This window comes from Rhea americana, unplaced genomic scaffold (assembly GCF_003343005.1).
Source record: "Rhea americana isolate MKP2758 unplaced genomic scaffold, rheAme1 scaffold_36, whole genome shotgun sequence".
Classification (NCBI taxonomy): Eukaryota; Metazoa; Chordata; class Aves; order Rheiformes; family Rheidae; genus Rhea; species Rhea americana.
The window spans coordinates 6,195,633-6,267,721 of NW_028186490.1; the positions used below are offsets into that span (position 1 = coordinate 6,195,633).

Genomic DNA, 72,089 nt, shown 5'->3' on the forward strand with positions numbered 1-72,089 from the left:
AGTGGGCTGTCAGTCACTAGCTACAGAGCTATGCTGAAGTAAAAAAATCACTGAAATATGTATGGCATGGGCACAGAGATCTCTGCAACAACTGTTTCGTTCCTCATATCCTCCTCTCCTCTTTGTCCTGGGAATTCTTGTGCTGAATACATCCTGCTTTAAAAAATTTTGTAGGAAAGTCTCCAACCTTTCCTATTTACGAGGAGGACAAAGGTTCGGAGAGMCAAATACACCAATCTTGTTTTGCATCTCCTTCATGCTGCAGCGCATGACAGGGAGGGAAGAAGTCCCAGTGACTTGGGCAACCACATTTCTTTTTTGCACTATGGTGGGTATTTTTTTTAAGTGCATTTCAGCTTCCTTAGTCTGTTTCATTTGCTCTTTATGTTGCTCCTTTTAGGTTTGTTTTGTTTTCATTAGTAGTTAAGTTTGATTTTCTTAAAATTGATTTGAATGTTGTTGCACAGTTCTAAAATATTTATTGTTTGAGCTTGTCAGGTGTAGCCTCACTCTAGTTAAACTATATGTGTTTCACAGACTGTTAATGGTCTCTGATTTTAAATTGTTTCAATATAACTGAGGAAGCAGCAGGAAGGGGTATGGCTGTCAAAGGAAATTTTTCTTGGAATGTTAGAATATCCACTGGCCTACCGAATCGGGACCTAGCAAATTATGTAGCAGGGGAGACCACAACTAATGAAAGTTGATGGACAAACTCACCTTTGAGGAGAGACTTTGTCAGAAGAGACTCATCTTTCTGTGCTCTGGAGAATCTAGCGCACATTACAGCATTTCACATGTATTCCAGTAAATAGGATTGTTTTGGTAACGTTGCAGTAAACAGCATAGGAGGAGGAAAAAGGGTGCATGTAGCATAAACTTGTAAAGTACAGTTCCGTATATATGAAAAGTTGTCAAAGCAGAGATGCTATCCTTTTAATTTGAAAGTTGGCATACATAGCAACACCTAAATACCATTGAAAATATGGGTTGTATTGTTGTCCAAAATCTGGGTCCTATTACCCCATGTGCAAGCAACCAATAGACACACAGGGTCGAGATATTTATTTCATTTTTSTGCAGAGATTGGTGCTAGCTGGTAGATCCACAAAGCTAGTACACTTTCTTCCTGTCTCATTCTTTATTTATACCCACTTTTCAGGGAGTACTTTATACAAATCTTTCTATTGGTTACAGTTTCATTGTGTCAGGTAATCACTCTGCGCTTGCACTTTCACATTCCYGTTAATTAGCATAGGAAGCAAAGAAGAGGCGGTAGCATCATTATCATGTCATTTCCATGTCATTATTCATTTAGGGGTGGTGGTAAATCCACAAAGCTAGCACCCATCTCTGCGCAGAAATGAAATAAACAGATATCTCGACTCTGTGTGTCTATTGGCTGCTTGCACACTGGGTAACAGAACCCAGATTTTGGACAATAGTATGATTTCTTAGCACTTTTTCTTTTAGTTGGCTGTAATAAGGGGAATTCATTTTGCAGCATGAATGTTTCCACTAAGTCATTTTTTTTGTTTTAGCTTGTATCCAAACTGGATAGGCCAAAAAAGGAGGCAGAATTTTCATTAAGATCTTCAAACTTGCATTTTAAGTTTTAAGCTATCTTGCAATCACTGCAGATTTGATATATAAGCCAATGTAGACATCAGTAGCTGGAGAGCAACGTCTTAGGCATTCTGTGGATGCAAAGTCAGCCAGAAAGAAGTGTCTGAGCTGCTTTAGGTGACTCCAGTCATTGGATTAATGGAAGAAGTAAAAATAGGAAGAAAAAAAAAAAAAAGTGTGCTTCCTGTGGTTAGTATACATTTGTTATCTCTTATTTCAGATGCTCCTTGCAAACATATCTGACTTTTTATATAAGGCTTTTTGTGGGGGTGTCATGACAAAATTACTGACAAGTCCAAATAGACATGGCTTGTTGGCAGAACCGACAAGGATACTCTTCTCTTTGTTAATATGTTCACTTATAATGTCCCTGAAAGACTTCAGTTCTGCTCAGCTTGATGCGAGCACTACTTAGGCTCGAGGGTGAGTGGTGACCTCCTGATCTCAGCCTCAACATCAGCAGAACATACAAGTTAATGCTGCTTTAGCCAACTGTTAGTGAAATGTGGCCGTTGTAAGATCAAGCACATTGGAGTTCCTGTCCTCAGAATTTCTTTCTCTTTCTCRTGCCTCTTTTATGATGGCTTGGTCAGTTGTTGATTCCTGAGCTACTTTTTGGTGGTCATTTTTAATGCAAATGGTACCTTCCAACTAATTTAAGCATATCTCACTGCAAGTACATGTTTTTCTATCTTGAAAATAATAATTTATTACCTTCTTTTTCCTGTAGTCCAARTTATGACAGAAATTCAAGCTTGAAAATGTGCATAAGCAGATAAAAAATYTTCAGGTTGTGTTAAGCAAAATACTACTTCTGGTCTTGTCTGTGTGTTTTCTTGTAAAAATTTTGTTTAGTATTTTTATTATAGAGTCACAAAAGCCCAAACTTTTCATTTTAGAAAATAAGTGAAGTGGYATGTTGGAGTAATCTGGGGATTTTTCTTCAGAAACAGCCCATCATATTTTTAATGTTGATAAGTTGGCTTTCCTAATGAAGATTGTTTAAGAAGCCATGACAACCCCTATTTTTCAGGTCGTTTTGCTCTGTGTAAGCGTTTTAAGCTAGGGAGTATCTCCTTTAATATGCAATTTTATTCAACTGTGTTGATAAAGCTGTAAATGTGAGAGATTGGACTGGTATGCAGAGCACTGAAGCAAAACCCAGAAGCACCAGAAGAAATGACATCTTAATTGTCTGCTCTACTGTGTAGCTTAGTCTCAAAAGCAAACCCCGCTCCCCACACACACACACACACACACACACACCCCTCCAAGTAAATCGCTTGCTATTGCTGTTTCTGTTTGCCTTTGGTTAATGGTTTCTGGTTGTTAAATTTCGTATCATAGGGCAGGTTTAGTAAAGCTGTGGACAGGGGAGCGAGGAGGAGAGGCTCTGTAGTCACACAGTGTCTGCTCTCATACGCGAGTGTGCKACTTGTTAGCCCTTTCCGTTTCTACAGCTTGGTTAATTTGTGTTTGGTTAGATGTCCCATGGGTGGAATTTCATGAGTTAGAATTTGGGAGGCACAATTTTTTCTGTGATAATTTACCAGCAACATTTTTCCTGTAATATTCTGCATATTCATTCAGTGCTTCGCATATTCATTCGGTGGTCCGTAGTGGTAAAAATAAAAAGATACAATACCATATTTATCCTTTTCAAAGTGCTTATCAAAGTACTTATCAAAGTGATAGAGATACAACTCCACCTCTCCTGGAAGACTACGAACAGCCTACTGGAAAGGAGTTGCTGATTTTCTTGGTCAGAAAATCATGCCCTAACAAAAGGTTTATTTGAACTAGAAATGGTCCTAAGCTGCAGCATCTAGTTTTAGAGRCAAGTTCAGACTTGCTCAACAGGTACTTTGGGATTCTGGCTTGGACCTATCTAGGTCTGTAATGGACTATCCATCTTTAAACTGTCAAGGGATTCTGCTGAGAAGGATATATTGGAAATGACATCAGAGTTTGTATTGCAGGTCTTGAGACATGCCGCAGAAATTTTCAGCTGAGTCACCCTGGTAACCAGCCCAAGTGCAAATCACAGTTCTGCAAAGGAAAATAAAAGGCGAAAAAGAAGGGCAGATGAGTCCTCTAAAAAGAAATAAAATCAAATAAACTATCACATCCTGCAGGCTACAATGACACCTCAAGTCTTGCTTTGTGTGAGGGAGAGGAAGGAGCAAAATAGGGTGCTTTGCCATTTGTCCTGAATTTAGTAGAAGCGTAAGACAAAACAAGCCTAGAACAGTGCAACCTTTCAGCTTCCTGGCATATTTAAGAGCCTATCATCTAAGCAAATATTAGGCAGAGAGGAGCAAATCAAAATATTACATTGGTATTCAAATGTGTTGTGCAGCTGTTGATTTTTGACAGCACAAAGATGAAAATTTTGAATTGCTTTTTGGGTACACATGATAGGTGTAATGTTGTGTTTTGCCACAATCATTACTTTTAAAAAAGAGCCCTGTGTTTGGATCTAATCTGYTTACGATCAGCTCCCTTTTTAGTTACAACTGTATTTTAAGAAGGCAATTTTTCAACTCTCTACTAATGTAATTTATCACCTACATTCAGGGCTCAGACAAGATACCAGCCTTTGTGTTGTGCATAATAATTGCTGCTGCCTCCTTGAGATTTACTCACTGTGTGCTCTTTCCATAGTTGGAGCAGTTCTGCTCCCAGCCCTGTTTTTCTAGTAAGGATATTATAAGGAAACAAAAGCATTAGTTTCTCATTTTACCACGTGCAATATATGCAGTCTGTATAATTCAAACATTAAATACGTGTATGTAGCRTACAGCAGCTTGATATATAGTATACTTATCCCTAAATAGAAAAGGACAAATTTGATGAATTAACTTGCTAGATGAATGATGTAATAGGGTAATTCATTAGGGATCAGGTACAAAAAAAGTTGGCAATCGGTTCTCTGATTAAAAGCTGTTGGATGCATAATTAAGGCAGATTCTTTACAGTCTTTATGTAGTATGATTGCAAATACTCAGGGTTTAGGCAGTTCTTTCATATGACATATCATTATAAGCCTTTAGTTTTTTTTCATGATCTATAGATTATTTCATAATCTAAAGTGATATAGCACTGAAATATTTTGGGCATGGTTGGAGTTTTAAGCTCCATTTCTCAATATGAGAATCTCAATCTAATAAATTATCCAAATTTCAATATTTACTAGTTATAATTTCTACTAACTTAACTCTGGCAGGACTAAAAATCAAAATTCAGCTCAGTTTTGATATATCTTTACCCTACACTCCAGCTGTAGGCTTTTAGGTTATCAGCTGTGCTTTTGGTTCAGGGAATTACCATTGCAATACTATCAGAGCAACTTTGTTTTATAGTCACCCAGGCAGTTCCATATTGCAGAAATTACGCTGGAAAGGAACACACCAATACTCCATTGTATACAGACAAGTTCTTCATCTGAATATTTCTATAAACAAAAAAAGAGAGAWATGTGTTTTAATTCTTACGATACATCATTTAGATGCGAATGCATATGCCTTGTGGGTCCTATAGGTGATGGAAAATTAAGTCTCTTGGATTCTCACTATCTCAGATGCTCATATATGCAATTTACAGCCTCTCAGCTTATTGCTGAAAGATATGTCCTTGTGTTAGTACAACAGAGATCCAGAAATAATTGCAGTCACAGCTGGATGTTCATATTCATGATGAGATTTAAAGTATCAGTGACAGAGCGCGAAGGGTAATGCGTTAAACAGAATTCTCGTTAGCGAATTGAACCCCCATATTGTGGTTGGTACAAAAATGTCAAAATTGTCTTTGCTAGTTGGAAATTACAGGCGCAAGAAGAGGAGGAAAGAAGCAAGGCTTCTGAGCRTGCTGCTTGATAAGTTATAAATGTATTTGTTAGGAAAGGTATTTTTTTAATGAAATATCCCATATCCTCGTCATACCAAATCCCTTTCCTGAAGCTTGGACAATCAAGGTTAAAACTATACTAATCGCACTTCTTGCTTTTGAATTGGTTGGCATAGATGCGTCTTAGGCCTGAAGACAGGTCTGTTCCGTAACATCTTTTAGTCTGTTGATATTGATTGGTTCTATGCTGCAACAGAAGCAAAACTATGCACAGATTTTGCATAAGCAAGATCATATGTAAACAAACTTAATACAATTTTCGGTTTGAAATTCTTCTGTCAGATGAGTCAGCAAAGCTGTGGCTGCAACTATCTTCCAAACTGAAGTGTTGTGAAAATGGATATATCTAACATGAAGCAGTTGTACATATATATGCCTACTTAAACAGTTTATAGTGAATGAGGAAGTTTTAAAAAACCACTTGCTCTATCAGTGCGTTTGCTTCATCTGTCTGTGTTGTCAGCTGGGACAGCTGACTTGTGACTTTGATTCAGAGTAATAGTTCTCTTCGTTACTACAGCCTCTCCTCATCGTCGGATAATACCGTCAAAACTGACCGCTTGACCATCTGAAGGAAGACGCAAAAAAGAAGYGGCATGCTCTGGGTAGCCTGTCCTGGAGGCAGGTCAGTTCAGGAAATCTGTGGTTCCATAGTTAGAGAAGAAGTATTTGGTCCTCTGAACATGTTAAATGCATTTGAGATTTCGCATCTGGAAACAAGAATTTTCAATCCAAATTGATAGTTTGAGGRAAGTTCTCCCACCAGCGGTGAGGAACAGGGGAGATACGAGAGATTTACTTGGTTAAAGCCCAAAGTGTCTGCTGATTATAGGTCAGGAAATAARATTATTTTGAGTAAGTTTGGCCTTAACAATCGTTTTGTTGTTACAGGCAAGCTCTTAGGATGACTTCATTATTGTTCTTTCATCTCTMTATAATACTACCAAACTTAAAATATTTGGACCAAATTATTCCAAAAGAAGAATTAGCTAATGTCGTCTAGCYGTTCTAGAGACTGAGAGAACTATATTGAAAAACAGCATTACGAAACATACGCTTGCTTGATCACAGGTTATTTTGTATGCTTTAAAACAAATAGTACAATCACTTGGTAACGGGTTCCGTACATCTTGCACTTATATTCCTTGGTAAAAAATGAAAAAAAAAAAAATTTTTTTTTCCAGGCTTTATGCAGTTCTGAAGATACTTGATACTCTGTCATAAGCTAAAAGGTTTCTGATACCAGGTTACCTTAACATACATTGACGCAGTGGAGTTCTTATGGGTTTGTGCTTATGTAAAATAAAATGTATATTGGTGTTAATATCCTTATGACTAGMACTATGGAGTAGCATTTTGATTCCCATCTTTTACAGAATGAATTTCCATCCTACAGGAAGGAATGTGAATAATTCAGATGGTTGTACTTTTTTATCCAATGAATGATCTATTATTGATCCATAAATCAGGTAAAGACCTCTTATACCACTGTCTTTTACATATATTGTCAAACCAAGAAACTGATTGAGATCTGAGGGTTCTATAGCACGCTTTGCAAAAGTAGTATTTAACTGATTAATGGTGACATCATTATTTTCACCCTGCTTTGTAAAATTACCCCTGAAGTTATAAGTGATGCTTTAGTATATCTTGCCTACAGACTGGAGATCCTGTAGAGTATTATTGAAAACTGCTGATAAATAATTWAAAAAAAATACTATATACCTAATGTATCACACTTCATTCTCATACCTCAAAGTTTTACGAAGAAGTTGTCTTCATTTAAGAGATGTAGAAACTTAAACTGGATGGCAATTTGGTAATATAGTTAAGAATAGCACTGTGCCATTRATTTTGATTGTGGGTAAGGTGACACAAGATTGATTAAATGGAGTAGCTCTTTATTTCATCAGAACGGATGAGATAAAAAAAAAAAAAAATCTGGCCCAGAGCCAAACAAGTGTGAAAGGAACTGCTTGCTTCTCATCAAATGGAATTTTTTTTTTTACTATTTTTTCAATGTATTCTATAGTAAACTTCTCCTACAGAAATGTCTTTTTTTCAGTTCTTTTGTAAGTGCAAAGGCATTCTCCCTGCTTTGTTATCTATGTCCCATTCCTAGCACAGAGTTGTGACATTTTATTCTTTATGTAAATGTATTATAGGGAGGTAAAGCAAACAAAAAGTAATGAGAAGATGAGCTTTGATGGTACAGTAGAGGGGATGTAGTATTTCAGTGAAACAAATGACAGCCAATAATGCTGCCCTGTTTTATCTTTTTGAACACATTTTACACTTCATTCTAGTGCTCTGAATTAATTCACATAATATGCCTGTTGATAACAGGTTTGTTTAAAATTCATTAAAATAATAGAAAAATGAGATTTGCATAGAAAGGATGCCTTCGGACTGTTCTGAATTTTTCCCTTCCCTTCTTCCAATCCTCAGCAAGCACAGAAAAGGATTATTATGGCAGACTTTAATCAAACTTCTCCTGGCATTGTTTGCTAGTATTCCTCAGAAACCYGCGCAAAAATCTTCATATGAAGAAAGCAAGTGTAGAATCTAGGCCTGCCAAATTCACTAAGGTGGTGAGGCTAAGGCAACCCTAATTGCCAGTAATGGAAATCAGGATCTACTTACAAGTGCTGCAACATGTTAGAGGGGCCTTGTGGTCCGGTGATTCTTACTTTGGAGCATATGAGAGTTTTGCATTTTATTGCAAGCACCTGAGCAGGAGCCCTGGAGGGAGCAGGTGCTGCTCTGCACAGCCACCGTGCCTCCTCTTGCCTGAAGACCCAAGTGCCCTTCTGCATTGGATTGGTGGATGGTGGATTCCCTCCAGCAGTAGAAGGGTAACTTTTTTTTTTTTTTTGCTCATTTAGTTCTTGGCTATTTTCCTGATTCTGTCCACCAGGAAGCCTATGAATAGCAATTGTAAGAATTTGGAGATGTGGCTATCTGCCCATTGCAAATTGGGAAAGAAAGCTGTATATAAGCCATCAAAATATTAATAAAGCCTAAGTGTCTAACAGCTTTTTTCCTTATAGCTGCCGACAGTAAATCTTTCATCATTTATTATGACATATTCACTGTAGTATGTGGGTTTTTTTGTTCTGTAGCATGAAACTGTTTAAGTGACATCTAACCAGATGTCAGTCTAAGCTGTGTAAATCTGAATGTCCTGCAACCCATCTGATCATTTACCTTATTGTATCTATAACACTTATACATGGTTTATCTGTGCCTGTGAGGTAATGATTGCTGCAGAAATTGCTCTGGTTGTGAACAAGCTGTCACCATACAGTGCAAAGGCAGAGCCGACAGCGTGGGCAGCTCGCAGCGGCCAGTGAGCCACCCTGTCCCCACAGTGGAGTGGTGGCATGTACCATGTTTTGGGGGTAATCTTACAGCACACTTTTGGGGGGGGGTGTCAAAGCATATGTTTTCAGCTGGTTCTGAGGAAGAAGTATGTTTTACCTTTGAAATGACTGGGTACGACATTAGCGTTACAGAGACAGCAGAGGTGTCTGGAGTACGCTCGTCTGCAGAGGAGTCAGTGCAGTGCTCTGGGACCTTCCAGTAGGTCAGCTGTAACAAGGCTTGTTAAGGAGTGCAGAGATTTCAGTTTCTCCCATACTTGGAATCCGGTTATCGACATCAGTATTTCATAKAATTAGAAAGCAAGCTAGTTCCCAGCTGCTGACATTTAACTAGGTAAACATCTTTTGTGAGCTGAAGGGGGACGGGTCAGTGCTCAACATTTATGTACTGTGACTGTTACTAGTGCTTCTTGGGAAATTATTTATTGCAATTTTCTGTGTTATCTGTGGAATTCTTTTCATTTTCTTCTTCATTTCGGTACTTTGGGATGATCACAGCTCCGTCAGTGCTCTTGCCCCCACCTGCTGAAGGAGCCTGGAACGGAGCCAGGGAGAAGGCTTCTCTGCAGTAGCTCAGGCTGGAAGTACAAAAGAGGCCTCCAGTTTCTCACTCACCCCATGTCATCTCCTTGGCATGCTGCTCGGAGGAGGAGGCCATTCCTCACCATTTTGGAGAGAAGGCCCTCTTTTCCGCTTTATTTTCCTCACATTCATTTCACTCCTTTCACATTCACGCTTTTGAAATCAGATTGCTTTCATTTCTGGAATCTCAGACCTACCCTCTCTCTTCTGAGGTGAAGCAATTGGGTACATGCTAATGTAAAAGTGAGGGAATAGAAAAAATTGATATCATACACATCTGTTAAATTATTGAAGATTCTGAATTACTTTCTCAGTGGAAAAATTTTCTCATGTTAATAACATGTTTTGCCTCTAAGTCAACACTTTGAATAATTCTTATACAATCACCAGCATTTTAAAATCAACATATTAAACTTAGAGGAGTATCTCTTCTTTTTTAAGTTTGTTTACTACTGAATTTCTTTTTTATATTAAGTTATTCATATAGCTTTTAGCTCTGAAGAATGCCRTAAGAAGTTCACTGGTATACAGCACAGCTGCCATTCATCTATTTTAGTATACTTTAAATTATTCCTTTCCAGTAATTCAACTTGTATGTGTGGCAGAAAAATACAAGTACATATACAGAGATTGGCTAGGCAAAGAGCCTGTTGAAGTAAGAGAAAGGAATAAAGACAGCCAATATGTCAAGGAGTGGCTGTGCAAGTGTCTGAGGAAAAGGTACCCCCTTTTCAGGAGGAGGGGGCTAGTGAGAAAGCAGCTTGTGGGAGCCAGTGACTGAAGAGAAGATGAACTGGAGTGAGTGGAAGTGATGATGATATGAAAAAGGAGAGAAAGACCTCAAAGTCTTTCAAAGACAACAGCTTTGTCCTAGGGCACAGATGAAACTGATTTCTTTCTTCCAGAGAAATCTTGAAGTCTGAGATGGTTAGGACTGGGACAGAGATCCCAGAAAAATTGTAGTGTTGAAGTCTGTTTTTCAGAGAGAAAAGGTGGTGAGGCATGATTATAAATTCACTAAAAGGTAATATCATTACAGAAAGTGTATAGGAAGATACAGCTTATCAGGCTCATTATGTGATTGGCCAAGTAAACCCAGAAAATATGCAGTAAATTATCCGAAGTCTGGCAGTCCTGAAATCAGTTTCTTGCAACTCTTGAGAGAAATTAGGTTCGTTGGGTACATGCCTCAAGCAGCCTTGCAAATCCCTAAGTGCAGGGAAGAAGTGATGTATTTTTTGGTGAGAATTAAAATATTGGTGGGTAGCAGCTGAGCTAGCCATATACGGGATACTACTTTAGATTGGCTAGATGGGCAGGTTAAAAGCCCGGGCCGCTGCGTTGTGTCGGCACGCATGCCGTCGCAAATGCCAGCGTAGYGCAAACCTGCGCGGGTGGCTGAAACCAAGCCTGTAATTTACTGAGGGACCTTTCTGTCTGACGTCACGTTCCTTCAGCCGTTTTCAGTGTTGAATTGATTTATAACTTCTCGCTGTCAGGCCTAACAGCGTGTGCGTGTTTTATGTTCTWGCAGTGGCTGTGCCGGCAAATTGCTAACCGCATTTGTGTCAAACTTTTGTTTTCAGTTTAGCGGTGTCGTATGCTAATGACGATGTCGTACGTCGTTTGGGGGATACAGCAAGAAATCTCTTGTTTCACTTCGATGTTAAGGGAAGAGATGTATTTTGTTTTTTAAACTATTCAAGATTTTTGCCTTTTGTACTTGTCATTCACCATGGAAATCTTCCCAGTTTTGAAAGTAACTCAGTTTTCAAGTTTGAAAATGCACACTGTTTTGCTGTGTGTTTTCATGTGATTGTACTACTATGCTAACAGAYATTTTAGCTTGAGTGCTTATTTTATGTACAAAGTTATTTTTCCAAGCATCAATTTCTGTTTGTGGCAAAGACTATTTAGGAAGGAGGTCTGAGAATGGTAGGCAGGGAGCAGCGTGGCCACAGGTTATGGTAGGTAATATCCAGGTCGATAGAAGCCTAGAGCTCTCTGGGTCTGCCTTCCCTGACAAATAAAATAACGCTCTTCATGGACTCTGTGCAGGAGGGTTAAACAGAAGAGAGGATGTAGCTGACCACCAGTGTTAAAATAAGGGCCACGTCGCAGTGTGGGGCCTGCACTGRCGTTCTGTTGTGATGTGAAGAAGAGGAGAAGGAATAGGGGCCTGCGTGCCCAGACGCTGGCGGGCGACTAAAACCAGCCGCACGTAACTGTGAGCTGAGCCTTCAGTATGACATAAATTATTAGAGGTGGACTGAACCTATTTACAGAGAAAATAACATTCAAAACAGATTGAAAACATCTTTGACTTTGGACATAAGTGGAAAAAATGACTGCGCTGGGAAACTGTCCTACCGATGTTATCTACGTGGTGATGCTTAGGAAGTTTCTGCTTGTGAAGACCTCATGAGGTTGCATGCATGATTTCCATAGGTGTTGCGCTGACCCATAGCTCTGTTTGCCCATTTCTGGTTTTCATAGACACGGTTTTCAGCTCCTTTCCTTTTTTTTTTTTTTCAGTTATTTAACATAAAAGGTTTATTTTCCCTGCTGTAGTTTTACTGGTGTAACAGAGGAGTTAGTCTTGATACTTACCTGATTTTTCTGTCCTAAACTGCAGTCTGTGCTTGAAAYTTATCAGGAAATGATTAGGGCTAAGTAAAACTATAAATCTAGATGCTAATCTTGAAAGCTGGCAGTCTGATCATATAAATGTGAACTCTTCTATCCAAAATTTGGAAGTCCCCTTCATAGTACTTTCTAATTGCCAAACAAATAAAAAAAAACCACTTCATGAAAACCTTAGGCTTGCAAAAAAGAACATAAATGATAATTCAAAAATGTATTCAGAAAATTGGGGGGAAAAAAAAGACTGCTACAGAGTTTTGGAGTTTTCTGGCTTTGAGGAGATTTATCTTACATTATTCTGGGTAAACTGGCTAGTAATAGAATGAAGTTGGACTACACTGGATCTTAGTGAAGTTTTAAAAAGAAAACACAGACGTAAACTGAATTCCCTGCTGTGGCACAAATTCAAAGTTGGTTTTGTCTTTGGCAGTACAAATACAGAGGAATTCAGAAGGAGCACCTACATGTTTAAGAGGATTGATTTATTTTTATGTTACAGGAATAAATCAGTTTGTGATACTAATTAGCATTCTTATTCCTCTTYTGCTGTGCAAAGGGATGGTGTGGCATGGCTGTGACTCCGTAACCGGTGGTAGTGGATTTTTTTGTAACCAAATTAAAAAAAAAAAAAAAATGGTTTTTGAGGAATCTGCCAGAAAGTCTGGATCGATAGACCAGTAGATGAGAGAGAACATATTTTTGTAACTTTTCTTTTTTGAAGTAGGAAACTAAGCTGTGCTAAGATTGAGCTATTTCCCAATGTTGCACAGAATCAAGGAACTGAAATTTGCTCTCTGTAGTTCAGTTCTGTGGGTTAGAACATCCTTCTCTTGTGGGACGCAGCCAATCCTTTCCTATACGCTCATTGACCTGGAGATAGTTCTTTATACCTGTATGAGCACATTCCTGGGTTATCTAAAAGGAGACYAACAGTATATACATAAGCAAAGAACCATACTGATAATATTGCCCTATGTTATGGGGATAAAGTCTTTCTAAATGGTACTATGCTAGGAAAATTTAAAATTCTCTTTTGCCATGATTTTAATTAAAGGGTTGATCTTGATATGATCTTGTCTATGGAATAAATGGTGTTGAGTCAATATAAAAAAGATCAGATAATTACTGAATGAGTTTTGCAATTTAATAGACAATGCACATATAATTAAACCTCAACTTTCTGCTACATTTATTTATTAGGCACTGCTTTTAAATTGAGTTTTTTAAATGTATTTTTGTTCAATTAATATAGCCTAATTTGTCATTTGCATATAGTATCAAACATCTAGGGATATATATGAAATAATTAAAAATTGGTGTATGAGTAACTTAGTCTTTGTCTTTCTAAATTCCAGATGAGATGTGTGTTTAAATAAGGAAGTAGTAAGAGAAAGAAAGTGCTTCAGGAAAATTCAGCACAGAGTATGCAAGACTCGCTCAAACAGCAGCTGATTTGAATGGTTTTAGTGTCTAGAGTAACAGACGTCTTTTGAATAAGAGTACCATTTCTGCATTAATAGTAATTATGTAGAGTCACAACTGAACACTTTTTTAAAAAGCCTAAGTCAAATTATGGGTTAGCATTATCATGCCATTGATTATGTCAAACTGTAAGGACTTTTCTTAATGATAATAGCAGAAAGGTAGACTATCCCTGTGAGAGACTGAAAGAGTATCAGAGGGTTGCTTTATGTCAGATGAAGTGTCACCGACTTTAAGACCATATATTTTTCAAGAGAACAGATCCTAGTTACTCTAAGAGTTGAATGCCAGTTGCAAAAAAGCTACAAGATACAGATTGTTATTTCAGGTTTCAAAACATGTATTCAAAGCTCAGGAAAACTACTAGAGAAGCAAACTGTGTGCATCTGTGAAGCTGCAGGTGCAAACCTGGAAAATGTTCCAAGCTCCCTTTTCTCTGGAAGGAAATCTTGTTKAAAAATGGCAACTGCAGCTCAAAAATACCTGCAAAGCAGCTGTTGCAACTGCATTTCTTAAGAAAGAATAATTTAAGAAAAATAGCCTGTTGGATATAGGGTTAAAACTATGCTGATCTGATTTGGTTTTGTCCCCCACCCCACCCCAGTGCTCAGTCTGCTACTTGGCTACGTCTTTTAAGTTGAGCTATGATTGAATGGTTCAAAAGCCACTGCAGTAAAGAGGCATTTTTTACTTGTAGCACTCGGTTCATCAACGGAGTAGGAGGCTTCCTTGGAAGCCTTCGTTCTCCAAAATTTACACCTTGCTTCACGGTAACTTTTCTGTGGCTGGGTTGTTTATCGCGAGGAAAGGCCTGTGTGTCACTCAGGCCTGTTTATGGGGCAGCGGCCACCTTCTCAGCCTGGTTCCTACGGTGTTCAGTGGGTGTATGCTGGCAGCAAGCGCTATTTCTGGAAGAAACCTGAAAGTGTAGTTGAATCATGTAATACTTTGATGTATATAGCTCTTTAAAAAGAATATGTGAGTTTTCGCTTCAAAACAAGAGAGAAATGTATATGCTTAACACTTCAACCCATGTGCGCATGCAGACGTATGCAATAGTTCTTATGAAAGCAGGGAGATGTTACTGGGAAGAAAAGAGGAAGCAGAGGCCCCTTAACAAATCAATAAGAGGAAATATCTTCATTAACTTTTTTCCCAGAAGTGAACGARTTGGTCTGTTGATTCACTTCTCTGTGGCAATGGTGGTGGTTGTGTTCATATACCTGCCGCTGGAGGTATTGCTGTACWGATTTCTGATCAGTCCTATCCTTTTTAAGATTTACAGGCATATAAATGTGCAACTTTCTAGGTCCRAAGAGCTTAGTCACCATTTAGTCAACGGATTAAATAAGGATGGTTCAGAGAGGGAGAGGATCAAGAGCTACAAAAATAATGTCTGACAGTTAGGAATACTGTGTTGTTTACTCTTTTAGGTGGAATTTGTTTTAAAGAGGGAGGTTGGTGACAAATCTTGTATGACACGGGAGTGAAGGTCTTTGAGAAAGAAAGAGARATTCATACATTGACAGATGGACACTGGAACACAGGCACAAATGTCAGCTATTTTATTCCAGTGTAGGAAACCCTCTGTTTTTATTTATATATATGTGTGTGTGTAACTAATATATATTAGAGGAGGTGAACTAGCATATATCAATATGACCGTATATATCAGCATGTATACCAATATATTATTACACACAGAACTTGTAAATRTATGTTAGAGAAGGGAAACTAACACACATTTATTATCAAAATGTGCTGTAATCAACTTGTTTAGTCACAGAACACACTCGGTACCTCCTGTTGTGGAGCAGGTATGGGATCCAAGATTTTCCTGTGGGACTGAGAATTTTTCTCACCTAGCAATTTGTTTTTAAATATTGGAGTTTTAATGCAAGCAGCCCATTACAGAACTAACCAGTAAGATCCTCAGATGTGCTTTTATATCCCAGGAAGTTAGAAGTGCTTTCTACTGAAATGATTTGATTCCAAAGGGATTTTGTTCCAAAGGGATTTAAGGCAGGAAGGCCATCCCATTCTTCCTTCGGTTTGATGGATTAATTTTAATAAGGGGACTCTGGGAACTCCTCTTGGTCCCCCTCCAGCATATCAATTATATTAAATAGCTGATCTTGCTTAATGTAGTGGTAGTAGTGCTTTTTTCATGTGATTTGTCACATTAAAGTTCATAGCTGCTAAGGATGTCTCTGGCAAGATCAGGCCCTTTACCTAGTGCTAGATGAGTCATGGAATTTTTTTTTTTTTTTTTTTTTTTTTTTTTGATACGAAGGGTAATTCTGCCTGGAGGTGGAGAGGAAGCCTTGTCTTTAATTTTTCCAGAGCTAGGAAGGACAATTTTGTGTAATAGTTAAAGCCCCTTTTTCTGATCAGGCGCTCTGGCAAGTACAAGCTCATTATATCTATCCACCCACACCTTATCATTTCTGTCTTCATCTGAAATACTCCACTCAGCAATACAAAATTGAGGAACAAATAACATGGTAGAAGTGGAAAAATATACTGCTGAGTAAATGAGTTGGTTACTACTGCTTTCCAAATGCCTGAGCTTTAGCTGGAAAGGCTTATAAGACCAGAGGTATTTTAACATTTCTCTGCTTTTTATGTTAAAATATATGAACGCTCATTCAAGATATAGCATTGGCATGGTAAAACAATTCTGTTGAAGGAGAAAATGGGAAAAAATACTCCCAGTATRTTATTAAGTATACATACCTGATATTTTATTTAAGTGTTCACCTTTCACAATGTACACAGTACTCCTAATCATAAAACACATTTGTGCATTTTTGAAGGTATAATATATACTTCTTATTTTCCTAGCAATTACAACAAGGGAATCGAAGACTTCATGGCATTAGATAGATTCTGCATTTGAATGGAGATTTTTCTCAGCCTAAAGCACATGCCACTTGTCTTTAAGCAAGATGCAGTGGAGATACATAGTGAATGGGGAAAATGTGGCTATTATAATCAATAGTGGTTATTACAGTGTGTCTGTGTTGTGGCTATCTAGGGTATACAAAATCATCTTTTGCTATCATTAGTAAAATTTAAAACTCAGTATTTGCTGCCCTATGATCTTTATTTAGTCGTTTTCCTGATTCTGTAGGGACAGAAGTGTGTCTTTTTACTGCGAAAAGAGGAGGTCTGTATCATTTAGCTCAGAATAGAGGTTTTGATGTGTAAGGTTCACACAGATGAAAACTCTGGCCCTTTCCAAGTTTGGTGGCTTAACTGGAATCTCTAGTGGGATTAGAAGAGGAAATGGGAGGGTGGAAGGAAGGTCAGGGCTCTGAGGTGTCTGAAGGGGGCMTATTTTAGTGCAGTGTAAAAAGTGAAGGCAATATGACAATTCCAAGGACAAGTGACAAAGAGGAGGATAAGGAAGTCAGTGAGGAACAGGTTATTTCAATCAAAACAGAAAATGAGTCTGAACGAAAGATGTCAGAGAGAAAGATATGAAACCGTTTATATYCTGGGTGAAATTAAACATACTGCATGTTGCATTATTGAAAACAGCTTTCCAAATGACTCCAAAGAGATCCTGACCTCCCATCTCCTCCTTTTCCCTGCCTACTTATTAGCTCATCTCAAGTAAGTAGAATGCTGCTTGCTTTGCTGGTTTCTTCCATCTCTTTACTTAAGAATATTTTAGTATTCCCTAGCATCAGTGTGTTTTTAAATAAGAAAGTGGTTATTTGAATACCTCACAGCATCTTTGACAGTTCTCCTGAGTACTACAAAAACTCAATAAGAACAGGTAGAAGTTTCTCAAAGCTTGAATTTCTTGTTTCTAGGATACTTCTTCCTTGAGTATACGAAAAGTCATAAGAAATTCTACACAAGAGATTAAAATTCTACTTTAAGTTTACCTGTACAATTCCYATTCCTTTTCATATGGTGTTCTGAAAGGAGAATTTGTCCCTGTATTTTTGAAGCTGAGGAAAGAGTAGAATTAAGAGCTTGCTTAATCAGTGCTCCCTTTTAAGGTTTATTTTAAGCTATCTTCCTTCAGCCTGAAACATTTGGTAGTTTCCAAAAATGCAGTTTAATCATATCTGATTGCTTGCTGGAATCTGTAATTAACTTAGGTGCAAGTGATTTAACAGTATTTACCAGGTGCTGCATAATTTACCAGGAACTGCCTGCTGCACATATATGTAAACCATGTTTAAATCTATCATCCAGAATATTTTAGGTGTATGATCAATACTTATGCTAAGCTTCTGTGATTATATTCATTGTACTACTAAACTATCCATTACAATACCATATTATAGTTATTTCAAAAGATTTCAGACTACCTATGCGAAAACTAACTAGAAAATTATTTTTGTGTTACARTTAGTTGCTAAGATGAGGCTAACGTTTTCAAATAGTTCTAGACATGACACCATATAAAAACCTTGAACTAACTCGTTTGAAATTTTTCATCTCAGAAGACCTCTGAAATTCCTTTCCTTCCAAAAGCTTGGATGCTGTTTTAGAAATTATGTTGCTCTGTTGGCACTCACATTTTTGTCATGTTTGGGAATCAGTACTTGCCTCAGCTGAATAACTAAAAATGCCAAAAGAACAGAAAAATTGGCTGACTCTCTGCAGAATTGAGTTTTGGACTAGATGTTTGGAGTGTCCTTCCATGAGCAAGACTTGGATTTTATCCTGTTCTCAAGCCTGCTTCTCTCATAAGTTTCTGAAAACCAGACAATATGACGAGACTGTCGTTTAGTCTTTGTACTTCATTTTTTCCACAGTTTCACAGAAGTTAAGTTTATAGAAGAATTAAGCATCAAATTAGGAAAGCAATAGTCCCAGTTTGGGAGTGAAGATCGTTAGACTGTGTTGGTACCTCATGATCTGGCAGAAGGACTTTCTTCTACTGTCTGACGTCACTCCCCTCTGTCCCCGTGCTCTCTGGCACTGGCACTAGAGCAGAAGACTTCTCTCTCTGCAGGAGCTGTCAATCACACCTGTGATCCACACGTGGAATTTTGCAGTTCTTATGATCATTACTATCCAAAATTCACTGGAGAATTACTGTGCAAGTAAATCGTAAAGAATTTTTTTTTTTTACTGGAATACTTGTCTAATCTGAACATCAGTAGCAACTGTGAAATGTAAAAAGGTAATAGGTGCTCTGTAGTGGTCATGAGGTTTTCAGAAACTGTGGTTTTAGAACACTATATCATCAGAAGATGTAACGATAAACCAGGACACACTTGCCTGCATCGTCTTGGCAGTCARACACCCAGGATTATGCAACTTTCATTTTCCCAAGTACAAAGTAGCATGTATATGCCAACAGCCTAAAAATGTGGGAATCTGCAGTCAGTTCTGTATACCTCTAACTGCATGTTATTTACATTAAAATCAACAGGAAAATTGCTCAGTTTTATGCTCCTGAATACACTAAGAGGTTTATTGTTCATAAAACTGGGGAATCTTGTCTTTCACTGAAAAGATTGTGCAGACTTTAATTTCTCAGGGAATAATGCATTCCCATCAAGCTTTCCCAGACTCCAAAAAGCAAAAGATAAGGGGAAAATACCACAAAAATCAACATACTTAACAGTTTGTCATTGTGCGAACCTGTGAGAAGTGATGCAAATGTACCAGAGGCTCACAAGAACACTAATAGATTTTAAGATGACATTTGGAAAAACGTAATGTAAAAGGTAAAAGTAACATTTGCAGCAATAGCCATTGTCAATATAGTCCTTTCTGAAGCTCTGTACAATGGTACTTTAGAAGGTGACAGAAGATTCATTTATAATCAGATGTGAAGAAGTTAACAACAGTTACTAAGTGCCTTTTTGAGACTCTGAACTGCCAACAGCTTCTCCTCGCTCCAAAACTGGACTGCCAAGTGATTTGTACAAAATTCARAAAGTTTACTTTTCTTGTAAATCTACACAGTTCAAGGGGTGATTGTCGGTGGAAATTAATGTTCCTTTCAGTTTGTAACCCTTCTGGAAAAACCTGAGCCTGAATTCTGCAATGATCTCAGAAGACTGTTTAGGGGGAAAAATATTGTACAATACTGTAGAGTGAAGTGCCATTCTCTGTGTATATATCTAGATTTAARTACCCTACATATTATTTCTCTGATGGAGGAGCAAGAGAAGTAATTGTTCTTAAATTTATCTCTAAGTTTTCTCCTGTTTCTGCTGCCTTCTACGCAGTTTTGCCTTCCCCTTTTTTATTTTTCTGTTCTCTCCTATTTTGCTTACTCCTGATCTTTATATCGTTGCATAACGTTGGTTGTTCTTCTCTCCTCCTATTTTCTCACTTCATCTCATTGTATATTTCTGATTATTCTTCCCAAATCACTAAAATGGGCTCCTTTCCTGTCTTGCAGAATCAGCCTGTGTAGAAGCATTGCATGCTCTGTGTGATTTCCAGAAACACTAACTCAATGGAGCCATCAACAATAATGAAGGTTAAGTGTCTAAAGGCAATTAGCAATAGTCTTACTATTTTATTACCATGGAAGYTTTATTCCTGGCAAGGAGGGTCTTGTTAAGGAGATACCATGTCTCAAGGAGACAATTCAGTAGTACGGTAAGTTGYGCATTAGTAGACTCTTAAGCAGAATATAATGGATCACAAAAACAGACAGCACTTGCTGCTATTCTTGGAGTAGAACTGAAAGACAATAATCCTGTGCTGCATGTAAAACATTATAGCAATGATCTTCTCAAGATGATTCAATAAATCTTAGGTTGTCTCCTTTAAGATTTGAAGAGGATAAACATCAGAGTTTAGGAATATAGTAAGCAGAGCTGCTTGAGGCAGAGGATGCAATAAAGATTTTAGAAATACCTGTGATTACAACTGCTTTGCCAAGGGAAGCAAATACCTATCAGTATATCACAAAAAAAAAATATATGCTATGGACATTGAAGATCTATAAAGTTTTGTGTTTTTTTTTTTTTATATATATATTTTCGTCAAGAATTTGAATCAACTGCATCCGCAAGTGAGCGTTTTATCTGGAACTCTGACATGACGCTTAGCCAGTGCAGCAGCGGGTGGGAGAGGCTGTGTCAGACCGCCGTAGATGGCTGAATGCACTGGGAAAGATGCATTTCACTGGGAACTTTTAAGTCAAGCTTTTTTTCTAGGTGCTCAGTGTAAATTATCACAAAAAATGGTTCATGCACCTTTGTGTGTTTATGCAGGTTTTTCAGTTGTCATCATAAATGTAACAGGAAATTCATCACCATTTGCTGCTTCAGTTGCRTATGAGAAGGCTTATCGCCACTCTTAAATCTCTCTACAGTTTTTTATAAAACTGATATATTGCTGCATGTTAAAAATTACCGGTACCATCAGCAACAGCTACAGGTGAACGGGCTGTAACTGCAGCTACAGGCGTTGCRCTCTCCTGGATGTGATGAGTTTTGGCACAGTGCTGGCTCCCATGGCTGGGCCCTGTGTGCTGCTGTTCTTGTCAGGTTCATTACGTGAGTTTTCTCGTTCCAAGGCATTGTGTCCTGGCTGCGAAACATTCATCCAGACTCAGATTTGGCAAACGTCTGTATCTAGCAGCATGCTGGTTTCCAGGAATAAATAAATTGTTCCTTTTAAGGGAGGGAAGGGATTTGGATTTTAAAATGTTTCATTGTATTTTAAARTACAAACTTAGCTTTACATTTCAAAATGTAACATTTCATAGGTAGTTGCTTAGGAGTGACCTTGATGCTCACTGAGTAAATTATAGCATATTATGTGAAATTTCAAGCTCTTTTTTTAAATGTTATGTTCTTAGAAAGTTATAATAGCTTTAGAATTTCAATACTCTTAACATGTCTTTTGAAAACATGTTTTCCTTTCCAGTTAAGAGTTACATACAGTACATGAAATTTTTAAGCTGTTTTCTCCTCTGGAAGGTTAAACTTTAAATTATAATGTGGCTAACAAAACTGAATAAGACTCGGGTAATGTACGTAACTTCTGAGGTGCCTGTGAGAGAATTAAGAGGAAACAGAAGTGATGTAAACCTTTTCTAAACTAAATTGTGTTTACACAGATGGAAATTTCTTTACCGGATTAAACTGATGGTTCATCACTCTTCTGGTACAGGCTAGAAAAAAAACCTTAGAACCTCACRTTAAATAACTGTAGGATTTAATCCTCTCCATGTGTATTTTATTTCTCATCTTAATTTACTAAAAAAGGTATAGGAGTTCAGATTCCTATCTGAAGCAAGTAAGTAAATGGTAAATGAAGTTAAAAAAAAATGTAAACAGATTTTAACTATCAATAGATTTTTTTTATTATTGCTGTGGGGAGGGAGGAAAGAATAATCCTAATCCCCAAAATATTGAGTGATCAGTGCTATCTCTTGAGGAGAGCATTTATATTTGCATTGCAATATATGCAATTAATTTGTTAGTTTCTTTTAACATTTGTAGTACTTTGGAGATAAATGGATGCTTATCTGCAAAAGCAAAATCCACAAGTACCAGGGCAGATTTGTGGTAAAACGACACTAATTCAGCACTGATCTTTTGGGGTCTTTTGTGGTAATGTCAAGATTGTTTTCTACAAATGACCACCCGTATTTTCATTACACTGATTCACACTTCTTTGTATTTTAGCATAATCTATTTTGCTTTACATAATACTGATATTCTAGACAATCAGGCCTGCATCAAGAACTAAAGGCCCTGTAATCTGAGTGGGRTTTTAGTGGGTTAAGAAGCAAAAAAATCCCCAGAAATACAGGTTTAAAGGAGGACTTCAAATTTTGTTGACYTCAACAAGCTTTTGATTTAACGTGAAGGACAGCAAGTACATAGTCCAGGAGTCTGAAATTCTCTTTACTCAAAGATTAAATCTGGGAGAGATGGCAGCAATGATGCCCTCCTAGTACTTACTGAAAGCATGAAACTAGAACTTGGGAACACTTGTCTCTCTTTGTCCACTGAATTTGTTGCTGTGAAGCTGCCAGCTTAGATAGCTGCTGTAGGGTGAATGATGATTACCTACTCGCCGTTAGGCCTGATGTGCAATCAGTTTCAAGACACTAAACTGATTATATTTTTCTAATAAAATGATTTTAGAATGAAAGTAATACTTCTGTTTCTTGAACTATTAAATAATCTGCTGAAGAATAAGGAATTACATGTGCAGTAGTTCTTATTTCAGTCAAATCTTCATTAATTATGGTACAGGCTTCAAGCCAACTGGATTTGTGAGTTAACATGACAGTGAGTCATTTTTATGAGACGATTAAATTACCGTGGTAGGTTTCTGAACTTGTTACTCCAGTTAAATATAATCTTTTAAAAGTTAAGGGTTTGAATGTGTGTTGCTTGGTTATTCAAAACCGTTGAGTTGTAGTGTRTAGGCATTGCACGTATAATACAGTTTTTGGTTTAAAAAAAAMCAACAGTATGTTTTAATCTGCTAGCCTGCTGGTATTGAAGGAAGTCTCCCTCCTCTTTTTTGCTCAGTGGGATAATTTGACTGATAACCTTTATATAGTTCAGGGACTTCATTGCATTCTGAATAGAGTTTTTAAAGAGTATAGATTTAGGTTACGATGTTGAACTGCCATAGTGCCTCAAGGAAAATAGTCTCATTAGTGGACTTGTTGATGATTATCTTTGAAGAGACTCTRATAGTATCAGATTTAAATGTTGTCACAGCCCTCTAACTTTATCGTATAGATATGGAGATGTGTCATTAATTTACATAGACTGATTCTCAGAGCTGTGCAAATTGATGCAGTATCATAATGGCTGAAGGCAATTAAAAGTTATATATTATCAATTTAGTGTTGCAGACTGCTATTTCCAGTTTGTAGGGTTTAAGAGGTAAAAAGAATTGAATCAACACAGTAGTATGGGTTGTTCAAAAACCCATTCAAATTCAGACTGCACCTCTATGAATTTCAGCTGCACTGTGCTCCCTTGCCTTCTCTTTAAGAGAGTGGTGCATGTGTTGAGGAGATATATAGAGTATATAATGAGTCTATTCAGTTATATTTTTGTTCAGGGGAAAATGCTGTAAAAACTTCTTTGTGTCTTCAACATAAAGCAGCTACAACTTTGTGTGCTGCTTTGTGTGTGTCATCTAATTAATCTGTTACAAACTATAAAAACTTTGAGATAATATTAGTGAAAAGTGTTTGAGGAATTGATGAAATTTGAAAGAGTTGATTTTGTTTCAAGTCAGGAGCRATCCCATCTGAATCCATGTGCCCCATTCACCCATAGCGGGTGAATGATTACAGAAGGTAAGGTCTTGTAAAATCAGAGAAGATGTAAAAATGATTGCGGCCAAAGCGAATTTACATCAGAGGCTTCTGTTTCTTTCATGCAGGGCAGCAACAAAGAAGCCATCTGTGAAATCAGATCTTTACACAGCTACAGTACAGAATTTGTGCTTAATGCTATGTTGCCTGTGGTGAGTGCTGGATCACTTCTAGCTGTGACTGTCCTGGGTGGGATCTACCCAAATGAATACGTTTGGGGGCATGGTGCTTACTGCTGACTTAGTGAGTGTGCAGAAGTGGAGAGAAAAAAAAAAAGAAAAGAAAACTATCCTGACCGTAACTAAAGGGAAGGTACAGTGTCTGTATTATTTGTTTTTAAAAACAAAAATTTTATTCTAATTATTCTCTCACAAAGTGTTAAAGTTTGAGACAAGGTTATTGAAAAGTATTTGAGTATTTGAAGGCTTGGCTGATATTTGAAGGCGGCAGTGTTTCAAAGCTCTGAAACATTTCAGTGACATTTTTGCCATATTTCAGTGTGTTTGCACCCTTCAAACTTATTTTTATTTTCTCAGTCTTAGTGAAGTTCTTAAGTAAAGCTTCAGTATTTTTCATTTGACCAGAAGGAGAAATTCTAAAGAAAAGCTTTAGAATTTAGCTTGCCCATGTTGATGTGCACTCAAGAACCTTGCTTTGCTTTTAAGTTATTGACTGAATGAAGTACTTTAATTACTTACCTCTAATGAGAAGAAACAAGCAATCTCTGAGGTTACTGTCCTCTGCTTTTGTAAAAGGCTATTTTATTAGAATTATTCCATGAGCCAAGAAAGAATCCACGCTCTTTTTCTGAAATATGATATACTCCTCTGGCATTATTTTTGCTACAGCACATTGAGATCTGATCTGAATGCCCTACATACTAAGGAAAAATGCTTGCTCACTCACTGTCAGCTCTTAGGATGTTTTGTAGGGAGTTGCCAAGCCTTGCAGATTTTTGACAATGTGTGGAGTGTTTTGTAAGGTCTGTAATGATTATCTGGCTTGCTGTGAAGATTTGGAAGTGAAGCATAAGCGTTTTTTTTGTACCATGTTAACTTTACTTTTCACAAAGATATTTCTCTCACACTCTTTCATCCATACTGACCTGATGTGACTTTTATATATTTCAATCTGTGCAAGGATTTAAAATTTGCCACCTATGCATCTCAGTGTCTCTGTCACACTCTCACACTTCTCACCCAATTTCCCCTTAGGAATCACTTCCTATTCCCATTGCAGGGTTCTAATCACAAGAATCCCAATCCATCCAGAGCTCTGTTTCCCCAAAGAAATACTTCACTGCACACATCACTTGGTGCGTTGGCGTTTCTTGTTAGTATGCAGTGTTAGGTTAGCACCTCTAGATAACCTTGATAAATTAAAAATTGGCTTATCAATATTCAATCAACCTACCCTGTTTCTCCAAATGTCTGACATGAGTTTAAAAGGCCCTGCAAAAGTAAATGGAATAAAAATTGCATTTTAAACAGAAATTAAATCAGTCTGCCAGTAATGTCAGCTTAAACACCATAGTTTGGTAACAGTGAAATAATATACAGTGGCGGATGGGATATTGCGAAATGTTAGTTTTCATTAGACAGTTGTTTTTGTAATGCGGTGAGCAGCTAGTTCAACATTTAGGAAAACTTGGAAAAGGCAAGCTTGGTGTGCCCAGTTCTTTGTATTACTGCTGAGCCATGCTGATTCTTCTATGTCATGCTCTAAATGTATAGAGCTTTAAAACTTCCACAGAGATGGGGGCGAGTTGGGGGATTCCCTCCTGATTCTCATATTTCAGCTTACCAACAACTGCATGATTTCACAAATCACCTCTCCATTCATCTTTTTCTTCATTGCCTTGGCAGTTTAGCAATGCTCAAGCATCCCTCTGTGTTCACATAGCAATACTTGCATGGCAGTTTTCTGCAACTGTCTCATCCATTCATCAACTAGTCTTTCAAGCCAAAAGACTCTTGACGCAAACCAGTCTTTGTGCTTTTGTGCCTGTCATCTGTTTTTGGAAATGACAGTGTCGGTTAGTTATTCAAAGGACACGACAACGTTGCTCTATTATTATAACAAATATATAACAGCATATTGCCCGAAAGGTCARGCTTAAACAAATTCACCAGGCCAAGGTTTTCAAAAGCCATAGTGATTTTGGATGCCCRTACTGTGATACCATCAATAGTTCCAATATTCAGTGGTCAGATGGGCAGCAGCATTATAAGTGAAGAYGCTTCTCGTGTCCCTCTGTGAACAYYGCAGAAGCGGAGRAGTRAAGCAKCACTTTCTCCTACACAGAGATCCTGAAACTACAGGACATTCTGTGAAATGTTCATAAACGTGTTTTTAACTTAAGATTGTTAAAATTATTTAATCCCTGCCAAATGTAAAAAAGCTTATATAAGTGATTTCATTTTTGAATTCATTTAAACAAWATTTTTAAACAAAATCTCATGGTTTTTGTCATTTTTGAAATTTTAAATTTCAAAAGTAACATATTGCTTAAAAATGAAAAATCAGAAAAAGAAAAAAAWKRMYTTAAGATTTTAAGATATTTGTTTCCTAAGAAATTTTATTCTGCCTCCTTCTCTAAATTTTGCATCCAGATAACTGGAAAAATGACTTATCTGCATGGTTCTAGTGGCTTAACTAAAACCTAATTCAAGCATTCAGGTACCTTTYGTATTCCTAAATTGCTTCCGTGACTCTCTCTGTATTTGAACTTAGCATAGCCCAGCAAAAGATGGAAAAATAGTTTTCAAAGAAGTCCTCACAAAATTTGAAAGTTTTCCTGGAAAAATATGCAAAGGAATCAGCCTTTTATTCTAGAAAACCTCTAGTAATTTAAGATGGTTTAGCTAGGGAGTTAKATTCTGAATTTTGCAGTAGCATATGACTGTGAAAGTTATGCACTTTTAAGGCTGTTTCTGAACTTTATTTTTACATTGTAACTTACAAATTGATGTTTGGTAACTCCTTAGAGAGTCTTTAGACTCCACAGCTTGAGCATGATTAATGTCCTGTGTTACTCACTGATTCTTGAACTGTTCTTGCCTTATTTTTTTTCCCTGTCCCAAGGGCAGTTGTTTTAAAATTAAGTAAGTCTAAGCTGGGTTTAATTTAAATCCTGCCAAGATTCAAGGGTTTGTTTTGCTTTAAAAGCTAAGTACAGTTGTTGCTAATTTTAAAGGCGCAGAAGAAAACACTTCAGACAATTAGCATATATTCTGTGGAAGAGCAGTACAAGGAAGAAAGAACTGCTGTTCAAACTTCAWCTTGGCAAGTTGTTGTACTGTTATGCCAGATAAATATTTGTCTGGCATCCCTTAGAAAGATGATGTTGGGAGACCAAAATAGTACCTTTTAAGGTCAATGTGAAATTAATTACGCAATTTGCTTGGTTATGCCAGCATGGTGAAGCTTTGTTCGGTAATGTATCTTTCTTTATGTTTACGAACTCTGTGTATAGGAAAGAAGCAAACAAAGAATCTTTCCAAAAGGCTGTCTCTCTGGAAGCAAAGAATAGAAAGAGATACAAAGGTCATCAAACCTTTTTTAAAATGTGTGTGTGTGTGTGTGTGTGTGTGTATATATATATATATATATGTATATATATGCGGGTGTGTATATATATATGTATGTATATATAAATACAAATATTAGATGCAGTATCAACAGCCTGTTTAAGAGGCAAAGTTTTTATAGCAGTGTTGAAGGAAGATGATGCTTAGGAAGAGGCAGAGAGAGATCCTAAATCATCAGAATCGTGTGAAGGGCCCCAGGTTAGTGAGAGTAAAGCAGGAAAGTTTAAAAATAGGCTGTGGAGCGGTGACAACARTACATAGTGTATTTATTATGTTTCCCAGGAAAGATATTGTAAGGTTTCTTCAACTCTAGAGAAGTTTTACTGCTTGAAAATGTACTTGAGCAGAGGTAAACACCTTGATTCTAGGTGGGGGGAGGTGTCTTCCAGCCAGGACTGGCAGTGCATTTTTGAAAATAAGAAAYTGCAAATCATATGCAATGGCTGAATGTGCGGTAGGGATATAATCATGGTATTGCTCTGTTGGTTTCACTGCAATCTAGGTAGAAATCTGAAGCAAGAATGACCTGTTACTAATAGGTTTTGTATCAGTAACTGTAGTTTGGACCAGCCACACATTTACCCTGGACTGAAGCTATCAGTTTAAATTCTGTAAAACGGTTGGGTGCTTTATTACTAAAAGAAGTGCAGAGAAGCAGTACTGTCCCGCTGATGATACTATTTTTCACCGAACAACCTCCTAGAAGCAGAAGGAAAAACTGTGCTTATTTCAGAGTTGATCATCTGTGTTCAGAAAGTCCAGTGCTGCTTTAAATCACTGGGCCTACCAAGTATGCATTTTAGAACTGATTTGTACCCGTTCAGTAGATCAGATCGCTCAGTTACATTGTTTCTGCAAGGTGGGTCCAGTGTTTTGAAGATGTTACCCATTCCTCTCCATCACAAGAACCATTTTTCTGTAGGGTTTGGAATTATGGTGTAGGATGGAGTAAATGAAAGCAGCTGAAATGAATAGGAGGCAGGCAGGAGATGTAGACTGGGACACTCTTCAGAGCATGGAACTCAAGGCTGTTCTAGTGGTACAAAATATCTTGTGTGTGAAAGCAAGCAAAGAGGAAAGAAAGCATAACTACCAGTAACAAAAGCTTGAAAGATCCAGGTTAGGACAAGATTCACTGCGTAGCAAACTTTGGCATCATAGGCAAYTTCGGCCTTCAAGTGAAAGTTCCTTTAAGCAGGCAAGAATTTAGTAGAGTATTGGTAGAATTTGTACTTTTCCTCTAGAAAGAAGAAACAGACTCCAAGGAAGGTAAGTTAAAGAAAAAGCTTTTTTCTGAATTTGAATTCTAGTAGAAAATAAAGTTTCCATAYGGTTTTGCTCTCTTGCATGAAACTAACCCAAAGTCTGACCAAATAAGGCTGAAGAGAAGATCCTCTTTTATTTTGTATTTTTTTTTCTTCAGCTTAGCTCTGTGAAATGTAGATTTTTATGATCCTCTGCTGAAAGCTTGTTTACTTGGCCGTCTGTATACTATGCATTTCCTCTTGAACAGTATTAATATTTCATAGCAAAAGATTCACATTTTGATGTTAAAACCAGCTGTTACTAACTGTTCTTGTTACTTAAGCAGTATTTACAAGAAATCTGAGTAAATCTTCACATGTACTTGTTTGATTTGCACAATACTTAAGGGGAGCATTATGGTTTTAAATCAGGCCAAAAAGACTTTTTTTTTTTTCCTTTCTTTTTTCTTTTTCTCTGCGCTAAGTACTAAGTCTTATGGAGAACCAGACATCTAGAGCTACTGGTAGAATCTGGCCTTTAAGTAAATTCATTGTAGTTACCTATAGGTAGAGCTGTAAATTGTCCTCATACCACACTATCCTCTCACCTAACAGATTATCATTTTTATCTCAGGAGGCACATACAGCCTGGCCAAAACTTGTTGTCTCTACTAATAACAAGAGGGTATTAGATTTGTTTTTGATGGGAATGTGGAGGAGGAAAATCTGCACACTGACTGTCTTATAAGATGACACATGCTCTAGGGCTAACAAACGTTAAAATACAGAGTAGCTGTAGCCTTATGGGAGGAGATGAAGATGGTGGCTGGAAGAACTTTTTCAAAAACTGAAAGTCGCAGAAAGACTACACTGGTGCAGCGGTCTGTGTGAGCTGCTGGTGAGAGGTGCGTGTCAGYCTAACCTCAGGCAAGGAGAAACAAGCCCCCCGGCTTGATAGCTGAATAATGTTCTTTTATGAATTTTTTTTCAGATGTGCCTCTAGCTCCAACTGAGAGAGTTCTGGCTCAGATTTTAGTCCTAAATCATCTTTACTTTCAAATATTTTTTCTATTAGATAATGGTTAGCAAAGAAATGAAACAATTTGTCTCATTTAATGGATGCAAATTAAGCCTCTTGGTCTCTGATTGTAAATGCCACTGAATGTTATATATTGACTAACATAAGCCTATGCAGGATTCTTCAGATGAATATTTGCTGCTGGAGGAGGAGGAGGTCACAGTTTTTGCASTAGCAGATTTGCTTGGTAAAAGCCATGTTACTGTGTTTATTGTGTAGTGGACTTTCACTGGGTTTTCAGAATCTCTCTCAGACCTTCAGAGGTGTTGCACAGGTTGTAAGTTGGGAAATGGGAGCCTTGATGTGTTATGGGCTGCAAACAGGTCCTTGCTAGAAAAATAACTGGGGCATTTGGATATTGTTAGTAACACAGTGCAAGAAAAAATATTTAAGAATTTACAGTCTCCTTCTGATTTCAGTGTGTATCTGTGCTGATACTTTTTAAAGTATTCTCTTATCCTGACTATGCAAAGAAAATACTCTTCCGTGAGCTAGAACTACTTCAAGCTAAGTGATGGTAATGGTGTCGTATTTTTCATCTTAACTAATTTCAGGTCTAATATGTGAATCATAATCATGTATTCCTTATAGAATGACCATTTCTGTCGTATGCTTCATGTTTAGACGAAGTAAAATTTCTCTTATTTTTTATAATATGACCTTACTGGAGAAGCAGATAGAGTAAATCATTTACTTCATTTTAGCATCTAATGAAAATGCCCAGATTATTTTTCTTCTTCTAGACTTTATTTCAACAAAGGCAAAACTTGTAAACTGATTTAATTTTAAGCTTCTGATGAAAAGAAAATAGCTTAAACTAAAGAGTTATTAATTTCGACTGTAATTTCAATTCCCGCTGGCATTTATGGAAGCTGATACTTCTTAATATTTCCCCTTTTGGATATTAATTTTAAAACAAGGATAATAAATATTGCACATCSCTTCTTGTGGCTACATACACGCCCATCATGACATACGGAGATGGGTGTTCTTCCACCTTGACAGGCACAGTACGTATGCAAGTTGTATCCCATTTTACATCTGTTTACAGGCTGCCAAACATTTGGTCATCTCTGTGCTTTGTGATGGGTCTTCAACTTTTCTGCTTGTGAGAAGCAAAATACTTGGCAGCCAACTGTGTTGGTGGGTGGCTGCAACTGTAAATGATACAAATTAATGAAGCTACCTTGCCTTCCATAAAGAAAGCCTGGTTTATGCTGGTATTAAGATTTTGACGTTATTCCAGATAAATACTTTCTTCAATGAAAGGGCATGGATGTCCTTCTGTAGGATATACTGAAAGACCAGTACACGGTCATGATTGGAATTTTTTCTAGTGCAGCTTAATTAATATCTAAATTGACACATTTCTGCTGAAAAAMCATGCAAGGGAAAACACTGTAGATACTGCACTTTATACTTGAAGCTTAACTAGAACAGACTATTAGCTTGAATAGCAAACCTCACTCCGAGGATTTCTACTAATACGTATAAAGTCAAGCATAACCTCAGAATAAACTAAAAAAGGCAAGGTTTGTTTTAACATTTTGACACCTTTGTTCCATAAATATGACCATATAGATATTTATGCTTAAAAAAAAAAAAAAAAAAGTCTGGCTAATGATCCAAAACGCAGTCATGGGCGCACATGGGAGAGCATGAGGACTGGGGCAATGGCCCAGCCCCATGCAGAGGTGAACAGCAGCGGTTGGACACCTCAGAGCTCTGGCCTCTTGCCACCTTCCATGCTGCTGTTGTCCCGTGGCAGCAACCTTCTCAGCAGGGGCGTATTTCTTTGGCAGGTCAAAGGGAGATCTCTGGAGACCTGTTGGCTCAGCTGGGTGCTGATGTGCCCAAGGCCAAAGAGCCCCCAGCCTGTGTCATGGGACCCCAAGCTCTGCTCCCAGCATGTGTGCTGGTCTGTCCCTCAGCAAGTAAGTGCAGGTAACTCCTCAGCAATTTAAACTTTTTAAATACTAATAGGTGAGTAATGAAAATCTTCATTAGACTATTAACATGGTAACAGCTAAGTATGTGAATGTGGCCAGTCAGTGCTGGCAGAAATTGCTGGTGACTTTCATTCTAAAGTGAAAAATCTAATAGCAGAGACTTCTTGCTAGGATGAGAAAAACAGTTCTTTGCCTGAATGTTGTACTATATGTATTTTTCCACCTTAATGACAAGGCTAGCCAAAAAGCATGAAAAAATCTGTAATTAGGTCCAGCTATGTAAGTATAAATCCATATGTTAGCCTTTGAAAAAAGAGCCATTTTATGTTAAGTACATTAAAACTTTCCCATTAAAAACTGAGCACCAATGAATTAGTTTAACAGAGGAAAACTTTTGGAGCATTCGCTTAGATTTGGCTTAGTGTTGCCCACGGCCCAGTGTCCACTGCGAGCGTTACTGACTTATTTCTCTCACCCATCCTAGTTACGACCTTGGAGCTCTCAGTGATTTGAATAACACATGATGAATTATGCAGCTTGAACCGTGGCTTGTGGTTGGCRTCCCAACCGCATTGTTACTTTGAGTCTCGGCAGAGTTGAAACGTTAAGCCATATCCGTCATCAAACTAGCCTGGTTCACACTTGAAGCATTTCTTAAAATAAATTTAGAGGTATTTGTGAATGGATGTGAGTTGATGTAGTGAAAATATACRTGCTTATGACTTGAGCTAATACTGCAAAGAAGCAAAGTTGAATGAAGATATTAGTAAGTCCCCCAAATGTAAGCAGCTCATCAGAAATGTTCACAGATTTACTGATCAAATTCAGCTTGAGGCCTGAAATTTTTCATTCTGAGGTGTCTGAGTAATCATAAAATAGGCTTCTGCTTTTTCTTATTTACGCTAGAAATATTCCCCAAAGCATCCATAAGTGCAGACACTGAAGGGAGAGGTGTGCATGTGATGAAGGAGGATGCTAAAATATGAATAGAAGGTACAATTATAGCAGCACTATTCTGTTGAAGCAGCATTTTCCGTATCATCATGAATTTCTGAGCTTTTCCCAGAAATTGCAATACTGAACCTAATTTATTGTTAGCTTTCTTTTGGAGCGACTTAGATCATGACTTAAATTACCTGATTAACTGTTAGCTGCGTGCTGGGTGCTCCACAGTTCAGCCCTATTGCAGGGTCAGGGAAGTGCCTGCTGTATTTCTTCATTTGTCTCAAAGATGTTCAGTTCTTTTACCTCTTTGTTAGAGGAGGCAAGTGTGCAATGAGTAAAAAGAAACCCCCAAACATATGAATGCTATACYATTGAAAAAATACTTAGGTTGTTTTATAAGTAATTTCTATCACCTACTTGCTAATATTTCTTGCATCTTTCACATGGTTATTTTTTTGTATTGTTGGCTTGTACCCCTTGCATTTTCTGCATTGTTTTTTCTAAAATTAAAATATAAATGAGTAAGAGCTTATCCTGTTAATTACTATCCAGGCTCAGATTGATTGAGCCACTAGAGGTGGGGAATAGGCTAGAAAGAAAATTTGCAAAAAAAAAGAGATGGTCATATTGCCATAAATACCTTAATTGCCTGTTGGAGCACATAAAAATGAGTTCTGTTAAGAATATTGTACTTCACAACCAATGGATAYTGCAGTTAAGCTCCTACTTTGTTTCCAAATCTATTTATAGTTCCTATATTATCTGAAGTCTTTATGAAATTGTTTAGTACCCATAGTTACCAAACACATTTCATAAACTAATGCAATTCTCACGCTGTGATATATCAGTAAGTTTGTATTTTCCTGGCACAAATACTCATAACTAATAAACTCCAAAATGATTTATTTAAATTTCATTTGCAGTAACCTGTATTTAACATTAATGCTTCTGTATGGCTGTGCCTTTAGCATGGTATCATGCCACTTTGGAAACACAAATGGCCTCAGTCTACTTTATATTCAACAGAAAGTCATCAGTCTTTAGGATATACCATTTATGAGTAGATGAGCAAAAGCTGAAAATCCTTGCTAACTAAATCTGAAATGGAAACCTCACCTAAGCCACATTACACAAATAAAACTTCTGTTTTATTTTCCCCCTCTACTGAAAMTGCAAGTGGAGAGCAGCTGTTGTAGCTATGGCAATTGTAGTGTCGCGGTCCTGTGATACTTCCTTGTCATTGACGCTTTCTTATGTTTCACTCTTTTCATCTGATGATTCAGGCAGTGTGTGAAATTGGGGCAGGGGTGCTGTGGATTCTCCGTGATGTGAAGATGTGAGTGTTTACCAAAGATTTAACAACTAAAAGAATTCCTTGTGGAGGTAAGGAAACTCACATACGAAATTAAAATTATTCTTTCTCTATCCTTTCCGTCTTATTTTCTGTCTCCTTTTTAATGCTTTAAACCACTCTCTGTTCTTTCTTTTGTCCCTCTTCTCTACCATCACACAATTTTTGTATGTGTATATGATAGACAATGTGAGGTACGGTAMGAAAAAATGATATTTACAAACTCTGTTAGTTTTATTTAATATATTTAGCTTGCTTCCTGTTTTCTTCTGACAATCCCTTCACAASTACTATGTGTATCTAATTAAATCAAGTAGCAAAAAACAACTTGACACCCATAGGTGTGAGTAATCAGCAGGTACAGGCAGATTGCCAAAGAAGTGGGTAATATTTTGGCACTAATGGGCTGTTACAACAGTTGGGCGTTATAGTCTCAGTACTTGTTTSAGTTTCCCAGTCTCACCTAAGCAGTCCTCAGCAGATAAGTGTTGTTATATCAACAGATACGAAATAACTTTCTATTCACTGCTGTCATCGTTTATACCGTCATCAGAAACTGGGGGACTGAGGTTAGGAGAGATTGGTTAGTGTCCTGGTAGGAGGCAGTAGTTGCTTCTGCCCCGGCTTGGCCTTTTTCACAGCCCAGCGCATCCTGAGATTTCCAGGCAGCAGCCCTCCCCTCCGCCTGGGAGGAAGGGGGCTGGACCTGCATGAGTTACTTTGCAAGGACTGTGCAGAACAGCTTGCCATCAAGAAAAACTAAATAAACACCCACTGTGTCTGTATAGGGTTGTTGAGGAAATGAGAAGCTATTTGATCTTAAGTTGCAAACCTCCTCATACCTAGAAAAAAGAGGGTTTTCCCTTCTCTTTTTAGCATGGCTTTGATGGTTAACAAACTTGGCAGAGGTAAGGCATGGAAAGTCTGTCTGTGGGAGGAACATATCAAATGTCTTGAGAAATAAGATGCCAACACCTATAAGCTTCAGTCCTTGTCTTATACCTGCCTTGGGAACAGCACGTGAAAGCAGACCAGAGCTATTGACATAAGTGTGTGTGAAATGCCTAAGCAGAGGGTGAGTGGCAGTTGTTCAGAGAGCGAAATGCAGTGAAAATGGATATATTCACATGCCTATGTGATTGCACACTGTTCCTCATGCAGTCATGGCAGTCTAATGTGGGGAACAGGAAGCCACGTTTGATGAATTAGCACACGCTAAGCGTGTCGAGGAGGCTGCAGCGAGGTGCTGCCTGACAACTGATAGCTCCTAGCTGAGGGGCAGCAAGGGCTGGCTTCCTAATCCGCTTCCCCAGATGCAGTTATGGAGTGCGCTCAGCCCATTTCAGTGCAACTAGGCACTGAAATCACTGCTGACTCTGTCGCATAGCAGGCCCAGCAGGTTAATGCAGCCTGTAACAGCTGGCGTACAATTTAGGAAAGCGTTCTTTGCTTCCTCCTATCTAAATCTTTGTTCGCAAACTTGAGTTCTAGGTTATCCCAAGCTAGAAGGTTTTGTGCAGATGCTTAGAATATGTAATTTCAGGACTATACTAAGATGACTGAGTATGTGTGACCTAATGTACTGTTGACAACTTGATCTCAGCATCTGTTGTGTAAGCTAATTGGTGTGTCTTGACCTTCTGTCTAGCGTTAGGCTGAGCTGAAAGATGAGCACACTGTGCAGATTAAGATAAAGCCAAGAACAAGCTCTCCATTAATGTCGCTGGACTCCTGTTAAGGTTTCTTGTATTAGTACTACAGAACGTCTTGGCYGTGGTTTGGCAAAAGGCACTCTTCTTTCTGGCCTAATACTCCCTGATACCACAGGTCAGCGATCAGAAGCAGGATTGTAACAGTGTGCTGTGCTAACAGAGGGTGTATGTCATGGTCTGTGAATGACGGCAATGGCCTTGATCCACTACCCTTGCAGGAGCTGCTTAGTTTTGGGGTGATTTTTTTTTTTTTGTTTGTTTGTTATTTTATTTTATTTTTACCATTTACAGGATTTTCAGCTGAAAGATTATGTATGGCATTCCACTGGAAGTGTTGAGTGTTGATCATGTCAATTAACTCTGGCAACCCCTACGTGCCGGAGTGTGGCCTTGAATATCATCAATTAAGAATGTGAGCCCCCCAAGAAGACAGATAATTTGCTTTCCAGCCATGAAAATGCAAGAGATTATTTGCTCTTCTAACAGAGCTTTTATTGCACTATTTTGTTATAGTAAGTCCCATCAGATGCTGATCTTGCTGCCTGGACAGCTTCTCAGCATCTGAGACATTAACTGCATATTTTAAGTCTCAGTTATCTTTATATTAACTATGCTTTYTGTATTGTTAAAGGCCTGGGTATTTTTTAGTTTAGTATCTCTTGAATGTGCTGGAAAAAAATATCAAAGGGGATTTTACTTCAGTGAGAAAGAATACGTGTTTCTTCTTAAATAATTTTTTCAGTAAYTTGTCTTGAGTTTCCTCAGCACATGCAAAACTTTTTCCTAAGAGGAAATCCCCTTAAAGAAGTCTTTCTCACTTTGTTACAAAATCAATTTCTGTTCAACACTGGCTGTATCATCTATATTATACTACCAAAATATTTTATAGCAAAAAAGGGTTTTATTGCAGTATCTTATCTTTTTTGTCATAAGAGCATTCTTTTAAGTGGTATCACCTAGCCATTATAGGAAGCAGGTGTTTCCTCTGCTACTATCTATGCATATAATGTAATGCCAAGCACCCTCAGAAGTACCTAGGAAAGAAAGACAGAGTGATGTTGGGGAGAGTTCGCCCATGCGTGCACATGTGTGCACACCTAGGCAGTGACGGTTTCAATAGCTCCTGTCTCAGCAGACTGAAAATCTACTCAGCAGAGCCAGATCATTAGAGCAGCTCTTACGAATCCAGTCTTTTTGGATCCAGACTTCAGCTGTTTGTTTCCTTCCCTCTAGTCTCTTGGCAAGTGATGAGGAAGATATGAACTGATATTTGTCGTATTTGCTGTAAAAATCTGTCAAAAAGACCATTTGTATTGTTATAAAAAATACCCATCTGCTTGGCCCAGTGTTCATCTGCACAACTTTCTGGTGGAAGCCTGGCTGCTCAGCCTTTGCGGGCTCACGCTAGTCTTGCCAGGAAGACCCCCGGCACCACCATCTCCTGTTGCTCTCGTGGCACCGCCACGTGGCCCCGTCCACCAGACTGGGGAGCCTGGTCTGCCAGAAGCAGTGACACCACTGACGGTGCTGTGCCACTTGCCAGCATGGACTGACTGCTGCCCTGAGGATGGATAGCATTCTGCCCCTCTCCAGGCAGGCAGGTGGGTTAGGCTTTGATATCTTTATATTGATAAACTGTGTTATATTCCAAGTGTATATGCAATGGTTTACACTGACTTTACATTGACTGATTGCATGACTTTAAGGAATTAGATATAAGGACGAATGACAAACTTCTGCTAATCGTTTAAGAAATCCTTTTTGTTTTGCAGTATTCCTCTTCTCCCTATGTGCAATGTTCAGAACATGTCACAGTCAGAATTCAGAACACATCCATAATCAGTGCTTACCTCCTGTATAAATATAACTATGCTGAGAAATTTAAGTTTACAATTCATCAATATCCATCTCATTTTATCATGCTGTTAAAAAAGTTGATATCAAGAATGTTATTTATCTTGCCACATGATCCAGTACAAGAGAGACATGGAGCTGCTGGAGAGAGTCCAGCATGGGGCTACAAGGATGAGCAGAGGGCTGGAGCATCTGCCCTAGGAGGAACGGCTGCGAGAGCTGGGCCTCTTCAGCCTGGGGAAGAGAAGACTGAGGGGGGGATCTTATCAGTGTGGATAAGTACCTGAAGGGAGGGTGTCAAGGGGACGGGGACAAACTCTTTCCAGTTGTCCCATGTGACAGGACAGGAGGCAATGGGCAGAAATTGAACCACAGGAAGTTCCGCCTGAACGTGAGSGGGAATTTCTTCCCTGTGAGAGTGACGGMGCACTGKGRCRGGTTGCCCAGRGAGGTTGTGGAGTCTCCTTCTCTGGAGATCTTCAAGGCCCGCCTGGATGCAACCCTGTCTACCATGCTCTAAGTGACTCTGCTTGAGCAGGGRGGTTGGACTAGATGATCTCCAGAGGTTCCTTCCAACCTTACTGATTSTATGATTCCAGGGCTATTTAAGCAAAGCCTGAAAGGCATTTTCTCTTATTTTAAATTGCAGCTCCACACAACTTATAAGTCTATAAGCTGCTTCTTCTTCTTCTCCCTGGTCAGGGTTTAATCAATACTTCAGTCTCAAATGGAGTTGAAAATAAATCTGAAATATAATTTGGGATTGCCGTTTATAGAAGAGGAGTATAGACATATGTATATGTATTTATGTACTTATATAAATATATATAAAATACTTGGTAGAAAGGTCATTTTTGTTTATTTGGGAATGCTTGTACGAAATGAATTTCTGAGTTCATAAGACTGTGCATTGACCCAGATTCTTGGAATTTTACTACACTAAAGCTAAGTAGTTTTACACAGCTGTTATCTACTACAAGTATGAAAACTCTTGGAATATCTAGTGTCTTACAGAATTGGATTCTATTTCTTCTTAACTTGTTCTGTAGAACAATTGTGAACTACCGATTTTTATGCTGGCAGYCATTTCTAGAGGAAATCTGTAATGTGGCAAACATGGAATTCTGACTTCACACAGTAGCAGAATCTGGTTCTGGGGGTCTGTATGTTCTCATGCCTCTACRAATACCTAAAAGTAAGCAAAAGAGCAAAAAAGGAGGAGAGGAACTGTCCAAGTTAATTTCTTTTTCTGTAAACATCCTCTTCTTTTCAAAGTTTATTCTGGTGAGAAGGCTCCACTTCAAGTGTGAGTGGGCTATAATACAGTTTTTAGTGAGACTGGAAGGCATAAAAAGCATCTCAGGCACACACACTGCACCACAGGAAGCCAAGCAGGTGTCAAATTGATACTCCTGTTTAAGAGTTAAGTAGATTGTTTACTGTTCTAGAAGCCCACTGTGCGATTACTTCACTCTTGTAGCCACAGATTGCTGCTGAAATCTTCCTATCCAACAGTATTTGAAGCATTTAACATTTTGAATCACAATGGACTAATACAGTCCAGAATGAATCTTGATTATTTTAAATGGATGAACTGCATCGATTTTGGGGTGTTTGGGGTTTTTTTGTTTTGGGGTTTTCTTGTTCTTGTTACTCAATGTGCTGTCCTTTCTTTACTTTAAAATCTYGGGCACTTTTAAAATGTGTTATTGAAAATTCCATATGCTGATAGAGATATTATAACAGATTTCTTTTTTCTTCTTTTTATGAAAYACTTTTCTTGGTGGCTTTGGCCTTTCCTTTATCATCATAAAGTATGTAAAAGCTCTTCAAGACAGTTGAGTAGTCCCATTGTCCTGGGCACTGCAAAGCATTAAATCTCTGGCAATCACTTTGCCATTGTAATTAGAGAGTAAAAGACAGGACCTAATGAATGAGACTGCCCCTGAGTCAGAAGATGAGGTACCAYCAGATAATGCAGCTGAACAGTAAGTCTAGCACAGATTAGCTGTGAATGAATTCTTGGCCTGTCATCCCTTCCCCAACCTGTTTGCCAAGGTAGGATATTTTACCATSTTTCAGGTAGTACTGATTTTTACGTTTTCTCTGAATGTTTAATCTTGAATTATTTTTTCTATTCAGTTGTAGTTAAGATTTGCTACAGTCTGATATCCCTCCAGGAATGCATAGAGAGCATACTGTACAAAAGAAAACTCTACTCGGATACCTACTTCAGTGTTTGTTTTCTTTATTCCCTTTTTGCCACCTGAATGAGCTGATAGTGGCTGCATATATTTTTTTTATCAATTTATCAATTTTCTAACACAAAAAACAGAGTAGAAGGATTTATATGAAGGTCTTGGGATGACTCAACTATTGGCTTGCATCTCTGCAGCAGACGGCTGTGGTTTCCATTTCCACTTCATGTACTAGGCTCATACCCAATGCTTGGCACTGTATTTTAGTGACAGAGAGTGTTTCATTGTGGGAGATGTCATCCAGAAGATGACATGATGAACTTAGCTCTATCACTTTTCCATCTGGAAGTGAAAACCCCAAGGAATACTTCAGAAAGAGTCTACCTTAGGGCCCTGCCAATCATTCAGAAAGCAAATCCTGTTCCTGTGGCAGTGTGAGATGTTGTTCGGTAATGTACAGCCATGTTCTGCCTGAAGAGTCTCTGCAGCATCACTGTCTACATCATTTCCATCAGTGCACTGCATCTCTTGAGCCATTGGTGTAAAACAAGATTTCAATTAACAGAGCAGGAATTTTTCTTCAGTGTTACTCACAGTAACTGTAACCAGTCTCAGCTTTGCTATTGCCTCCTCTTCCTGCCTTTGGAACGGCTTATTCTTCCTGCAGCTGTAGAATGAAAGGCAGTTGTAGGAGTTAGTGTGTGGCACCACTGGAGCATTTAAGTGCATCTGCCAAGGGGAATCTTGTAGTTGATTGCGCATTTTTCAGTGACACAGAGATAGAAATTCTGTAATTATGATACATGATGGAGGTGGTCACAGGAGCCCCATACTGACAATTTATCGATGTCTGTAGCAAAGGATCTGGATGTATCTACAGAGAATAGAAATTTTTTGTACATTAGCATATTCTACTTTCAATCTACATTTTAAAAAAAGAAAAAAAAATTTATCTTCCTAAAGTCAGCATAGTGTCTCTCACCTGTGTTTGTTCTTCTTCTATCCATCTATCCTATTTTTTTATGAGCATTTGCATACTTTTCTGTAATCTTATTACAGTTCTCTGCTCTTGTGTCCTTTTCCCCTTTACAGCTTCTCTTAAAGAAAAAAAAAGCTTTCAGCTCCTTCATCGTCATTTGCTTCTTTTTCATTTCATTTGAGAAATATGGAAAATATTTGACCCTACCTTATAGAAACTGTGACAGGTAAGGGCCAAAGTTCAGTTTGTGTTTTCTTTCTCTTGTAAGACTGACAGCAGGGAGGGTGTGCTGAGAAGTGAACCGGCATAGGTGTAGCCATAGCCCATAGGTGAACTCATTCTTACCCAGTCAACTATTAGCAGATTTCAGATGAATTTTTGGTTAGGGATACACAAASAAAAAGCCACTGTCTGTTCGCTGGTTTTTAGGTTGGCCCCTTGACATTATACAGTATGGTATTTAGTGTAATAGATCTTTTCATACACTGAGATCAGAACTTGAGCTCTCCTTAATCCTCAAATGATTATATGATCAAATCAAGATTTTATTTTGCAAATGGATTTCTATGTAGCTATTTTTTGATTGACTAAATTCTATTAAGAGACCTTACTGCAAAATTTTGGCCCAGATGGTTGTATGATCAAAAAAGCTATAAAGCTTGCAATTTCTATGATCCATGAAATAACAAACCCTTTTATGTTCTGGTTTTATAGTTTACTTTAAAAGCCTGTTTAGGAACCACAGAAAACCAAAACTGCAATTATACCTAAGTCTTGCATCATTCATCAACATGAAGAAGTAGTTAGACAATATTCAGAGTGCAATTGAGATATTGACAGCTTAAAAAAAAAGCATTGAAACAAGACCAAAAAAAACCACCAAAAGCTTATGCGCAAATCCAAAAATCCCGTAAACGAGGAAGGATTCTGTTTCTCATCTTTAAGCCGCCTAAGATAACGTGGCTTCTTTTCGAAAGTGATTTAAACATTTCACATACAAGATCCATTTTAAGTCCCAATCTGTTTTTCCTAAGGTAAAGCAGTGGCACTCTGTACCATTATTTGATTGGTACTCTCTGAGGCTGTTTTTATCCTCTGAGTATTCTAACTAGATTGTTTCCACTTTTAATCTATATTTAACAGCTAATAATTAACACCTATCTAAGAATTTTTGTAGGTTTGATGTGAATATTATTAAAGTTTGCATAAATGAGTTTCTACAAATTAAGCTTTCTTGCAAGTTTTCAAATATCTTTGCTTTCGGGGATTATGGAAATAAACTACAGGTAACTATTTTTCTTGTGGCATTTCAGATTTTTTCCATTTGCACCTGGAAGCGTATGGGCAATCATAGCTGAGAAAATGCTGAGAGATTTCAGAAGCTTTCAAGATAAAACACTGTTCGTCATCTGGCGTGATARGTAGCTAGAGGTAACCCAAAGGTGTCCCCTGTTTCTTTTCAATGTGTTTSTGTGCACACGCATACACATGCACATATATGTACACAAAATGTAGATGCTATTTCACTCCTCTCACCATTAATTGTAGAAGCAGCAAAACTTAAAAACATGGTCACTGCTTCTGTTCAGAAACACATACAGACATCACATTACAATTGCATTAGGGAAATAGTTTGACTATAGGTGTCAGGCAGATGGATACAATCTGCTGTTATGGATTTATACCATAGCAAATGTAAACATCCTCAGCAAAGTATGGCATACTGCTAATCTCTGTATTTTTGTGTAGATAGATGTTTAATGTGTCCTTTGGATTTATCTCAACCCACTCAACAAATGGGCCAAACTTCTTCAGTTACTCTCCAGATTTTATAAAACTAACAAGTATTTATTTTTTTGATAAATTAGATTCTAAGCAATGTTACAGTCAATGATACYTCAGCTTATTACACATGTTCTGCAAATAGTTCAGGCATTTTGAGCTCTGGTGCCTGGTAGCTGATTCCAGTGACCAAGAATAGAGGCATACTGTGAAGTACTAATCTTGCTAAAGTCAGTGGAAAACTCACATGCTCCTCTTTTAACTACAAAYCTAATTTGAGAGTGTGATTAAAAATGGATTTTAAAAGTACGTTATGGTGGCCTACTATCCCTAGGCCAGGGGATACCACAATCATATCAAGGATACAACATATTATAAGCCCCTAATCGGTTCCTGGCAGTCCCTTTTGAGAGCTGAATCTTCCTCTGCGTCTCAGCTCAGAATTAACTCTTAGTAGAGCTTGAGGAAAATCACTTCAACTTCTTCTGAAAGGAACTGGCAAGTGAGGCAAAATTTGTTGTGGAACATCTTACGTTCTTCCAAGTAGTTTAAATTTTCACGTAATATAATCTTTGTCTCTGCACTGCACAGACACAAAATTCAGTTGGAAGCTTTGAAGTATTTGGTAAATTCTTAAGATCATTAATAGAAATAAGAGAACATGTATGAGCAAAGTTAGATATAAAATAGGCTATTGTTAGGGTTTTTAAGTAGTTTTCTCCTTTAGGAAAAATTTGGCAGTTAGATGCTTTGACAGACTTTTAGTGGGTTAAAACACAAAGAGCTCTGCAGAAATCTGGAAATAAGCTACTTGATGATACTTAACATGGGATTCCCCAAAAGGGATTAGAAGTGATAGTCGAAAAGAAAATTTTTGAAGTTTGGATAAAAAACAATTTTCCATCTTCATTGCTTACTTTGTTTTCCCTTTTTTATGATATATAGGTAGTATTGAATTGCAGGTAGCAGATGGGATTCTTGTTCTTCATTAGGCTTTAATATTACTTCATATGTATTTAAAGTTTTTAACAGGTCTCATGAATTCAAATGAGATGTTACAGTCCACAGCCACAACTGCAGTAACAATTACACCGTCTTTAGAAAATACCCAGCCCAGGAGTTGACAAATGAATATTTATACGCATCTGTCATCAGGGAAGAAAAATACAACTTGGATATGATCTTACTCTTAATAAAATGGATAGGAAACATCTAATGCTAGAAATGATCCTWTAAATATTTCCCCATCCCAGCTCTTTCTCCCCAAAATGGGATAGGAGATAAGATTCACAAAATARAAACATGATGCAGGGTCTTTCTGAATTATTGCCAGAATAGATATTTTTCCTCAATTTGCAATCCTTTCTTATCTTGAAACACACTTAAACAAAACTTTTTTTGCACATAAAACACATAGTAGAAAAGCAGGAATATTTTTCCATTAAGGAAAACCTGGCARTTTATACAGATCAAGAAAACAGAAATGAAAACAGTCTTTGTCTGGAACTTAGAATTTCACTCCATCCCTGTTTTTATATTTTCCTCATGAAGCTCAAGGAACTGGAGAGACAGGGAAAAGGGTAGGAGAATATGCCCATGACARTAAAAATGCACGAAACTACATAAAAATAAATGAGGTACGTATTCTATCAAATTTAAATGTGAGAAAAAGCTTATGAAATGTGATTGATCAGATTGTTTAGAAAGAATCAAATCTCTCTTCTTTTTCCTAGTGAAACGAGATGGATGGGGAAAATCCTGCAGCCCTGATATATCTACTCTACGCCTTTTGCTAGTAGTTAGTCAKATTCCTGCACTGGCAGGTAAGATATTAAAGGTCTAACAATCATAATTATTTCAAGAAGATTAAAGAAAACATGAGTGATGTTGACAGTCAGCCCTGCTGGAGCTAGTCAAAAAATGTTTAGTTGAAAAGCTGTAATTACTATGCAGTATTGGAGAAAYACTGACCTGAACAGCAACGGATCCAAAAAGGATTAGTTTACTATTGATGGTGGCAGTGAACAATTAACTYGCAAGAGCAGTTCTTGCTCGAGGCTGGGCGTCAGCTTGATGCCTTGTTCTTAAACTGAAGGTGTTGTCTTGGACAAGCACTGAAAACATAACCTGTCTGTCCACTAGAATGGTATTTTCTCTGCCCTCCTTTACAGGAGATATTTAGTTTGTCTCTGGCTATGGGCTAATGACCTGGTGCCTCTGAGATGCGAAGGGCTGGTGTCTCGAGCTGAGCATGAGGAAGACCATTTTGTGTGCTGTCAGGAAAAATGTTATACTGGTTAATATCTGAAGGCAGTGGCTGCCCTGGAGGCAAATTAATAAGCAAAACATGCAACCTAAGTATTTTTCAGTGAGCCAGTACCTTGGTTTAAATTGRGTCGGTGGGCTGGGTAGGAGGAGGAATCTTTCGCATTGTGTTTGGGGAGGTATCCATTCCCTCTCGTTTGCTCAGGGAGTTTCCCTCTCCTCAGGTGACAGCTGATGTACTTCTAGATTGCTTATCCCTATTCCCAGTTCCTGGGCTGTCTTTGTTTTTCTCTGGATGTCCTCTGCTCTTCCTGGACCATTGGAAGCAGTGATGGGACACCAGAACATAGGGCATAAATGCAACAAAGTTGTTCTGTGTGCTTTAATGTCACAGCTATAGTTGTGTGCCTGCACTCTCCAGGCAGACTGCCGTGGTCTGCGATGTCGTGTGTGTTGTATCCTGATAGGCAGGGACACGTGCCAGGTTCATGCAAGCTGCAAGCCGGGAGACTGGTTTCTTGTAGCTCTTACCCACATCCAGCTCCTCAGCRTGTAAAGCCCTCTGCGTTTTCTCCAGCTGGTCCCTCTTACTTCATATTTTCTCTCRCTGTTTTTTCCTTACAGTTTCATGCTGATTTCAAGGAAGGGAGTCTGTTCAAGGCTTCYGTACAGAATTGTTCATTAACCAAAAGTAGATTAGAACGTAGCTAATATTCATCTTATGAATTATCCTCTCACCAAGCCATCAAAAAATGAATTGTGTATATGCTGGTGGCTTGTAAGGATCCTTTTGATCTATAGGAAGATTGATTGATTGATTGATCTATACTAAGTCTGAGGCAGATTCAGATGCTGTATGAAAACATTTGCTTCCATGAATTTGTTGGGCTTCACTCCAGCAAGATAATATACTTTTGCAGCTCAGGCTGGGAAGTCTTGTCCATCTGTTTTCAGAGTTAGAGAACTGTAGTGAAGTATGGAAGACAGTCTAAAAGTGTAGTAGCCAGGAAAACTGGGAAGAAATGGCTTTTCTTCTGTTCATTTCAATATGACAACTCTGGCAATGTAGAAGAGGAAAACTGGTTTCATGATGAGGTGATACTGCTATTATTTAGAGGGCGTGAACTATGCTCTGGGATTCTGTGTATTTTCRGTTGTTTTTCCAATAATTTCTGTGAATTTCTAGAATAGCCAACAATTTCAGGAGTGATATTTCTTGAATAAACCCTAGCAACATAGGAAAATTTTTGCAAATGCAGTAAAAGCAATAGTTCAATTCACTGTCACTCATCTTGATCACATTATATGAGGGTTTTTGAGTAGCGATTAGTTTTTTGGCATAAAGTCTTCTAATTCCAAAAGATTTACAGAAAACACGGGGTTGTTATTTCATTATTCTTCCATTTAAAACATTTCACACTTTATTAGGTAACACAAACCATATGTGACTTTGGTGTTTAAATTTTAAACCAGCTATAGTCAAAGTTAACAAATAATAGGCTTTCTCATAGGCTTAAAYATGAGGCAGAAAATAGTGAATAAACAGTTCTAAATAAATAACGCAGAGATGGAAAAAGAATTAGTTTGTGCGTTTTTGGTAATGCACAGCAGAACCAAGAATTAATTGCTGTAGTTCTCTTTTCAGGATATAGGAGTGTTTCCTCTGAAATCAACTTTAGACGTAAGTGAATCCTTTTTTTTTCTATGCATAGTCAGAGAATAGTATTGAGTAGACTACCTAACTGGTTATCATATGGACAATTTTGCATTTTTTAAAAAAATTAATTTATTTTTGCTAAATATGTTTTTAATAATATACGCAAATCTCTCCAGAGAGCATAGAGAGCTGCATGGGTCGGGAGTGTGCAATGATGTCCATATGATACCTGATATTGTCGTTATTTTATGCAATACAACTGTACAGTGTGAAGGGCAATAGGTTTTCCTCATGCACTGTCCAAACTGATATTGGATGCAGGCATATTGGGAGTGATTCCACATCTAATGATTATCATCAGTGGAAACTAGTGGCAAAGAGGAGTTAGACTACTGTATGCAACCTAAGATCATGCCAGCTTTTCAGCTGGCTTTGGAAATCAAGGTAAAAGTAGGCAGTGGCAAAATCCCTGTCTGTAACACAGTTTTGACTTGTAAATATCATGGGTGTCTTTGCATCAACAGGGAATGTATGTTGTATTTGYTTAACTGTAACAGCTAAGAATGTGCCATATCTAGAGGAGAAGGTTATCACATATTATCTTCTTGGAATTGCCTAAACAAAACAGACTGGACAGTCAGTTTTTCACGGACACAGCAACAACTGAGAAGACTGTACATAGGTTACCTAAAAACACTTATATGCACTTAGGCAGAAAAGAGATTAGGAGTTAGATGTAACAATATAACATTCAGCTGTATGTGAGGCAATGTTCAAAGCTCTATGCTGCACTATGATTAGAATTCATACATAAGAACTACTTAAAGAGGAAAGACTTTTGAATTCATATTTTCAAAATGATTATCAACCAAACATGGCAAAATAAAGACAGAAGAAAAGAGGAGGAGGATATGCTATGGGACTTATTTTGTTGCCATGAGGAATCTCTTCCTTAGTTATAGTTTCATGACTCTGGATTGCTGAGGTTGATAATTTACTGTACACGAGAGCAATAGGCTTGTGTAGAATCTAGTTAAATTTGAATCTTAAAAAGAAATGGGGTAGCTGAATTTGTGTCATGTTCAGATTAGTGATTCAGATGTAAGATAGTCCTCCAGAGAGACTATAATGTTCTGTGAGAAAATCTAATAGAAATGTACTGGCAATACATTTCATCCAAACAGCAGCGCTGGAGAYGGATGTGCTCTCTGTGCACACAGCAGAGAGATACAAACGCAAAGCAGCTTTGCCCCATCCCTAGCAATGCGCCTTAACTCTGATGCAGAAGGGACACATTTACATCTAGAAAAAAAAATGCCCCAGCAACATTTGTTTCAGCTTCATTTGAGGAAACATTGGTGTAGGCAGGATGTCTGTGTAGGTGTTTCATGCCTTTAGTCTAGCTTGGCAAGGCTGGGAAGCACAGCGTGTTCTGGGACTGAGAAATCAAAGTGATAGCAAGCTGGGAGCTGAATCTATTTCCTTTCGACTCCCTTACTGAAGCCTAGCTGTATCTGAGACGCCACCAGGAATGATATTCTGTGTAATGTGACCATGCCATTCTTCACAGGGAAGTAGACCTAGGCCTCCAGCCTTTTGCACACAGGCAGTAAAACAGTTGTCAGTCTGTGGCTACTTGGCTTAGACTAGTGTGAAAATGTTGGCTTTTCCCACTACTTATGCTACAGTTAGTTGTCCTCCCAGAACTGGATTTTAARTTAGCATTGCTGCTTGGTAAAATGTTCACACACTAAAAAAATGACATCCCATTCAGCCTGGCTTCCCCTCTCTTTTTCATCCTGCAAGAACAAATAAGATGGTAGTTTTTCTGCTCCAAAAAATGATTGCTTTTGCTTGCGGTGTTTAACTCAGATTGTAACTGATAGTGAAGGCAGCCCCAGCAAGCGCTGCCACTTAACAGAAGTATTGCAAGAAAGTMATGAGTGGTGGCAGGATGGTCCAGCCCCGAGCGGGCACCAGAGCCTTGGCCAAACTATCTGGCTGGCAAAATGTTGGGTCTGATGCTCCCCCTCGTGGCTGAAGTACGTGCACAGCCTGCCCCAAACCTAACGTAACACAGCTGCGGAATTGCAGAAATTTCCCCCATGTTCTGAATGTGCTAGAGAAATCTGAACATTTGGCATCAGAACAGCTTATTCTCCTTTAATGAACACTGCATGCATTTTCATCTTGTCTCCCAGCCAATTTTTCCCTGGGAGTGTGAAAAAATTAAAGGAGGCAGTGCTTAAAGGCGGTAATTTACCTGTGCCTTATGGACTGAACAAATGCTCTGAGCAGCTCGCTTAACGCCCAGTCGCGCTCAGGCAGGATGCTTCAGCTTCAGCCCAACCGGTAATGCTTCGTGCCGTAAGGTTTCCTTATCCTCGTTACGGTGAGGGCATACCACCAACGCTCCTAGTTTACGAGCGGATGCCTGCAAAGCATTTTGATGGCGTTGATCTGTTYTGATCACGCCTAGGTTAATGTGTGCTTCCAGCACCTTAGCAGGCRTGCAGCCTTTAGAAGCTATTTCAGACTGCTACCACGTAGGATCGTAGGAGCATACAAACAACACAAYGGAGCCAAAAGCACTGGAACTGCATAGTAGAGATGTTTGTTGTTGAAAGTTGTATCTGAAAAAGTAGTTTTGCTTTGTGTGCTATTTAAATGTACATATAAATTCAAAAAGCAATCAGATGCTTTTTGCAAAAAACTRACTCAAGAACAAGCATATCAGAAATTCATATGTAATTTAATATGTGTTCTTACCTGTACTTTTGCTTGGCAAGTGGAAACTATGAGATAAATTGATTTAAAGAGAAAAAGTGACAGAAACATAATTCTTGTGTTTAATATTAAAGGCCAGACTAACTATAAGAGTATGCCAAGAGAGCATGGCAGCCTGCCTACACCTGTAGGCAGGTAGGAGAAAAAAATTACAGAAAAATGTGGAGCAGTAGCCTGAGAGAGTATGTTTGAAGAACTTGGGGAGAATCAAGGCAAGTCAAATAAAAATGTTAAATGAAAAGTTTGAATATTTCCTTAAATCTCATATAATCTAGAAGCATCTAAAAAAAAAGTTTGAGCCATAAACTTTCTTTCCTAACATTGGAAGTAAAATGTAAATGGAAAATAGATTACAAAACTTTGGTTCGTATTACTTTTGTGACCACATAATAATTTTAGTTAGATCAGTATTACAGGAAACCCACCCAGAATTTAATGCAAGTAGGTTTTTTTCCAAAATTGACACTTAGCATATAATTAGCACTGTTATTTGAGTCCTCGTAGTCTTAGAATATGTATTTACATTTTTGTTCTCTTATCTCTTCTTTGCCGAACCAAATAAATGTTTAGTTTTGTTACATTTTTTGTTTAGAGGGGGAAAAARGGGCATTTGCAATGAGAGCTTGTTAATTTTCTGTCAGTTTTATTTTCTGCCCCAAAATCTTGGCTAGAAGACAGGTCTAAGGATTGGGATAGGTTCACAACTTTGTAGTTTTTGAACTRCTCAGAGAGAATGGTATATTCACATTTCGGAGACTCTTTCTTAAATGAGAAGTTCAGCTTTCTCATTCAAAACCAAGGCTAGAAGGAGAAAGAGGAAAATAGGTATTTTTGTGCTTAAACAAACACAGAGTATTGGGAAATGATGAAGTGAATTGCTGTGAGAAGGGAGGGTAATTTGACTTTTTGGCTGCTGTTTGACTGTCCACCTAGGGTAAGATTTAAAGTACAATGTCAGAAGAACACAAGAGACCTTAAAGGGGAGCTCGGAGCCCAACACATTCCTCGGTGCAGCCGTTGGTTACCTTTCGGTGGGCACAATCATTTTGTCAGCCAGGAAATCCTGCCTAGCAATAATGTCGTAGCAGAGCAGTTCTGTTGGATTTGAGTCTCAGGGAATTGATAGACGTGATTATTTTCCGTAATCGTTTCCCTTAGCCAGTAGGTTGGTTGGTTGGTTTGTCAGGTTTTAACAAACGTATTTCTCATTTGTTTGTGTCCTTTTACRTTTGAGCAACTGGGACGCTGATCTGGGGATGCAGCGGCACGTGCTTGCTTATCTCAGTAGCACAGAGCAGCTCTTGCGCTAGTTACTGGTGTGTGTCTTCCCCCAGGCGCCTGGAGTCCTCAGCAGAGCTGTGAGCAGAGCCGAGGCCCCAGGCAGCAGCCTTTCGCTGCGCCTAGGGAGGACGGAGGGCATTGCTACCTCGTATTTCACTGGTGTTGTGGTAAAGCAAGCAGGCAGAGCTGCTTTAAATGTGAAGTTTTTTCTACTGTCTTATCTGGCTGCACGTCTGAGTTCTTCCTGATGCTTGACCCTTCCCTTCGGCTGCCTTCACTGAAATTTTTTTCCAAGCTTTCTTCTGTGGTGTGGTTCATTTAACTTTGAAAAATCAGACTTCAAGTTAAAACACAGAAAATAAGCCAAAGTTTAATTTGTTGGTTTTGTTTTGTTTTAAGAAAAATACTTTAATTTTTAAGCTAATGTCGTGAGCTTCTGGGTATAAGTCATGATTTTTTAATACTTAARAGGAAAAATACTGGACTGATTTGTATACACAATGGAATATTTCTGTCTAGGATTATATCCTGTGGTGAGATATATAGCCAGACATATGGCCAATGAACTATTTATTTTAGTAAGTATTGTGTATATTTTATGTTATTTATCTGCACAGATATGAATTCCATCAGAGACAAATTATTCAGTATACTCAAACAAATTAACTGTTCAGTGTCCTGTATATTATTAGGTTATATCACCTATCAAAAGACTAACAGTTGTGCTTTTTCATGATAAAATATCATGAAAAAAACTTAAAAAAGAATCCTTCAAAGTCTAATCACAAAATTTTGAGTCACAATACCCGTGCCATACGGYGGACACAGGAAGAGCCCTGCCAATAAGGAAGATACCTGTCTTGTTCCCTTTAGGCATTGGTCGCTTATATAATGGCATGAAGTTCTGGGAGCCCAGTGATGAAATTAATTTTTCTTCTTTTCCTATCAACTATGAAAATCCAGTTGATTTCAGACTTTTATTTGTCTGTAAATTTTTTAAATGTAAAATGACAATAGATACTGTGCTCCGATACAAGTACTCYGATATCTCAAATTTTTGTACCTAGGCCCAAACCATTACAGTTTGAGATTAGGTTGGAATATGCTTTCCACTGGAGAAATAAGAGGGTTAAGGTGGTGAGTGTGGTATTCTGCTCTGCCAACCATATCTCACAAAGCRTGTAATACCCCCTGTGCAAGCCCAGGATTGTGGAAAACGTTTCCCCTAATTCTCCCTCCAACTTAAACCTGCTTCAGTTGGTGCACGCAAGAGGTCAGTCTGTATCAATAAGCAGTTATCTAGCAAGCTTATTAAAGAAGAATATGGCAGTGCACCTGAATAGCTTGAAGTTGACTTTTCTGAGGGTAAACGGCAGTGGTGATGACGTGAGCCTCAGTCTAGGCTGTTGGCATCTTCCCAGCTGTAGATACTGGGTGAGTATACCTAGCTCATCTGTTAGAGTTTGCCTGCTCTTCCCACCCCTACTAACTAGATTAAAACTAGGTTGAGATTATCTGTGATGTGATTGCAGCATGCATTGCCTAAGGCCAAAGTGAGTCCCAGCYTGGTCTGTTCTAACTGCTTATGAGTGGCACAAAACGTGTCCCTCAGGATTTGTATTAAAGACACATCTGAGTGCCTAGGTTGTTGTTATTTATACTCAAAATGTAAACACAGGATGATAGATTTTAGAGAACTTTTTTTTTCTTTCTCATTTCTCTTTCAGTCATAAATGAATTGGCTAAGCATAAGTAATGGGGTAAAGTCATCAGATTGCACATTAACTTTTCTTTAGAAAATTCACCAAGAAGCAAATAGGTTTTTTTGTTGTTGCTTTTCTTTTTTTTAAAAAAAAAAAAAGGGACCTGATTCATTTGGTTTCTCTAGTAACTGCTAACCATAAATAAAATCACACCTCCTCAGCTGAGGAAGTACTCAAATACCTGACTGACCTTTGTTCACGGTGGTTTCTTTACCCTCAGGTTTCAAGGATTTTGCATTTGTATACATTTCTTCATATTTTTTCAGAGGACAAAATCTCATGTAGACGTGTTATACAGCTGAAATACTATCTTTATCTTAAATATTTTGGGAACAAAACAAATTATGGTATTAAAGGTGGCTAACTATCAGGTAGCTATAAAAAAGACAGAAAATTGGGAAAGGAATGAAAATTGAGGCAGCTGAGTGTGCTTGACATCTTCTATTTGCTAGTAAAAATGCATTTTCAAGCACATTCACAACTTTAATGTCTCCTTATGTGACATTAATTTACATAAATTATTCTTGAGCATATCTGGCAATTCTCAAATGCCAAAATGAGCAAGAATGAGGATCGACTCACATGTAACTTCTTTAGGCCTTTCTGAAGTTGAAGCAAGCATACCTCTACAGTGGTCATTTGGGAGAACTTGTTAAAAGAATAAGTGAGTAAGGAAGACGTTTTAGCATCCTAGTCTAATAACGTGGCAGGAGGGGAGACTACAGGAAACTGTATGTTCCCACTTTCTGAATCCAGTGAATAAAGAACTGTATTTGAGAAAGCTCTTATCATACATAGGAACAACACATTCATTTTTTCCCCAATGAAGGATGACCGTAATTGATACATAACAGAAAAAGCTTTAGAAAGGGGCCAATTATAAAATTTTACAATAGCCCAGCATAAACAATTGCTTAATATGTTTTGAGGTGTAAAGAGATAGAAGAATTGGTGATTCCTTCATTCGTAAACTGTGTAATCTTGGCATATAAATATAGCCTTAACATACGTGCATCTTTTCATGATCACTACTCACTTATACCATTGGCACCTCTCATGCTTTGTGTGTTTTTTGTTCTCTATAATCCTTTTATTCTCTCTGTGACTCTGCAAATATACTCTGTAATACTTTAAAGATTAATCCTTAATTAAAAGGACATGGTTAAATAATGAAAATCTGACTTGCTTATGCTTAAGTGGCATGTACCATCTCCAACCATTAAAGTACATCTAGAAGCATATTTCACTTGAAGCAACAAAGTATAAGTTAATATTTTCAAAAGAAGGCTTAGAACTGCTGCTGCATGACATACCAAATAGGCATGAATATCTTATCCTGTATTATGCTTCAGTTAAAACACACATCACATAAGACGTAGTTTAATTCATCTCTGATGAATGCTATCATCTGACATGCTATTGTCATTTAACGCGAGAAACACCTTTTCTGTTTAATAAACAGAAAAGCCTTAATTTTAAGAGTAAACTAGTGTAACACCTCACAGCCAATTGAAGGTGCAGTGATACATGCTGAATCAAAATCTAAATATTCTACAGCACAGGTTGTTCCAAATTCTGTTTGAAGCCTATTCTGCCTATAGACAAGCAGGTCATAAGCTCGCTCAAGTGGAATTCTATTTCTTCAGAATTACCAATTTGTTCTCATAGCTGCCTTCATTTGAGAAGTCTGTCCCACACCTCCTGCCCTAACAAAGTCTTCCTGCTGGCTGAACAATAATAGACTAAATAATCCTGCCTGCTGCCAGCATTCAACAAGGCACAGATGGAAGTTACAGTGATCAGATGTTTGAGCAGCAGAACATACTGCTTCTAGTCATTTGTGCTGAAGTGTTTCACCGGGGGGATAAGTTTATCCACTTGATCTCTTCAGTTCTGACTTGAAACAGAGCCCTGGTGGTGACTTTTTATACTTAATGGTCCATCAGATATCATTAAGACTTCTCGTAACTTGTAGGCATGGAAAAAACATGATATGTTTAGATCAAAAGATGAATTCTATTCTTTTTTGGATAAAAAACCACATCTGATGAAGTGTTACAAAAATACTGAGCAGGCTACTGTCTATTCTGCAAGTAAAACCCTGAGGCTAGAACTGACTGAATCATAACAACTGTTTCACTAATTCCACAATATCTGTAGGAATTATGACCTTGTTGGGTAACTAAGCACAGGTAATTTTGAATAAGTCAGGAATGTCATGTGCGTTATTTGAAAAAGGTGGAACAAAATATTGTACTCCATCTACCCTCTGCAGGCTATGTGAAAAGGAATTCCAAGCAAATGCGAGGGAAARAAAAAATGATGGAAAGAGTTTTACTGAGTCTGAAGCCTTGACTGGGGAGGAAGGGATCAAGGGAAGACTCATGAGCTGCAGAGGGTAAATTTGATGAATGACCCAAGTAGTATGGGCCCTGTTCAAAAGTTCTTGGCCTCAATATTGTTTAGTGATCCAGCATTGGTGAGCTAATATGGTAAGGTGAACTGTAATTTGTGACATTTGTGACTGTTCTTGTGCAGTGTCCTCATAAACCTGTCAGACTGATGTACCACAGATGCTAAAGGAGTCAGTGTATCAGCTCCTGACCACATGCAGCTAATTAATTCCCACAGCGTCATCCATATCTGCATTTCTCTAGCCTACCTTTTCTCTTTTCTCTGCATTTGACTTTTGTGATTGCTTAAAACTTTGAATAGTAGTAATTATGTTACATACGTCTGTCTTATGACTGGAGTCAAATGCTGGTCTGAATAGAAATCTCCATTGCCTTGATGGAGATCAAGAGAGGTCGTGCTGATCCTGAGAAACAGTGTGAAAGGACCCACAACTGCTCCATACTGTCTGTTTGGAAGGGTGGGAGTGGGTTGTGTACATTTTCTTTTCATGGACTCAGTTTATTTTGAAGTGATACATTGGGGGCTTCCATTTGAGCCAAGCTGGCACCATCTGCCTTTTGGGAAGTGTGTAAGGGTGGGCTGCACCACACTAGTCTGRTGAAAAAACTTTCTCCTTGATCACAATGCAGGCTAAGAAATCTTGGAGACTTCAATAAACTTGATGTGAGTGGAATCACATCCCTACCATCTGAGGAAGTTCTTTTAAAGCTATCTTTACTTTTCTGTTCTGAAACAAAGACATACTTGAGATAATGCTTAGTAACATGACCTTCTGGTTCTTCAGTGAATCTCTCGAGCAATTTTATCTAAATTAGCAAAGATGCTCAGTGACAAACAATTGGAGATGAACTAATATGAGGAGTTCAGCAACCTCTGGATGATGTTTCACAATGCAAACTCAGCTCAATCCCTTTTGTAGCATTGAACTACCAGGTTCAAAGGGTTGTGACTTGCTGCATAGAATGTTTTGAATTCAGAAATTGTTCTGGAGAAAATATTCATAAGTTAAGCTTATAAATGTAAATTAATTTTAAAATGTATTTTAAAGTGTAATTTTAAAAATGTATTTGTCTGTAGTTGGGAATTTCTAAAGCTGCAAAGACCTATTCAAGTCTAAACTAGATTTCTGTCTTACAGAAACCAAGTCACCAAAATCTGCTTTTTTCACAAAACTATCATCAATATTATCAATGTAATAGTGATTGATCACAGAGGACTATGTTCTGTTCTCTATTTAGTCCATCTATATCATCCTTGTTCACTCTCTGAGACTGTCATTTAATATGGATTTTTTTCAGCATTATTGCTGAATAAGAAGGCCTTCCCGTATTTTAAGTCTCAGCATTTGCCAGTAATTTGGAGATTGTATCACTCTGAAAGACAGTGGCTAATAAGGAAAAGGGAAAATTGAAGGGAGAGGAAGGGGAGAAGGGAAATGGGGAACATAATGAAAGAGGAGAGACTCATTCAGGATGTTTTGCRATGCTTCAGCAGAAGACAGTGAGAGCTGTTTTAAACAACTTGTTTCAAGAGCATCCCTGTACTATCTTGGGAAGCATCAAATGAGGATAAATGGGCCTGACCCTTCCCAGCTGCTGCTGTTGTGTTTTGTAAGAGAGAACACATACTTTGGATCTGGAAAAAGGAAGAAAAGTGTAAGAGAGATGTTCTCACCAAAACACCTTCCCATGGCTCTGGCCTGTCATTTATTAAAAGTTAAGGTTATATCATAGTTTCTGGATTTAGACAGGGCAAAACAAACATCTAACAAAATAACACAATTCTGAACTTTGTTTCCTATTTTAGGGCTTGAGTGTTGCTGTTCTATAATTCCAGACATCTGTACATTAACCATATGCAGATAGTTGAACCCTGAGCCCAAGCAGATCAGCTACTTGAGGCTGCATGCAAACAAGTGTGTTAACCAGCTGAGGCATTAAAGGCACAAATTGTGCTCACTTCCACTGCCAGAGACAACCAAGTAAACCAGAAATTAAGTGAGACTAAATTCACCAAGTTGAATGAATGAGCTGTGGYGTTGTTTTGCTGCATTTTCTCAAATGACACGATTGATTCATCTTTTAAGCAACTAAGTCAGCTCTTCTAGCATATGGTCTGTAATTAAATTCCCTCTAAGTAGAGCTTAATTTCTTAAAACATTTTAAGGGAACGATTATCTACTACAGAGCGTAAGAGGAAATGACCTCTGAAAACACTGCAAAGCAATTATATTTAGTTAAATGTGATAGCATATGTGGTTTTGCTGTTTGTTGAAATTACCATATAATAAGAATTGCCCTTTTAAATGAATTAAGGAACAATTTATCATATGCTGATGGACCTGTGCCAAAATAGTATGACTGAAAAATGAAGTCATTAAAATACAGAAACACTACCAGTTTCAAACTTTGAAATCTAAACTAATAGATTTTTTTTTTTTATCTGAAGGACTGCTGCAAAATCCTGTGACTTGACACATGTACTTGACTGAGAGTCAAAGGTATACTAAAAATGAAAAGTAGAAAGAAGCCTATGCTTGGTGTTGGGAATGATGATGAACAGAAATTTGACATCAGAATTTTTTTGAATGTGATATATGAATCTTATGGTCCAGATCCTCAGATATTGTAAATCAGTGCAGCTCCCTTAATTTACCTTGATTTATTCCATATGATGATCTGACTTATTTCTTTCATTATATCATCTTTATAACATTCTTTTCTCTAAATTATGCTTCATTTAGTTTAGATGATGGAGTCACGTTTTCTTTCCACGTAGTTATTTCTTTGCTGCTTCACTTTCCAGCCCTTGTGTCTCGGATGAAGTGTGGATGTTTGTGACACATCCTTATAGGAAACTGGTTAAGTAAAAAGGTCTCTTATTTTGAAACAAAGTTACTCTGAACAATTCTAGTTAATCCTTTTAAAGAGAAGTCTTTTGACCTTGTGTTTATGACTTTGTTTTTCCCTCAGTAGGTTACCCTCCAGATAACAGCACCTGGGCTAGTGTGCCACTGGCCTTTACACYCAGGATTACCAAACTGATCTGTAAGCCTCCCTAGTCTAAGAAGTTGGGCTTATGAGTTAGTCTTGCCTTGTCAACAGTAAGTCACCTGACCAGTTAAAAAGACTAAAAAGAAAAATTTAGGATTACTGCAGAAAGTATTACACTGATGTTCAGAAGRGCTTCCTGTAAAGTATTGGATGGATTTTTTTTTTCACACAAATGTGTTAGTCTATCAATTTTCCACATTTTTTTCCACCAATGTTTTTTTATAGTTTTGTGGTGATTCTGACTTTTGTAATAGAAGTAAGAAATCAAAAAAAAAGAATTGTTTTGCATTTCAATTTACTATGTGGAAATCACTATCTTATTTAACTGCTTACTTGCTGCCAGGAATGACTGTTGGTATCTTACAATGAAGGTTATGTCCACTTCAGGAGATCAACATTGTACTTTAGCTCTGCATTTAAATCTTGCGTAGAAATTATTCAGGAAGCCCATTGGATGCCTAACTGGGTGATTTCCCTGTGCACATAAGTACTTGTCTTTGCACAGACTCATGCAGAAGTATATTTTGCTGGCAAGCCAAAGAGAAWATTCTGACCTGAAATAGCATCAATCCAGTGACTGTGTATGAAGGTCACTYATTAATATACTGAGGGCAATATTTTATAAATGAGTTCAGCAGATTAATTTGCATATTTTTTAAAGCTTTTGAACGTTGTGGAGTAAGCAGACACCATGGAACTGCAAAATATTCATGAAAAGGAAGTTATATTTTTCTCAGAAACTGGGAATGTAACGCAAGTAATCAGTGGAGTCTTTAGTGGACATTTCTGACTATTTCTGGAAGAYGCACAGGAATTATGCATGTGAAGTGGTCAAAAGCCATCATTCCTGATTTTCCCCAGTCTGCCCTGCTGTAAAATGGGGATTARGATTTCAATTTGTGCTGTGCCTCAGATGCACTTCCTGTTCCCTCTTCTATCTTCCCCCTTCCTAGCTAGATTTATCCAGAAAAAGACGTGGGGATGCTCTTTGCCCAAAGTCTGAAGAGTCCACCAGTGCCAGTGCTTCAGAGAGCTGCTCACARTGTCACAGGATGTCTTTTCTTAGCCACTGAGAATCTTTAGACCAAGGGGCACCCTGTTCAAACACAGAGTAATCCACATGTCTTGCACAGAAGAGGAGTGGCAAGAAGAGAACAAGTTTAAATGGCAAGTAGTGAAAACGCATCTGTTTGACTACATTGTCCCAAGGGAATTGTTTGAGAAGATCCTATRATATTTGAAAATAGTTGTTTTTTATTACAGATAATCCAGTTGCGTGCAGATGACATAAAGTCAATCATCGGGAATACCTGGAACAGATGGAGCAGCAGTCAGTTCAGTTCGCTTTCTTCTTCCTTACATTGACATTACTACACTTCCCATGGTTTGTGATCTCTCTTGTGATCCCAGCTTTAAGAAAGGTAGGTGCCATTCSTGTTTGCTGTGAACTGGCATAGCTATGAAAGCTCCTGTCACTTCATATATAATGCACATATATAGATATATAAAGTGCCAAATTCTAAGGGAAAGTTTTATGTTAAGGATCCTCTAGAACACAATTGCAAAGTGACTGATGTCTTTCGTATCTCTCTCAATTCCGTTCTTTACAGATRAAGTAGTACATAATTTGCTGAAGTTTATGATCAGCATTTCCTGAAAGCATTTGCATTTTAGATATTAAATGTGGRGCTCTTATTTATGTACCAGTTACGGTATGTATTCATATTTTATTTTTGAATTCTAGCAATGAATTTTAATCCTCCTCCTTTCCTGAGACTAGTGTGAAATGCAGTTTTACATTTACGCTGTTAACATGGGAAACTTGAGACATTTTATAAATGACTGTCAGGGCTAGTGTAAGATGATGAAAACTGGTGTGACAAGGGTGTGGTTGTGACCATAGGGTGTAAATACAGCAAGGATAGTAGTTTTAAAGCATGTGCTGTGATGCAGCAAATACAGCAGTTCATTTTCTTTAAAAGTTGCCTACCTGAGGATTGTGGTTGCACAAACAGCTCACTAGCACAGAAATGATGGGACTTGAGTAGGAGCGTTCAAAATGTGCAGCCGTGTTATAAACTGTACGTGCCTTAGAGGGCAAGCTCAACAAATTGACTATATTGCATGAATGTGAAGAAATGCTCCAACAGGGAGTAAGAAGTGTTCAAACATTTACTTTTGTGATCTGGCAGGACCTATCCGAAAGACTAAGGATTAAAAATATGTATTCACATGTATTGCAATTTTTGAATGYGTGTTGATATAAAAATAATTTCCATTGTAGACCTTTAGCATACCTTTTTTAGGCTATTGCAAYGTATGCACCTTACTTGGCATCAAGATACCCTGACTGCAAATAATTTTTTAAACAGTTGAATGGTTTTGCCGCTACCAGTTTCAYATCCTCTTATCCTGGTGCAACCACTTGATGATAACAGCCAGTTCTTATTCAACTCAGTCTTTCCAAAAGTAGAAACCAAATTCATGTGAGCTGACCCAAGAATGAATTCCCAGAAAGAAATGGGAAGAATGGTCTTAAAGGAGAAAAGATGCATCAAGGTGTAGAATTATTTGAAATTTTTTTGTGACTCTAACTATTTTATTGTTGATCCAAAGAGTTATTGTTATATATAACGTAGTGTTATAAATTGTTTTTTAAAAGTTTCTGAAGAATTGGAGATTTGGAGATCCTTAAATTGTGATAAATGTTGAAGTCCTAGAACAAAAAGCGAAAACAATCTTCAAAGTCCAGATGAAGCAATGTTCAAAATCCAGAAGTATGTTATAGCACCAGATGCCTGAGCCACAGGACTAGAAGTGGGATTAGGGATGCTAAGATGGGAACCGGCACTCCTGCAGAGCCCTACTCAGCCCCAAGCAGGGGGGCTTTCTATTTGGGCTTTCTATATCCTTATACAGGAGGGCAGCCTTTGAAGCAGTAGCTCCCCTGAGGTCAGAGGGAACAACTGGAATCAATAGTCTCCTTTAATAAATAATATGAGCTTCTGATAGCAACAAGATTTTTATTTCTGTTAGGCTGTTTTAAGGACACTCAGCAACACTATCACTTTTCAAAACCTTGTCCTTAGGCCACATTATTACAGAAACTGAGCTAGTAACTTCATTTGTTCTGCTTCTGCTAATCTGGATAGAGTGGGTAAATCATTGCTGTTTGGAAGTACCTGGAAATACTTGGCTAGAAGACACTGCAGAGGTACTGCAATGCTATCATTGATAGATAGCATTATGAATTTCTAATAATACTTTGTTTATTCAGCTGATAGTTTTTGAGAACTGGGCTATAAATTAGTGAAATCATGAAAATTTACATTATTGAACTTATGGGAAAAATCATACATGAAACTGAAAAGAAGCATCCACAGTTTTCTTTCACTTCTCTGCTATAGATATGGGCACCTCTGTGTAAGATCTTCTACAGCAGCCCATAATTAGCTATCCATATTAGATAATAGAAGATTAACATGACAGCTGGGAGCAGGGGAAGAAAGCTAGGAATTCCAGATGTGGTTTAAAGAATATGAAATGAACTGAATAYATATTGCAGAAGAAATCCTTTCTGTTTGAATTTCAGGCTCTGGGTTTAGTGCTAAGTTCAGCATGATGCACATTAACTCTGACACAGGCATTGATTCAGAGCCGTTAGAGTGCAAGGAAATATTTTCATTGCTTTCATTAAACTTTTGATCAGTCCTGAGTGTAGAATTTATATAGGCTTAAAAAATTAGCAGTAGCTTATACAAACATTGTTTCCAGTATTACCAAATACTCTGRAAGCCTGATTATGATATAAATTTGTTTTCTATTACGCCATGTAGTAGCTGTATCAGTTAATTAGCTATCAGTGGAAATTCTCTTGTTTGTACAACATGTTTACATTAAACAATTTTTATAATTTAGTTACTTAAATGTCCCTAAATTAAAGTGGCATAGATGAGAAATGTGAGATTAGTTTACTAAATGTGTRGCATGCAAATGGAAAGTTGAACTCCAAAATTAGTTCTGCTAAGACTTCTACAAAGCAACAGAAAATATAAAGTGAGTGCTCTCTCTGTCTTTAGTTTTCATTCTGTGTTTTAACAATGAAGATGCACTTAGAAAACACAGAATTTATTTATTTTATATTCATATCTATATTTATGTAGATGATATTTGATGACATAAGTATTATACTGATGCTGAGTTTAACATAAAACATGGCACCACATTAAATACATCTAAGGCAAGCCATGTTTCTGGCCTCCTGTTTTACACAAGATATACTGGTGTGCATCTTATTATTACCAAAATGCCGTAATCATGGGCTTGACTTACGTTGGTGCTACTCTTGCTAAACTTACCTGTGTTTATCTGCCCCTTTTCATTGTCAGGTAAATAAATGTATATTTGATAGGTCCAGTCTGTATGTCTCTCGGCTGCTGATTACTAAGACCTAAGTGTAGTAAATTGGATGTTAGTGCTATTCTGCTTGAGCAAGCTCAGGTGCAGCTGGGCACTAGCTATAGCTAATGATTGAAACAGAGAAAGAGGGATATACCCGTACGCTGAACAGCCTAAGCCTGGGGCAAGGAGACAGCATTTTAAGGGTTGAGTTTTGCCTTCAATGAAGGCTTTAATGGCTTAGCAGAACCACCCTCGTAATTACCAGAAGGAGCCTTCAGCAAGCTCGTCACCTRAAATGCCAGGAGGAGAGGCTTCCAGACATGTCCACCACCCACCCTGGTTCTGATGGCCCCTTCACCTCAGAAGACATCAGRAAAGTCTGACCGTGTGTGAGAGGAAATGCATCTGGGAGTACATAYGTGCTAAGGCTTAAGCAGTGTGGTGTGATGAGACTTAATTTGCCACTGTGGATTTTCCAAATCTTAGGTGATTTTGAAATTAATTTCTTCYTTTTCAAAAGGACTTCTTTCTTAACCCACAGCAGGTTGTGGCCCTGCTCAGAATGGACTGCCRGCCAAAGACAGAAGAAATAGAAAGGAAATGGGGGGAGGAAAAGGATCCAGGTATAGAAGTATTTCTTACTCTGTTCTGTCTCACTGGTAACTATGTTCAGGTGTTCCCCATTAAAAAGATATTTAGTAAAGACCTCCTCACCCTGTTGAGTTTAGCTGGAAGATTTGTGAGTGTAGGTATTCTGAAGGCTTACAAAATTTTCTAATTTCATATGATTAAGTGATGAAAGGCTAAGTGAGCCTGACCTGACAGTACCAGGCAAAATGAAATCCTTTGTGGGTGGAACATTCCAGGAGTACGTATTATTCCAAGGATTTTTCAATTCTAGGTTACCRTGTTTAAATCTTCTCTGGTCTGGTAGTGAATGAAAACTGTTGTTGGTGGAATTGTTTCAGAAAGKTTTTGAAAAGAATCCTTCATGCTTTTCTTCAAGGAAAACATGAAAGCTTGTTTGTAGCCCAGCTTCATGTTTCCCAGTAAAGCTGGAAACATCTATGAAACATGTTAAATTTTTCTTTCCCCTTTTTTTCAACAAGTACAGTGATGAAAGGCCAAAATAAGGGAAATTCTGCTGACAAAGATATAGGACAACTTGCCAAACTATTCTTTAGCTCTGTGACCTGGTTAACTTAGAAAGAGGTTTAATTCTGTCAAGGTTGTTTCCTAGGTAGTATCCTCAGAGTAAGCATTAAAAAAGAAAGAAAGAAAGAAAGAAAATCTATTTTTTACCTATCTTTGAATTCAGGTCATTTCTGTTTAGCAGGGAATTCATTCTGGGTGCAATGCAGAGTATTGTTCCATTTCTGGCAAAGAGTAAATCTCAGAGCAGATGACAATTGAAATATTCATCCTTTTACAAGGGTTTGTCCATCTGCAGAGTTATCTTTAATGTGTGCTTTTTTGTTTTGTGTTGTTACTAATGTTTCTGGCTGTAAGTTACAGAAGTGAGATTTACTTCCACTTTTTTCACCTTTATGCAGCAGAACTGGTGACATCTATCATTATGTTCCTTGTTTTTCGGGGTTCTCAGAAGACTGTTGATAATTCTTACATATAAGCTCATTCTTTTCAATTGCTTATTAGGCAGTTTGTTTACAAGAATGATTTACTATGTTTTGTTCGTAATTTGATCCCTGAATCTGTGCTTTTTTAYGCACTGTGCTCTAGTTTGGGTGGTTTACGATTTCTCCTATAAGGTGCRTGAGTGTTCTGGAACAGAGAGGCTTAGGTTCATATGGGTGAGTCAATCTTTGTGCTCTTTTTTTTTTAAAAAAAATATTTACATTTTCAGAGCTCTTTTCTAAATCTGTTCTACAAAAATAAGGACCTATTCAAAAGAAGGGAGTAGTATAACTGTAGCATTTGAACAACCTGAATTAATTGGTCCCAGATACTGAAGCACCACAATTATGCTATAGGTTATTTGTGAGGGTTGTGTGAATTGTTAGTGTAAAGGTAGTAAGAATTTTTCATGGGATTCCTGCTGGTAGCTACGGGAAGTGATTGAAGGGAAAGCTACATTGGGAAATAACAAGAAGAAATTGATATGTAATTAGTGATAGATATTTAGTGTAAAAAAGTTGAAACTGAAAGACTCTTTTTAACAAGACAAGTGAATTTCTGAAGATTTAGCAAAAATTGAAATTGAGCTTGTGCTCAAATAACATTGAAAGAGTACTCGGATGTCTGATTTAAGCTGTTCAGAAGGGTTCCTTCCTGGGCCTCAAATTTGACTCYCCCCAAGAGTGCCTTAACAACTTTGCTGCAGAGAGGATTTTTGCAGATAGTTTCAAGACAAATTAAATCATATTTTTAGCTTATTCATTTGAGGAAAAAATAAATGTAAGTGTTCCTGTATGCCTCTAGAGTCTTCATCTCTCAGAAATAATTGGGAATGTTTGTGATTGGAAAAAACTTCGTTGATGTAAGAAAGATTTTCTACATTTCTGTTTAAATACATAATTTTCTATTCATTGACTCCTCAAGGAGGAACACAGTCAGGGTCTTCTYGAGTGTTTTTCTAATGTACTTTGCTACTAGATATCCAGAGTTGCKCTGTGGCTTTGTGTTGGTGCTTGCCATGTCTTCCCTGTTAGCAGCCTGGAGTGGAGGGTAGCCCTGGGTGTGCCAGTTCGCCTCCCAGGTCTCCCAGATTCTGGCTACTTCATCCCATTCCACACCACTGATGTCAGAAATATCTCTCAACTGAAGTATTTTGTAAATATGCCACACTTCCTGGATTCTTATCTTGCTGCTGTTATCTCTCTCTCAGCAGCAGCGATGGCCGAGTGGTTAAGGCGTTGGACTTGAAATCCAATGGGGTCTCCCCGCGCAGGTTCGAACCCTGCTCGCTGCGGCCTGGTGGGGGTTAGTTTTGTGGCTGACACACCAGCGGGCTGTGCTGCCAKTCAGAGAGACCTGGACAGGCTGGAGAGCYGGGCGGAGARRAACCTCMTGAGGTTCAACAAGGGCAAGTGCAGAGCCCTGCACCTAGGGAGAAATAACCCTAGGCACCAGTACARGCTGGGGGCTGACCWKCTGGAGAGCAGCTCTGCAGAGAAGGACCTGGGAGTGCTGGTGGATGACAAGTTGACYRTGAGCCAGCAATGTGCCCTTGTGGCCAAGAAGGCCACAGGTACYTTGGGGTGCATTGGGAAGASTGTTGCCAGCAGGTCGAGGGAGGTGATCCTGCCCCTCTGCTYAGCCCTGGTGAGGCCTCATCTTGAGTACTGCGTCCAGCTCTGGGTTCCCCAGTGCAAGAGAGACATCCAGAGGATGATCTCCAGAATCCAGAAGAGATCTCCAGAGGTCCCTTCCARCCTTACCCRTTCTGTGATCTCAGGAGAGGTATTTGAGTTATGTATTTCTCTCTTGCTTTCCACGTCTTCCTCTTTAGAGAAGTCACTGGCAAGGACATCTAATGCCATTCTGTGCAAATGTAAGGAGAAAGCAAAAAAATACATTTTTGCAATACTGTTCCTTGCAGATTTCCTGTGAACAGCTGAGGTGATGATGAGGATACTAAAGAAAGATAGGGAGACAAAGATAAAACAGTAGCAATTTTCTAGCTGGAAGAGCCTTCTGGCTTAGCCAGTCATAGTGACGAAAGTCTAGACATGCTTCTAATAAGGCCATTATTAACTCACCATAATTATTTTACCTTAAGGTAATACTAATTCATCATCATGGCATTGCTATAAATAAAATATCATCACTTCACATTTTCCAATAAATTGAATACGTTCGGAAATTAAATAAAATAGTAAAATTTGTGATTTCACACACCTAACCGTTGCTGCTAACCACAGAAACCCCACTTTTTGAATATACTATTAAGGTTCAGTGCTGATATGAGTTTCAGGAGAGAAGCAGCAGCATTATTTTCTCATTCATCAAAAGATAGTTAATACAACTCCAGTATTTCTAGCTCGGTGCAATTGTTCAGTACATGGAAAATTGACTACTATGTAAATAATCCTACTGTTAAAAATGAATCCACTGCAGATCAGAGAAGTCTCTTCACTGTTATATCTCCTCCCATCAGGTAACTTTGCAAAGGCTCATGTTGCAAGCTTGTACAGATGATAATGCCTCTTTCTCACCTAAACAGCCTTATTAAGGCCAAAAGAAAGATATGAAAGCCACTCTGGCAATTATCAGGATTTATTCAAGAAGTATATAAATGCAAGTGTCTGAAATTTTTTAATACATTCAGCTATGAAATTCCAGTTAAGTTCCACAAGAATCAAATTTTGTCCTCTAGACCTGTTGCAGAGATGAAGCAAAAGATTAGGATTTGCTTTTAATTGTGGCTAGTGATTTCAAGAGCAATCTTCAAATGTTTACAGTGCTGTGAAACTAAAGTAATGATTTGCTTTTTTTTGCACTACTTCATTCAGCTTATTGAATCATGAAAGTTAGGGATCATTTTAGAAAATACGGGCTGTATGAGCCAAAAAGAACAACGTTCAGAGATTTTAGAAGGACAGAGTGTAGCTCAGCCTTTTCTTAAAGTAAACAAAAGGCACGTAAAAGCAGTAACCTACAATTACAGAAAGAAATCTTGTATGATCAAAAAATATTTTAAAAGTAGAGCAAAAGTGCACTTTCTCTTTTCTGGATGAGACACACGTATATGGTCCTAGTTTAGCTAGAAGAAGCTGGCACAGCATGCATGGCAGCTTCTGTTAGTCATCTCCCCCATACAGATAGATACATTTTGCAAGATGAATCAGATGCAGAGTTTTTGGGTTGCAAGTGGTTTACTCATTTAAACTTCTTATTTGAAAATAGCAGTCCTCAGCTGAACTGACATCAAAGTAAATTGGCAAATTAGTTATGCATTTGTATGCAGTGCTCTCACATTCTGGTCACTCAGGGAGATAGTGTGGCCTTGCTTAGCAGGCTCCTAGAAGCTGCCACTCTGCTGTGCYGTGCTGAAAATACTTCAGCTATATTGTACTCCTGGGTCGTCTTCATTCTCCTGCTCCCAAGAGGCTTGTTTGAGGAGGGAGAAGTGTTTAAAACTGGTATTTTTGAAGGTAACTTAAGGCTTCAAAAGCTCTTCACTGTCAAGCTGCTGCACTGCTGGCTTCTCTGAGGGAGTCAGCAGAGAGCAGTGCCATAGAATAAATAGCAACTAGGCATAAGAAAAGACTATTCCCTGAAATGAATGATATACAGGCAGGAGAAATGCTTCGGCATTTGGGCATAAGGAGTGAAATACAAAACCTCAGACTGGGAATCAATAGAAGCAAACAAGTCTTAGAAAAGAATAGTGGGCAAAAGCATAAGTGAAAGGATGCATCCTGTTTAAAAATTGATGACTCTTTAATCTACCTGTCCCAGAGTTTTACATCACTTGGTACAAATGTGCATGTTGCTTTATATGTAGTCGGTGCTTCAGATTTAAGTAACATTTTGGATAGTGTTGTGTAAATGATGTTCCCATTGCATTTGTAGTGTATCATGGTAACAAATGTAGCACTTTAACATTCCCACGTGGATTTCATACTGCAATTTCTCAGCCACATGACTTTCTTTCTTCACTCATTTTGTCATCAGTGAAAAGTGTAGTGTTTTTGTGTTCTGCCCCAAACAGAATCCATCTGCTCTATGTAGTCACTCATTGAAAGTAAATGCACATTCCTTCTTAGTGTAAGGTGATAATAGTGACAATATATCTCCTGACCGTATAAATATCTTGCATGTACCAGTCTATTCACAGCTATTAATGAAGAGCTGGGAAGTATCCTGTGATTATCTAAACACATATTAGAAAATACTGGCAGAAAAAAGTGGTTAAGAGCTTCACCGGTATGCRTGAAGCTGTTATGACCTATTCCATATGTCTCAGAATATGTCTACATTTACATGCCATTTAAACCAATATGTTAAAATTAGGCTTCTGAAAAGATAGATGGGTTTCCTGAACTTCTGAAAACCTAGCAGCTCTTACTGAGGTCAGTGAAAACTTGGAGGGTCCAGATTTTTCAAAAAGGAGACCGTTGTGTTTGGGTTGTAGTGAAAGGGGCTACAGACACTCGTGGATATAATCACACATATAGACACATCTATAGACAGTGGGTATAATAATGTAGACATTGCTCAGTCTGGAGGAATTGCCAGCTTATTCCAGAGAAAAGTCTGCATGAGAAGTTCAAAAGGAGTATCTTTCCTGTTCTAATATGTACCTCACTTTTCATTAAAGAGTATATCCAAATTAGCGGTCACATAAGAATTACTCAGATCAGTAGTCATTTTTATTGCAGCAGAGCTGCAAACCTCGCAGGTGATGGAGCACAACTGAGAGGCAAGTGAGAGCTAAGGAGCTCTGTCCTAACTCATTAACAAATCCTTTCTTACATTTACTTTATCACACCAAATATCTTTGGCTTACTCTCATTGGAAAGATCTAGTGTTTTCAAAACCCTGGTTTTGAAAAAATCTTGGCAACTTCTGTATTTTTGTTAACTATCTTTTAAGAGTGGTAGGGACTCTTTCACTACTATTCTTTTAAGCAACGAGACATTATGCTGTGAGATATTATACGAATGCAACAACTTTGATTTCTAATGTGTAATAATGCTATCAAAGGTCAATGATGGCAGCTAATTTTTTAGTCAGTGCSATAGATGAGCCAAAATGATTTCTTTTTTAATGACAATTTTGTTTGCACATGATGTTGGGAAATTGTGCATGAAATGTACAAAAGGCAAAACTTCATCTGTCTCTGCCCTATCTCCAAAGGAGAGTCGGATCCGGAGAAGGCACTAGGGAGGAATCGCTTGTTCTGCGTTACTGGCCATCCTTAATGTAAGAGCACACAGATGTGTCTCAAAGAAGCCAGTAAAGCTCTTGAGCATTTATCTAAGCAGACTAAACCTGCATCAGCATCTGTCTCATGAGCTGTGAAAATATTTGAAAACCTTTAAGAGCCTTAAAAGTGTTTGTGAAATAAAGAGGATGAGTAAATGAAAGCATAATAAGGAATTATTTGTATGGTTCATGTTTCTGTGTGACAAAGTGAATACAAGAGAGCAGGTAAACTCTTAGTAGAAAGCAGGTGATATGATACTGTATTGCAGTAGTTTGTGTTTGTCTTTCATTTCTATGGAAATTTTAGGTGATTGATTTGTTGTTTAGTTCAATATTATCTCTGATATATGCTTAATCCACAGCCCCAAAAGTCAATAGGAAGCTTTACAGTGCCTTGACTTTTGTCCAAGCCTCATATGTGCTTTAATTAACTCCATTTACTGTAAGTCGGTTAGCTGCTAAAGCCAGGCTAGCTCTTCCCTCTGTTTGGGTAATAATTATTTTCGGTAATAATTATTGGCAGCAGTAATTTGAGGGTTTTTTCTTCATTTCTAATAGTTGCCACCATTATTTCCAACAGTTCAAAAGCATCTGGTTTACAGTGTTAAACAAGCTAATACTCCCATTTACCCGATGAATGATTAACCAAGCTTCCTGTTATTTAAATTAAGTATTGAGCTAAACTGGAGCTAAATTATTCATCTAAAGGCTTTTGAGCTGTATCAGAAATTATGTAATAAATAACTGAATGGTATCTTGTATAACACCAGAAAATAGTGAGTGAGTGATTACTGGAATGCATGGAAATGGATTTGGCATTGCAATACACATATTTGGAAAGTTTACGGATGTGGGTTATTTGGTAACTTCTATAAAGGTCATGCAATTCAATTTCAGTGCAAGGATCATCAAGGTCACACATCATTGTGAGTGATGTTTGCTATTGTTTTATTGTATGACTTTATTCTGGATTCATAAATATGGATTAGTTATTCATTAAATAAATCTTGCATACTCTCAGCACAATTTGTTTGTTTGACCTAGTAATCTCCATAAATATACTAGCTTAGTCCAGAGTTAGTGCAGATTAATGCAGACTTAGTGCAAATCAAGCCAGCCTTCATGCTTTTCTGCTAGCACTGAGTTCAGAGAAGTTGTGAACTGAGATGCAAGCGCGGTCGCTTAGAGACCTGGGTACATGGGCACTCTTTTTCTGTGCCCATACTGGAGAGGGCTTGTCAGGCAGATATGGGAAGGAGGAATCTAGAGGAAAAGGAGATCCCAGGTACAGGAAAAAAACATCCTGTACTTGTTCACATATCCGTCTGATTGGTAATTATACCTAACTTTTCATGTTAAAAAAAGTTTTTATTCAAAATGCCATTGTTCTGGTAGATCTTGTAGAAGTTCTTGAAACAGATGGCTAAAAGGCCTGTGAAACCTGAAGTTTCCAGTTGCTTATAGATGGTTACAAAAGGCTTGATTAGATAAAGCTGCCAGTATCATACAACATCAATTTAAAATGAGCAGATGTGCAACATTATTTTGCAATGCTTAATAACTTGAGATGTCCATTTCTTTAACTGATGCCCAAAGAGTGCAGCAATGGGAGTAGCCTTGGTGGAGATGAAGAAATACATTTACCCTTTTAATTTGTTGACTAAAAATTGTGAAAATATTCATCSTAGAGAAGAAATGTAGTTGTTTAGAGTAAATATGCAGTTAGGTCATGTTCCTGTAGACTTCAAGTATTTTAAGAACTTCTCAAAAATAATACTTTTTGTATACTTTCCCCTTACCGCCAATCAGTCCTGTGTAGCAAAAGATTCATCAGGCATAAACTGTTCACTAGTATCCCAACTATACAGYATTTAACTGTTAATAGAAATCTTGGATTGTGTGCTAAAGGAAACACATGGCTTTACAAATCAGGGAGGGATTTATTTAGAATAAGAATTTTATTTAGAAATTGCTCATTAATTCTTTAAATCAGCATTTGGTTACAAGTATTTACTTAATTTTATGCAATATAAATTGCATAACTACAACTACTACTCAAATTATTCATTATGAATAATGTATTTCAACAAATACGAGCCTTTAATGTGTTTGCAGTTGATTTGCAATCAGTTCATAATTTTTATGTCTAAGCTCATTTTTTCAAGTTGTTTACTAGTTTAGGTTATATGAAGTGGGATTTTATAGATCTCCAAGTATTTATTATGCAGTTAATATGCAAGAGTTTGTGATTTATTGCCCAAGATGCTTCCCCCCACTCCCCCTCCTGGAAGTCTCTGGGAGTCTACCTGTTGAACAACTTTCTGAAATGTTTATTGTGTTTGAGTTTATTGTGCAAGTAATGGGAAGAGAAGTGTAAGCTGATGGCAAGCACTTTTCTACTTCGAATCTTCTTGTGTAAATATTAATGCCTGCAGTCGTTGTGCTATCTTCTAACAAATTTTTGTTCATTCCTTCTAAGTGAAAATGCCACGAGTCCAAGTATTCATGACCACATTAGTAACAGTATGTGTAGAGTAGCATCTTTTATATGAAAGAAGTAGAAAAAAACTGAGAAATGTTGCAGGAGAAAAGAAGCTTATGGCAAAGCTGCATTTTCTGAAAGAGGAATGCTTCTTTCACATCAGATCAATTTCTGGCAACCTGCTGGAAAACAACTTTTTCAGAGCCAGATGTTCTGGTGCAGCCCTGCTCGCACCGGCCCGTGTGAGCCTGTATGGACTCATGTATTTATCTTGTTTTTTCTAGCTGCCTGACTTCCCAGTTGGTTCAGTTTCTGCTCATCATCTGCCGTTGGTGTTCGTTCTTCAGTTCCCCAGAGCCTCCTGTCACGTACACCCTTGAGAGAGATGGTTTGGGAATAACGACGACGTGGAAATGACACGGCTGTTTTGCGTGTCGTTCCTCTCCCCGCCAGAGGTAGGATTTCCAGGCAGCGCAGGCTGAGGGGCTGCTGGGGAAGGCCA

The 72,089-nt window shown here is 38.0% G+C and overlaps 2 long non-coding RNA genes and 1 other non-coding gene across 3 annotated transcripts; all 3 read left to right on the forward strand.

Annotated features, from left to right (window-relative positions):
* Nucleotides 1-30,247: 30,247 nt before the first annotated feature.
* Nucleotides 30,248-44,392, forward strand: LOC146591800 (uncharacterized). Its single transcript, XR_014896729.1, has 3 exons — nucleotides 30,248-30,333; nucleotides 34,004-34,099; nucleotides 44,326-44,392. It is a non-coding gene; the product is annotated as an uncharacterized LOC146591800 (long non-coding RNA).
* LOC146591801 (uncharacterized) lies at nucleotides 44,382-58,952 on the forward strand. Its single transcript, XR_014896730.1, has 3 exons — nucleotides 44,382-44,415; nucleotides 46,503-46,538; nucleotides 58,771-58,952. It is a non-coding gene; the product is annotated as an uncharacterized LOC146591801 (long non-coding RNA).
* Nucleotides 58,953-65,061: 6,109 nt separating this feature from the next.
* TRNAS-UGA (transfer RNA serine (anticodon UGA)) lies at nucleotides 65,062-65,143 on the forward strand. Its single transcript has one exon. It is a non-coding gene; the product is annotated as a tRNA-Ser (tRNA).
* The last annotated feature ends 6,946 nt before the right edge of the window (nucleotides 65,144-72,089 follow it).